Source organism: Schistocerca serialis, chromosome 11 (assembly GCF_023864345.2).
Source record: "Schistocerca serialis cubense isolate TAMUIC-IGC-003099 chromosome 11, iqSchSeri2.2, whole genome shotgun sequence".
In the NCBI taxonomy this organism is placed as follows: domain Eukaryota; kingdom Metazoa; phylum Arthropoda; class Insecta; order Orthoptera; family Acrididae; genus Schistocerca; species Schistocerca serialis.
This window is the reverse complement of record NC_064648.1, coordinates 97,353,508-97,425,596: the sequence shown is the minus strand read 5'-3', so window position 1 is coordinate 97,425,596 and position 72,089 is coordinate 97,353,508.

The window sequence follows — 72,089 nt, the reverse complement described above, 5'->3', positions numbered from 1 at the left end:
AAGACATCGGACAGCTAACACAATTTATAAGAAATGAAATATCAGACAAAAAACGAAAAAGGTTAGGTAAAATCTCACAACAAGAGGCGATAGAGCAATTAGATGAAAAGAAGCAGAAATTACAAGCATTGGCCAAACGACTTACAAGATACAAAAAAAGTGAAAATAGAAGGAAACAAAACCAAACATTCAACGCAAACCAAAAGAAATTTTACCAGACAATAAATAACACACACATTAAAATAGACAATCCACCAAACATAACAAACATGGAACACTTCTGGAGCAACATGTGGTCAAACCCGGTGCAGCATAACAGGCATGCATGGTGGATACAAGCAGAAGCAGACACATACAAGATGATACCACAAATGCCTGAAGCGATAATTTTGCAACATGAAGTCACCCAAGCAATTAATTCTACTCACAATTGGAAACCCCCTGGAAAAGACAAAATAGCAAATTTCTGGCTAAAGAAGTTCACCTCAACACATTCACATCTAACTAAATTATTTAACAGTTACATTGCAGACCCATACACTTTCCCTGATACACTTACACATGGAATAACTTATCTGAAACCTAAAGATCAAGCAGACACAGCAAACCCAGCTAAATATCGCCCCATAACATGCCTACCAACAATATACAAAATATTAACTTCAGTCATTACACAGAAGTTAATGACACATACAACACAGAACAAAATTATAAATGAAGAACAAAAAGGCTGTTGCAAAGGAGCACGAGGATGTAAAGAGCAACTGATAATAGATGCAGAGGTGACATATTAAGCTAAAACTAAACAAAGGCCGCTACACTACGCATACATTGATTACCGAAAAGCTTTTGATAGTGTACCCCACTCATGGTTACTACAAGTATTGGAAATATACAAAGTAGATCCTAAATTGATACAGTTCCTAAACATAGTAATGAAAAATTGGAAAACCACACTTAATATCCAAACAAATTCAAATAATATCACATGACTGCCAATACAGATTAAGCATGGAATATACCAAGGAGACTCATTAAGTCCTTTTTGGTTCTGCCTTGCTCTGAACCCACTATCCAACATGCTAAATAATACAAATTATGGATACAATATTACTGGAACATACCAACACAAAATCACACATTTGCTATACATGGATGATCTAAAACTACTGGCACCAACAACTCAACCAATTACTAAAGATAACAGAAGTATTCAGCAATGATATAAGTATGGCTTTTGGAACAGACAAATGTAAGAAAAATAGCATAGTCAAGGGAAAACACACTAAACAAGAAGATTACATATTGGATAACCACAGCGACTGCATAGAAGCGATGGAGAAAACAGATGCCTATAAATATCTACGATACAGACAAAAATAGGAATAGATAATACAAATATTAAAGAAGAACTAAAAGAAAAATACAAAGACTAACAAAAATACTGAAAACAGAATTGACAGCAAGAAACAACACAAAAGCTATAAATACTTATACTATACCAATATTGACCTACTCATTTGGAGTAGTGAAATAAAGTAACACAGACCTAGAAGCACTCAATACACTTACATGATCACAATGCCACAAATATAGAATACATCACATACATTCAGCAACAGAAAGATTCACATTGAGCAGAAAGGAAGGAGGAAGGGGATTTATCGACATAAAAAACCTACATTATGGACAGATAGACAATTTAAGAAAATTCTTTATACAACGAGCAGAAACTAGCAAAATACACAAAGCAATCACTCATATAAATACATTGGCTACACCACTACAATTTTATAACAACCTCGACAACCCTTTAGATCACATAACATCAATAGATACGAAGAAAGTAAATTGGAAAAAGAAAACACTACATGGCAAGCACCCGTATCATCTAACACAGCCACACATAGATCAAGACACATCCAACACATGGCTAAGAAAAGGCAATATATACAGTGAGACGGAAGGATTCATGATTGCAATACAGGATCAAACAATAAACACCAGATATTACAGCAGGAATATTATTAAAGATCCCAATACCACAACAGATAAATGCAGTATTTGTAAACAACAAATAGAAACAGTAGGTCACATCACAAGCGGATGTACAATACTAGCAAATACAGAATACCCCAGAAGATATGACAATGTAGCAAAAATAATACATCAACAACTTGCCATACAACATAAACTAATAAAACAACACGTTCCCACATGCAAGTATGCACCACAAAATGTACTGGAGAATGATGAATACAAATTATACTGGAACACTCGAACAGAACCATTATAACAGATAAAACAACACCACATAACAAACCTCACATCATACTCACAAACAAAAAGAAGAAATTAACACAACTAATCAAAATATCCATACCCAATACAACAAATATACAGAAGAAAACAGGAGAAAAAATTGAAAACTACATCCAACTGGCTGAGGAAGTCAAGGACATTTGGAATCAGGATAAAGTTGACATTATACCAATTATACTATCAACTACAGGAGTCATACCACACAAGATCCACCAGTACATCAACGCAATACAGCTACATCCAAACTTGTATATACAACTACAGAAATCTGTAATTATTGATACCTGTTCAATTACCCGGAAGTTCCTAAATGCAATGTAACATATACCGTACAGTTAAAAGGAAGTCATGCTTGATCAAGAGCCGTGTCACTTTCCATTTTTAACTAGACATAACGTCTGAGAAAGAAAAGAAATAATAATAATAATAATAATAATAATAATAATAGTAATTATAATGACAAGAACTTTATTCATCATCTTATGATACAAGGATAATTTTGCTTAATTCGTGAGTTCATAACATATGGACATTTTTTACAACAAGCTTTGATACAATAAGGCACAGGTCTAAAAGTAATTTACTTGTAGGTGAGCCTTCATTTGAAGGAAGAGAGCCTTTCACCTTAACAGCTAAGATGTGTATCAACAATATAAGGAAAATACAGATTACTAGTCACTAAAAATTCAACACATTGAGTTACAGACAGGACAGGCATAATAAAAAGACACTTTAAACCAAAGCCTTCTTTGTTTTAAAAAAGGAAGACAAAAACACCCCCCCCCCCCACACACACACACACAGTGAATGAATGACTGTGTATGTGTGTTTAATTTTCTGAATAAGGCTTTGGCAGAAAGGTAATGCTTCACGTCATTTTGTTGTGCCTGTTGACAACTCAACATGTCTTCTTTATGGTGAGCAGCGATCTGCCTTTTCCTCATATTGTTGTTATTCCAGCCTGAAGTTTTCACTGTTTGATTTCAACTGAGATCTAATTTATTACATTAGTTATTTAAGAAATAACTTAAAACTAATACTGGATAATAAAGCATTTTTATTAAATGATGCTAAAAGTACATAATGAGGCCTATACGAAAATGCCTTTATTCAGTGCAAAACCGAGATACTCATCCAGTGGCTAATGTGGGTTGGCAATAAGTATTCTTTCTAGTTTGGCTTTAAATTTTGCAGTGGAGAGTGATCTGACCGAATTGACAAGCATCAATCCTGCATATAGTAGGTTTCTCTGATAAAGTGCAGTTTGGTGGCTTATAAGATGAAACTGATGTATGTTTCTGGTATTATGCTTGTTCAGGTCAGTGTTTACATTTAGACTAAGGGCCTGGGGTAACATAATCGGTTTAAAAGTATACACTGACCAGCAAGAATATTATGATCATGAACCTACTATCAGTATAAACCCATCCTCAGTAGAGATGTCGGACAGTGTAGGCTGGGCAGACTGTGGCGGAATGAACGCGCGCGCGCGCGCGCGCGCGCGTGTGCGTGTGCGTGTGTGTGTGTGTGTGTGTGTGTGTGTGTGTGTGTGTGTGTCCTCCAGGGGAACAGCTCCTCGATACCTGCACCGCAGGATCCAACAAGTTGGCTGCACCTCCATTATGCTATGGGCATCCACAGGTCCAGTGGAGCTCGTGCGAGGCACTACGATGGCCGAGGAGTGTCGTACACTGGTTGCACATGTGCACTCCTTCAGGACAATCGTGCAGAGTGTAATGGTACTTGAATTATGTAACCATTACGGCAGCTCTCCTGAACCTCTCGATACCAGCATTAATCTGGGGAGGACATAGAAGCAATTCAGAGGCGGGCTGCTACATTTGTTACTGGTAGGTTTGATCATCACGCGAGTGTTGCGGAAATGCTTCTGGAACTCGGGTGGGAGTCTCTGGAGGAAAGGAGGCGTTCTTTTCGTGAATCGCTACTGAGGAAATTTAGAGAACAAGCATTTGAGGCTGACTGCAGTAAAATTTTACTGCCACCAACTTATATATCACGGAAAGACCACAAAGATAAGATAAGAGAGATTAGGGCTCGTACAGAGGCATATAGGCAGTCATTTTTACCTCGTTCTGTTTGGGAGTGGAACAGGGAGAGAAGATGCTAGTTGTGGTACGAGGTACCCTCCGCCACGCACCGTATGGTGGATTGCGGAGTATGTATGTAGATGTAGATTCTACTGTGTTTCTGTAAAGTAGTTAACATATTTCTGAGACAACATTCAAATTCGATTTCGTTAATGTAGAGGTACTTTGATACATTGATATGTTCATGTTGCAATGATATTATTCTTATGTGTATTCTTTCTTTTGTCACTATGATCTTTGACGTACTTGTAACTCTTGATTTTTGGGCGCCTAAGCGATTATCAGTTAGAGAGTCGGACCATGAGAAAGTCGAATCTTGGACGTCATGTTGAAAAGACATATATTGTAGTCAGCTTATAAAATGTGAAAAGTGAGGAAGATGTTTTCAAGTATGTTTTGTATTGTGAAGTGATGTTATGTGTGTTAGAGATATTGCAACAAAAGCAATAAAAAGGAAGTGTAACTTAAATTCAGAGTGCTGATTATTTTTTACATCATCATTGTGCTAACTTTCAAAGGTTTAATCTTCAAAGAATGATTTGTGAAACACATCTATAAAACTTTTGAATATAGCAGAATAAAACCTAGGCCTCTTTGCATCCGAGCTTGGAATCACCACCATCTAGATTTTCGACAATTGAGCCACGATTTTACAATGAGACCAGCGTGGGAAATACGAAAAGATAAGTGCCTAGTTTATTCATTATTACACGAAATGACTTTATTAACTGTGCTCTAATGACACCTGCCACATAATAACTTTGTTGTTGCCCGAAAATGCAGTATTTAGCAGCGTGAGCAACACCACAATCATTATTAAATTTTGACCTTTGTTGTGGTAGGGTTGTTAGAAGAGCCATATTTCAACAAGATAATGTGCCATGTTACAACACCAGGAGTGTGATGGTGTGGTTCAAGGAACACAGTGGCGAGTTCCAATTGGTATGCTGGCTCCCTAAATAGCCAAACCTGAACTCGATTGAACACATCTGGGAAGTGATTGGAAGTGGCATCAGAGCTCATTGCACTTCTCCCCAGAATTTACAGGAATTAGGTGACCTGTGTGTCCATATGGGTTGTCAGCTCCCTTCATAGACCTACCAATGCCGCACTGCTTCCGTGCCATGATGCGTCACTGCTGTTATCCGTGCCCCAGCTGATCGTACAGGGTATTAGGTAGGTGGCTATAAAGTTCTGGCTGATCAGTGTACAAATTTATAACAGTTAATATCCCAGCTTTAGGGAATTGAACACAGCACGAGTCTCTTAGTTCTGCACCACAAATTATTCTTACAGCCTTCTACTCCAACTTTAAAAGCTTATGAAGATTTGCTCGTGTTTGGCATCCCATACTTCTAATCGATACATTGACATATGATAAGCAGACAATACGTGGGTATTGTTTCGGTATTTGTTCTTCATATTTATCGCAAATACATTTTAAGCCAGTTTACTTCCCAGTGAGTGAACATATGTATCCCAGTGTTGTTACTCCCATGATTTTGATATATTTTGCTTTGATGGCAATATCAGTTCCACAGCACAGCTGAATTTCAAAATATGTCTTGTGGGATTAAAATCCATTACTGCTGTCATCTTGTGTTGACAATGAGAGTACTTTCATTTAAATACTGAACTATATAATTTGTAATACAGTTTCATAGTGACCTTTATGCCTGCACACAATGGATGTAGCATCAGTATCCAGAACTAGTTTTGAATTTGGGGAGCAGTGTTTTGTCATTTACATTTAAAAAAAAATTCAACAAACGAAGGCAGCAAAGTACAAAGCCGAGGGTACCCTGTATTACATATCAGTGCACACAGATCTGTGTGTGCCACTCATCATTCTTAAGAGTGAAAACTGATTTTTGTGAGATCAGATTTTCTAAGACTAAAAAGAGGATATAAGATGTAGACTGGCAATGGCAAGGAAAGCGTTTCTGAAGAAGAGAAATTTGTTAACATCCAGTATAGATTTAAATGTCAGGAAGTCGTTTCTGAAAGTATTTGTATGGAATGTAGCCATGTATGGAAGTGAAACGTGGACAGTAAATAGTTTGGACAAGAAGAGATAGAAACTTTCGAAATGTGGTGCTACAGAATAATGCTGAAGATTAGATGGGTAGATCACATAACTAATGAGGAGGTATCGAATAGAATTGGAGAGAAGAGAAATTTGTGGCACAACTTGACTAGGAGAAGGGATCAGTTGGTGTGGCATATTCTGAGGCATCAAGGGATCATCAGTTTAGTATTGGAGGGCAGCATGGAGGGTAAAAATCGTAGAGGGAGACCAAGTTTCAGAAAGATGTAGGTTGCAGTAGGTACTGGGAGGTGATGAAGCTAGCACAGGATAGAGTAGCATGGAGAGCTGCATCAAACCAGTCTCAGGACTGAAGACCACAACAACAACAACAACAAGACTGAACAATTATCAGCATAATTACCCAGGAATTTTCCCTGAGTGTTTACTATCTCTCTCTATAAGCAACTGATGGAGATTAGCTAAAACAATATCTGTACTTGCAGATGGAGGTCTCTCTATATCCAAAATTGTGTGTCCTTCCACAACTACAGTTAATTGCAGAAAGTTCAGTGTCACCCCTTCAACACTTAAAGAACTTACATCTTTGGGGCCCTTATTTTTGCCACTTTTGCAACATCACCTTAAAGCTTGATCTCCCTGTTAAATGATGAGCAGAAATGCTTTGTTAATGGGTGCATCATAAGGTTCTTTTTTGGTATACCTGTGCTCTGAAACATCTGGTTTATTTACACATGCTATGATGTCCAAATCTTTGTGCTTACTTCCTCAGCTTGTAAAGTTTTGGAGGATAATCTTGAAACTGTATTGGGATTGGTGGATCATATCTGCAGATTTAATTCCAACTTGTGTGTTATCTAAATTTGCATAGTCACCACATTTTTTAATTTTTTATTTTTTGTTTGTAGCCATAAATATCCTCATTAAGCTTATCAGATGTACATGTCAAACTGGGAAGAGGACACAAAACGGCCACACACAATAATAATAAAAAGAAAGATTCCAAAGGAGTTCCTGACAGCTAAATGTAAAAGTCGTTTGTTTTTGGATATATTACATCCAAAAGCTTAAGAAGGCTGTTAGTTTAGTATCTTCAAGGCATAATGCTGCTCCACTGAGCATCACAATAAACAGCCTGAGATAGTAGAGTACTGTGATACTACCTAAGAAGAAATTGATGCACCACTGGATGTGAAGTACACAATTTACTCCACACAGCAGGTGCTCCATAAGATGGACTCTCATTGTGCTGTGCCATCATGAATATTTCTCTGGTAAATACATTAGTGGTATATTCTACACTGACAGAAAATTGAATAATCACATTTTTGCTTAAAGTTCCTTAAATGGCAATTGATGAGACCATATCTGAAAAGACAGCTATCAACCCCACTTTCCACAGGAGGTAGGACTACAAATTACCAAAATTCTGAAATGTGAAACTTGTAAACCTGGAGTTGATGTAGCAAAACAAGTAAGGTCTGACATGTGTCCCAGATCAGAAGAGAAAACAAAAGGTTACTGTCTTAGCTATAGCACATAAATATGCAGTGACTAAGAAGTGGGTGTGATGACTATGTACATTTGTTTAACTCCAGGTTTAAGTAATTTACATCATTTCATTGCTGTGGTTCTTACTGTTATCCATTAATATCAGAATGTCAACAACTACTTTGTTACTTTAAAATCTTCAATATGTTAGCTGTGGCCGACACTTATAAATGTCAACATAAGCCACTAACCCTGTGCTTGTAAGTGTCAGCTGCACTTAATGTGCAAAACAAGAAAATTTTTGCAATTTAATTGAAAGTCCTAATTAAGCTTCCATTTTCATGCATGTTTATTTTTAAATATTAAAACTGATGAGAGTTTCATTACTAGGCCCCTAATTTTCATATCTGGATGGCATCATCCTTGCACTGCAACTAAAAGTGCACCATGCACGACAGGTTCAATGTAATCTCTCCTGTCCACAAATTTGCACCTCACACATGTTGCTATCACAGGAAACTGCACCAAATATGTCAATATAATACTACAGTTAATTTTCCATATATCTAAGCAAAACCAATTCATGCCCATCCAAGTGTATCTCATCGGTGCACTGCATCTTTCCCTTAACTTTAGTGTGCTTTACAATAAAATTCATACAGCAAGTTTTCTGAGTAAATTACCCATTCCATACCTACAGCTAATGCTTGTGTAACCCAGTGTGCCTTTCAGATGTATTTACTTGTGTGTCAATACAAATGTCAGGTTTGGTTCTCAAGTGTGTCTTGAAATACATAGCCCACATCAATTTTTAAGTACTTAGTCTCAGTTGCAAAATATGTTATGCACTATCAGTGCCATTTCACTGCAAAAATTTTAAATCATGCTGGGGATATACCGATAACAAAGTTTCCGCATTTCTCAGAAATTTAATTTTAGTTGCTTCAGCCAATGAGAACCAGGGAACAAAGTCTTACACTGCCCTGTTTTGTGTGCAGTGGTCTCATGGTAATAACCAGATAGCAGAATTTTTACACTTTATTCTTAATGAGCAAAAATACTTACTTGTATCTGATATTCCTTACTATTTCCAGGCGATTTTTGGGTCTGCAGTATTTTTATTTCAATTTCTACAAAGCCAAACGATTAAATGATTAGAAAGTTGTTTACGAATTCAGTTTTAGATACATATTTAGCATAAGATATTAACTGTCTAAAGGATAATAGCTCAAACAGTAATTAGCATTCTAGCTGTATCTTTTTAGCCAAGACTATTATAGATGCATATACTTTACGCTCAAGGTTCCTAAGTGCCCCCTTAACACATTGACTACCATGCTGCTGCCACCAGCGACAACAGCACAGCACGCTTAATGCTGTATACCTTACTTGGTGGTGAAACATCTGTCATTAACCATATCAGTAAACTTGTTAAATATAGAAAAACCACGCCCAAGAAAGGCAGCAAGATAAACTCTCAGAGAATACTATAATCTAAAAATGTAAAATTACAACTAAATAAGCAATTTCCAATTATGTGTACCAAGCAAAGCTTTGAGTTAGTGATTTCTTTTGCCACAATTGATTAAGAAACATGCAAACTGAAGGACTAGTGAATAATCATACTTTACCTGTGAAAAGCAGCAAAGCCATTAGAGACAGCTATGTGCATTGTCCAATTTATGTTGAAATTATCAACTCGGTATTTCAATTAAATTTTGTGAACTATAGGCAACACAATAAAGGAATCAAACGAAAAAAAACACAAAATTAATTTCTTTATTAACAATGCTCGGATTTCCACATCACCATAGAGGTACCAAGCTTGATGTGTTCCTCATTTTTTTTACATGGCAAGTTTCCCCAGTAGGCCTATAAACCATGAAAAACACAAATAGCTACTTCTTGCTGTCTTCTCTTCTTTGAACTTTCACTTCAGAAACTCTGAAACATCCATTACAAAAATAGGTAACACCACTCACAAATCTGGATTCTGTCACTGCAATTCATAGCAATTTTGCTGTAAAAATACTGACTACGGTCACTGATGTCATTTTGAACATTCAGAAATTTTCAAGTGTGAAGGATCATGTGACTGAAACAAAATATTAGAGTGATACTGAAATTAGAATACAGTTACTACACAAATTCTCACCAACAAAAGTTACAAAGATTGCAACTTAAATACCGAAGCCATTTCTTATGATAATATGCTGTTACCACAAATAATCCTCATAGTTGTACTGAAAGAAACTTTACAGGGCAACACAGTGCATCAGAATACTATAGGCACAAAGAAGGAAATTCTGTAGATTTACCAGACACTTTACTTTTCTTGCACATCATAAAATTATTATACGAAGTTACTTACCATCCATTGTCTGGAATATAAACTTTCCTTTCTCCTCTGCAAGCATGTGCTTTTGCAGCATGTGTTCTCAAATTTGCCAAGACGTTGAAAAAAAATTGCAGTCATCCTGCAGGCACTTCACAGTAACTTCCATATTTGGCTCTATATGCACACACAAGGAAAATGAAGGATACAAAGTTTTCCATAATTGAAATGCTTTATCGCACATGCAACACAAAATCTGGCATTGTACATACACCCACACGGCATCACAAAGAATGGCTTGGCTCAAAGAATATCTGGGGTTCAAAAACTACCAGCGATACTCGCTAGCATAAGAGATGACCTCATGTCATGATATAACGTCATGATTCCTGAGGGCCTGCGAGCTGCTTCTGCAAAGGATGGCTAGGTTCAAAGAAATCCGTGGTTTGAAAACTGCCAGCGATAATGACTAGCGGGAGAGATGACGTCATGATCCCGGGATTACAGAAGTGTCAGATTCCAGCCGTCTGCTTTGACCCATGACAACATCAATATGGCAGAAATGGCTATTCTAAGAATCTCCAATATGGCACCTGTGATGTTGCTACATACACATGGCAACAGACATGAAAATATGTATAAATAAGACAATAACATCTCCATCCAAAACTTCCATCAAATTAACGAGAAAATTGTGGGTTTTAGGGAGAGGTCAAGCTAAATATAAGAGGTTTTTTTAAAAAAACCAACCAAACAAACAAACACAGTCGGGGGGGGGGGGGGGGGCACCATGAAACACAACAAGACAACATCTACAAACACAACCAACTCATAAACACCGTGGCGTAATGACATCACCCATGACAGCACCCTTACGTCAATGCAGACAGGTGGGATCTGACACTTCTGTGTGTGTGTGTGTGTGTGTGTGTGTGTGTGTGTGTGACGTATGGGGGTGAAGCATCGTAAGAATATACAAGTAGAGCCTAGGAAAGAAATATTACATATTTATGATAAGCTGGTGACAGACGTAAACAAACACATGAAGAGACACAGTTCTGCTTCTGGAAAGGTAGGAGAAATGTTGGTTACCTCTCAGTCACCATTTAAATGCTGCGTGAACCTTAATGTAATAATGTAACACAACTGCCGTAACCAGATGGCTGGTTTATAGTCAAGTGTGCTATATTAGCAAAAATGTTATGGAGATATCACCATTGTGAACGTCTGCAGTAGCCTCTCTGCATTGCAGACTGAGCAGAAACGTTCACATATCACAAAAAGCCCACAAATGGGTCCAAGCTAAGGCTATAAAAGAAAGGGTTGAGAGGGTTAATTACAGGCAAGTCATGGGAGGCGAATGCCAGAACTGCTGTAGAACTCTTTGACAATTAACAGGTAACTAGTACACTTAAGCAAAGTAAAGTGTCACTTTTGATGTATGCCCTCTGGATAGATCATTTACGAAGAGTTGGAGGTGCGGCCTTTCCCCTGAATTTTTAAAGTAGTTTCATGAAGCACAAATAACTTATTTTAGATATTTAAGTAATGCAGGCCCTAGTTTCTCGCTGCAACTTCACTGTGTTGTTCCACATCGCTGAAGATTCTGCTTCATAATTGGCAATATTAAACATGATGGATGAATAAATGCATTAATTCTGTTTACACGTTCCTTTTCCAACACGGTATGATATTAAGATATTAAGCAAAAACTCGTTTTCTTTGTTATTTAGATGACATGTACTGAGTGCAATACGTTTTGATGCTCTCAGAGGCAAGAACTGATATACCACTTGGAGAGTGTTCACAACAAAAAATGGAGTTCAAAGAAATGACATTTAATTCTGTGGAAGGTGACGAAGCTAAAGTGTACTGTATTGTATGTACGTATTTGCCAGATAACTAATGTTTTACATTGTTTGTATGTGTAGGTCTTTCCAATGAGTTAATGATATGGTGTAGTAATCGTTATCAGGAGAAAGAACACAAGGTGGCGTGTTTATAGCAATAGTATCAAAGGAAATTGATGGAGATCCGAAATGTGAAATAATTTGGGTGAAGGTCACAGTTAAAGCAGGCTCAGACATGGTAATTGGATGTCTCTATAGGCCCCCTGGCTCAGCAGCTGTTGTGGCTGAGCACCTCAAGGATAATTTGGAAAATATTTCGAGTAGATTTCCCCACCATGTTATAGTCCTGGATGGAGATTTTAATTTGCCAGATATAGACTGGGAGACTCAAACGTTCATAACGTGTGGCAGGGACAAAGAATCCAGTGAAATTCTTCTAAATGCTTTATCTGAAAACAACCTTGAGCAGTTAAACAGAGAACCGACTCGTGGCGATAACATATTAGACCATCTGGTAACAAACAGACTCGTACTATTTGAAACAGTTAATGCAGAACAGGGAATCAGTGATCATAAAGCGGTTACTGCGTCGATGATTTCAGCCATAAATAGAAATATTAAAAAAGGCAGGAAGATTTTTCTGTTTAGCAAAAGTGACAAAAAGCAGATTTCAGAGTACCTGACGACTCAACACAAAAGTTTTGTCTCAAGTACAGATAGTGTTGAGGATCAGTGGACAAAGTTCAAAACCATCGTATAATATGCGTCAGATGATTATGTGCCAAGCAAGATCGTAAGAGATGGAAAAAAGCCACCGTGGTACAACAACCAAGTTAGAAAACTGCTGCTGAAGCAAAGGGAACTTCAAAGCAAACAAACACAGCCAAAGCCTTGCAGACAAAAATTACGCGAAGTGAAATGTAGTGCGAGGAGGGCTATGCGAGAGGAGTTCAATGAATTCGAAAGTAAAGTTCTATGTGCCGACTTGGCAGAAAATCCTAAGAAATTCTGGTCTTATGTCAAAGTGGTAGGTGGATCAAAACAAAATGTCCAGACATTCTGTGACCAAAATGGTACTGAAACAGAGAATGACAAACTAAAGGCCGAAATACTAAATGTCATTTTCCAAAGCTGTTTCCCTAGATTGTCGCACAGATGACAAAATGGTAGATATCGAAATAGACGACAGAGGGATATAGAAACAATTAAAATCGCTCAAAAGAGGAAAGGCCGCTGGACCTGATGTGATACCAGTTCGATTTTACACAGAGTACGCGAAGGAACTTGCCCCCCTTGTTGCAGCAGTGTACTGTAGGTCTCTAGAAGAGCGTAGCGTTCCAAAGGATTGGAAAAGGGCACAGGTCATCCCCGTTTTCAAGAAGGGACGTCGAACAGATGTGCGGAACTATAGTCCTATATCTCCAACGTCGATCAGTTGTAGAATTTTGGAACACGTATTATGTTCGAGTATAATGACTTTTCTGGAGACTAGAAATCTACTCTGTAGAACTCAGCATGGGTTTCGAAAAAGACGCACGTGTGAAACTCAGCTCGCACTATTCGTCCACGAGACTCAGAGGGCCATAGACACGGGTTCCCAGGTAGATGCCGTGTTTCTTGACTTCCGCAAGGCGTTCCATACAGTTCCCGACAGTCGTTTAATGAACAAAGTAAGAGCATATGGACTATCAGACCAATTGTGTGATTGGATTGAAGAGTTCCTAGATAACAGAACGCAGCATGTCATTCTCAATGGAGAGAAGTCTTCAGAAGTAAGAGTGATTTCAGGAGTGCCGCAGGGGAGTGTCGTATGACCGTTGCTATTCGCAATATACGTAAATGACCTTTTGGATATCATCGGAAGTTCACTGAGGCTTTTTGCGGATGATGCTGTGGTATATCAAGAGGTTGCAATAATGGAAAATTGTACTCAAATGCAGGACGATCTGCAACGAACTGATGCATGGTGCAGCGAATGGCAATTGAATATCAATGTACACAAGTGTAATGTGGTGCGAATACATAGAAAGAAAGATCCCTTATCATTTAGCTACAATATAGCAGGTCAGCAGCTGGAAGCAGTTAATTCCATAAATTATCTGGGAGTACGCATTAGGAGTGATTTAAAATGGAATGATCATATAAAGTTGATTGACGGTAAAGCATATGCCAGACAGATTCATTGGAAGAAAAGGAAATGCAATCCCAAAACAAAGGAAGTAGGTTACGGTACACTTGTTCGCCCACTGCTTGAATACTGCTCAGCAGGGTGCGATCCGTACCAGATAGGGTTGATAAGAGAGATAGAGAAGATCCAACGGAGAGCAGCGTGCTTCATTACAGGATCATTTAGTAATCGCAAAAGCGTTACGGAGACGATAGATAAACTCCAGTGAAAGACTCTGCAGGAGAGACGCTCAGTAGCTCGATACGGACTTTTGTTGAAGTTTTGAGAACATACCTTCACCGAAGAGTCAAGCAGTATATTGCTCCCTCCTGCGTATATCTCACGAAGAGACCATGGGGATAAGATCAGAGAGATTAGAGCCCACACAGAAGCATACAGACAATCCTTCTTTCCATGAACAATACGAGACTGGAATAGAAGGGAGAACTGATAGGGGTACTCAAGGTAACCTCCGCCACACACCGTCAGGTGGCTTGCGGAGTATGGAAGTAGATATAATTGCAGAGATTTTCGCCATACTTAGTTGTGTACGTTCTGAATTAGTTTCAAAGTGTTGTTACTTTGTCTGATCTGGATCTTCTTTACTGATCTAATTGTATGTAACACATTGTAATATGTGAACGGAATGTTAAACTAAAAACGTGTTGGGTGTCATAACAAAAGAGTTTGTAAACAATTGACAGTTGAGAAAGGGAAGCAAAGAATGGCGTGGCCCATCTGTTAATTGAATTTTTGCCAGTAACAACAGAGACTAATTAGTGAAGCAACAAGATCTGACTCACAAAAAAAAAAACATTGGAACTTTTGTTTTTTATACAACAGGTATTTGTCACCTATCTTCTAACCTGCTGAGTGTGTCGAAAATGTAGACAAATCTTATGCAGTGTACTAGGATGGGGTAGCACAAGACAATGTGTGCTCCTTATGTACTGCTAAGTGTGTGGTGATATTGAAAATAAAATACAACAAAACGTAATACAATGTGGCGAGTATCTGTAATCTTTCTTTTGGACACCCATTAAATTCACTTGCTTACATGAAACATCAATGTTCCTAATTTCAGTTTTACTATGCGTGGCTCATTATCATAATTTCCCCTGCAACGAGGCACACAACACTTCTACACCATTTCGAACGATTACACTTCACTGCCACATATATCAGCTGTGTAAATAAAACAAAGTAAGTAATGGATGCTACTGTGAGAACTTCAGTTTGTTAAGACATGTTCCTGCAAAACGTAAGAAAACGAAATGAAATCAGCAACGGCTTGTCCAGCCATCGAACGTTGCGCCACGCAACTACCCCCAGTTGCAGGCCGGCGCCACAAGATGGCAGCAAGGTAGGTAGCCTCACGCTTGTCGTGAGCGATCGTTACTCGCAGTTTGTATCGCATAGCACGCCGTGGTCAGGCAACGCCACCTGGAAACAAAGCCTCACAGCGGGCGTCGCGACGCCACAGCAGGGGTCAAGCAACATCGGCACTTTGGCACGCCATGCAAAACGGACTAGATTAGATTAGATTAATACTAGTTCCATGGATCATGAATACGATATTTCGTAATGATGTGGAACGAGTCGAATTTTCCAATACATGACATAATTAGGTTAATTTAACAACATACTTAATATAACAACTTTATTTTTTTGTTTTTTTGTTTTTCTTTATTTTTTATTTTTTTTTAATTTATTTTTTTTTATTTTTTTTCTTAATTTATAGCTAAAAATTCCTCTATGGAGTAGAAGGTTTTGTCATTCAGAAATTCTTTTAATTTCTTCTTAAATACTTGTTGGTTATCTGTCAGACTTTTGATACTATTTGGTAAGTGACCAAAGACTTTAGTGCCAGTATAATTCACCCCTTTCTGTGCCAAAGTTAGATTTAATCTTGAATAGTGAAGATAGTCCTTTCTCCTAGTATTGTAGTTATGCACACTGCTATTACTTTTGAATTGGGTTTGGTTGTTAACAACAAATTTCATAAGAGAGTATGTATACTGAGAAGCTACTGTGAATATCCCTAGATCCTTAAATGTCTGCAGGATGATCTTGGGTGGACTCCAGCTATTATTCTGGTTACACGCTTTTGTGCAATAAATACTTTATTCCTCAGTGATGAATTACCCCAATCCAATTAAGTGAATGTATCATTACTTAATGCGTCTTGCATAAATAGAAATTGTCGTTTCAGATAATGTAAAGTAAACATGTTCATAATTTCCTTCACTGATGCCTATTATGACTGCAAATCTCACATTCGCAATATTTCGACGTTTTTTCAGGTGCATCTTTGTAATTTTAACATGGCCCTATAGAGTGACGATACGTAAATCGTAATTTGCACCGAAACAAACATTAAGGAGGGTAGGACGTCAAACAGGCCGACTTGGAGCTGGAGAGGCACCACAGGACATTTTAATTTCGACTGTCTATACTTTTACAACTAAATTCATAAAAATTTACCAGCATGGCCAGGAAGGATTCAGGATTCATACTCATAGCAGTGGGAGCTCAAAAATGCAACAAAACACTTTTTTTTACATGTGAAATTTCATCATTTTTTTCCACTTACTACTGGCTGCATTTGTTGCTGTAGGTACACTTTTCTTCCTAAGTAAGAGAGATTCTTCGATGACTTTTGCACAGCATACAAACCATAGTTACAGGTGTATGAAACTCCAGAAGTTATTTAATTTACGAAAAAATGAATGAACTGCTACACTTTAAACTTCATATTTAGAAAAAATTTAAGTTTTATAGTTAATTATCGCAATTTTTTCCACAGTTTAATAGACTTGGAAAATTCTATAGTTTCACACACCTGTAACTATGGTTTGTATGCTGTGCAAAAGTCATTCTCATTTACTACTACATTAAATAAATCTTGTAACTCCTGGATTTCAAAAGTTGTTTCCCAAATATCTGACACCTTAACAAGCTCATCTCAAACTACTCATCTGAAACTGCTCCCAGCCCTAAGTTTTGCTCAGTTTTAAAAACCTGTCTAAGAGAAATGTGGTAATTTCCTCTATTTTAATTGGCGGTATTTACTGAACCTATCTTCCAAACTGTCAGTCTGTACTCTTCCAAGGAGAAAATAGGTCCTGTTTCTGTCAGACAGCCAATAGCTACTGAAATCAGTCAAAGCAGCTGTTGTAAGTTGACACACGCAGTGGTTACGGTTACTACAAGCCACACCACAAGGTGGGAAACAGGGTCAAATTTCTAGTAGTTTACTGTCGAGTTGAGATTTTCACACACAAATGTTTTATTCATACCTTACATAAACTAGCAGTACGGCCATAAACAGCCTTTTAAACACGCCGCTAACGGCAATCAAATCATTTACAGCAATACAACAATTTAAAAAAATTCTTTTTAAAAATACGACAATCAAGTCATTTATAGCAATACAACAGTTTAAATTAACAAAAAAAACAACAACACAGAAGCTAACAGTACGGCAATAACAGCCTTTCAAAACACGCCGATAACGGCAATCAAGTAATTTATAGCAATACAACAGCTTAAAAAATTTAAAGAACATTGGTAAACAGGCTACTAAACTAAATACAGAACTTTGTTAATAAAGTACGGTGAGTTGATGAAGCTACCAACACCGCCATTAAAAAAAAAAATCAAAGGTCTCAGCAAACACACTATTACTGGCAATAAAGGAATGGAGGAATTTGAAAAAGGTTTTTAAACAAAAGTGTCCTGGAATATCATTAGAACAACAGATATGACGGACCTGTCTGTGTAAGGCGGCCACAAATCACCGACGCAGTTTAAATACGCTCGTAAACACAATTGCCACTCTCAGGCTGGTCACTGCACCGACTTTTAGCCAGCGAAAACTTGTAATAGGATGGCTTAACTTGCTGACAGAATTAGAGCTAACCTCGTGCAAGGAAACATTACACCACTCAGTCCTGAATGAGCGACCACATGACCAACCAACAAGAAGCGTGAATTTACTCCTAACACACGACAGAATAGCGAAACAATTAAACTGCCGAAACTACACCTCCCATCGGACAGTAACGAGAGGAGGAGGAAAGATCACTGTCTTCAATTACACTGGTGCCAGGGACAGGAAACCCGGTCGCCGGAGGCCACAAGGCCGATGAGACGCTGGTTACGCAGACTTATTACTTCATGATTAAACCTTCCGCGAACTTAACTTGCAATTATGCTCGAACAGGCCATACACGACCTCAGATGGCAAGGATCCACACATCCGACCGCGCACGCGTCGCCAGCGTACCCAACACGCCACGGTCACGCGACGACACGCTCTGTCACCGGAGTTCACGTCTTCTCTGCAACATTGACGGGTAGTGACCGCTCCTTCAAGGTAGGTGTCTCCTTTTAAACTCCAGTGTTGAAACGGAGGATTTAAAGAAGCTTGTTAACGTCCCACCAAGGCGAAATGAACAGCAACTACTCGTGGGGCGATTCTGTATACAACCAACACGCGGGGAGCTCTTCCGTCAACTCGACCCGCTCGTTACACACTACCGACGTACATCACGTGGCGATTCGGTTCAACCGACCACGCCTGCTTCGCGCTGGAGAGCCACACTGCCCTCCCGTGTCCACCAGACTCTCTGAGCGCACGCCCCTACTTCCGCGCTACCACACGAGGTTACAACTGGTCAACGACCTTTCTTCCTCCGTAGCAGTTTCCCGGAAGCAAACGCAAATATCGATAGCAGAGGGAAAAGACAAACAAGCAGTCAGTTAATGATAGACAACATACCAAACAAACATGTCAGGGGAAAAAAAGGAAAACCAATGCAATCTAAACACAAGGTGTAGCACGGCTCACATGTTTTAGAGCAAAGTGTGTTTCTTTAGAAAGTATCCTGCATCATTCAATTCATGCCATAAACCTAACCAAGACACAAAGCTCTTCAGGAAATCAAATATGTCATGGGAATTAGAAGTTACAGGTTCCTGCAAAACATTTATTAACTTCTGGCCCTTAAGTAATGTTTTCACATACACAGTTCACCACCGAAAATTTATTATTTTCATAAATGTCTCAGTCCTTTCCCAATTTTCAACTCCTTTCTTCGAGCCTAGTTCCTGCAAAGCAACAACTGTCATATCATTATAGCAAAGGAGCACCACTTTATCATCTTGCCTTTCAATTGAATTTGGAAACTGAGTTTTTAAAGCTAGAGAGTTACCATATTGCAATAGATCATCTTTTTCAATCATGTGTAGCTCTTTTAGCGCTTATGCAAAACCTCCCTCCATGCTTTCACTGAAATCGGGAAAACACAGAATCTGCTCTTTTTCATTGAACCTGTTGTTACAGATACACTTCAAAAGATGAACTGTACCCGCAAAATAGTACAGTGGGCTATGTGTAGAAGTTTGTGCAGTGTGACAGTACTTTACCTATACTTCTAGCGGAGTACTGAAGTTAGATATTGCTTTTCTATAAATTGAATTATTGTCTACCACTAACCTAACCACCTCAAATCAAGCTGGTTCTGATTTGAGAATTACTTCTTTTATGTATCAGGAAAGTTCACCTTCGTAATTAAGATGGGATTTCAAATCTATTTCATCAATTAAAGGAAGAACTGTTTTACCCTGTGAGGCTAAAGTTCCAGCTTTCTGTGAGATATGACTACTAACTGATCACTATGTTTTCCAATGACTGGACTAGTTAAAAGCTCACTACAAACCCTGGACAGTGTATTTGGATTTGGTATAAAAATAATGCCAGTGCTTCTGAGAAACTTATATCCAGGTGGGCTAATAACATTTACTAATGACCACAGAACCACAGAGTCAGTGAAATATCTAAACTGGGATGAACTTCTACATTTCAGGAATGAAACCTGTCCCTTTAAAAAATACATTTCAGTTTCCCTTTCTGGCAACTTCTATACTAAATTCTGCAAATTATCTTCACTGAACGACAGAAGACTGTGAACAGGATTCTCATCTTTACTACCCACCAAATAAATTTCCTTAAGAGCATGACTGACCTCTTGTGTGCTGCAGATATTTTTTGGGAAGTTTCATCTTTCCAACACATTTCAATTTTACACCACCAATAAAAACTCTGAGAAATAAATCACTGTTTATAACAGAGTAGCCAACAACTGTTGGGTAAGTGTTGTGATTATTTGATAATAAGCACAGATTGCCTAATTTGTGATCTACGATCCAGTCACTATGCTTACCACAGTCACTTATTTTACTTTTTAGTTGCTCTAAATACTAGAAAGAAGTCGCCTCTATCAACGTCCCCTGCGTTTCTACACCTCCTCGAGTGACAAGAGCACTGTTTTCTAGTAATTTTGAAGGTATAGCATCTGAAAAAGAAAAGCTGAACATCAAACTACATGCAAATATGCAACCAGCTTCCTCCTTAAGACATTGTAATTTACAAATGTAGGCCTCTGCCTATCATTTGGTTCTTTAACCTACATTTTCTTAAGCATCAACGATCTAATGGTGCTGTTAATAGTTTGCCAGTTCTTGGGTCGTACATACTTGTACTGCTTAATATACCTTCTTCGTTGAAGTGAAGGTCACAGACCTTAAATGAAGCGTACAGTTGATTGTTAACGATGTTATGAAAACGTCCATTGAGATGGGTGGGACTGTGGATTGCTTTCATTCGTAATACATGTCGGAGTAAAAGTTATTATACGTTACGATTTATGTAATGGTGTCATAGTAGTTAAGGAAAACAACGATACTTACAACTGAATGTTTACTGGGCATCCAATCTTGTCTGTGAACAGCCAAGAACCATTTCAGTCTTAGATATTCATAGATGGAAAATAAAATACAGAAAATTTAGGCCCATTGTCGTAACTGCCTCTGCAGTTTGGCAAGCAACTTATTTAGCACAATCTAAAATGTAAACAGTCACTCGACCCGAAGCACAACACACCATGTGGTACTTGCCAAAGTCTCAAAGACCTCGGTTTGTTATGACCCCTGCCTGTGACGTCACATCTGCCTGAGGCGTACGCTGTGAGGCTTCGTTTGGAGGCGGCGCTGCGTCAGGTCCCAGACTCTCAGAGCTCTGACGGCGCCGTAATTCGCACAGCGCGGAACCGCGGCGCACCCTGAACACTGCCGGCACTCCACGCAGCACCGCGACTGGCGACACAGCTCTGCAGGCTGCGTGGCTGAGCGGGTTTCCGACTCTCCATCTGCAACCGCCAGTGTTGCACTGTTTCTGACGGTGAAATGCTTAGGACAAACTCTCGACACATTACTAACGTGGAACGCACACCTCGTCGCCATCCAACAGCACCCACTGCCCTCGCCTCCAATTCCCTCCTCACCCGTCCCACACAGCGGTGCGGGGCTGATCCTTGTGGCCCTTGCAGAGGCGCCACAGCTGCGCCGCCCTCACCCTCTCCCACTGGAAACTCCTTTTTTGCAAATGGATTAATTATCGATCTTTGTAAATTGTAAGGTGAATAAAAAAAGGAGCGTTTCTGAAAAATATTATTTAAACGAGCTATAGAAGTGAAAAATTACGTATCATTCGTCAACATAAAAAACAAAATATATAATAAACTTCCTAATACAATTGAAAGTTAACCAAAAACTAAGTATAGTCTAGTCGATTTTTTAGTGCTATTGCAAACATAAATGCCATTAAGTTTATGATGAAAGAAATAAATACTGCTTGCAAAATTGAACAATAATTAAAATACACTCTCTTGGTGAGATACGAATCCGCTTTTTCACTTTCTGTTACAATATTTGATTATACAGTAGATAATCGACGGTCGAAATTTTCACACGGTATCTACAATGTATTTACCATAAATGAGGTCCTCTGATCTTAGTTAAATTAATATTTTTTGTTTATTATATCGATATGTACTGTCTAACATTTTTCTATAAGGTTATTTTTTTGTTTCATCACGATTTTTATTTATATCGCTATGCTACATTAAGCCTAGACATTTACTGAACGATACAGCAATTATAGCCTCGCAGACGTGTTTAACGTCATCATATGCCTTTCAGATGGCGATGAGTTTTCGTCGCTGCCTATCGTGCAATTGCTCACCGACACTCATAAGCACGTGTGAAAGTAGTGGAAATATTGCGATGCGTCGATATGTGTAGCTCAAGTTATGCGAAAGAATAGTTAGCAATGATCGTAAACATCCACTGTTAAGTTGTAGACACATTTCTTCACATGACCTCAAATCCAAGTGTCGGCGCTCCTATTTTACATTTCCGTCAACGGAGGCCGTCAGGGTATGAAACTGAACAATAACTTCAACTGTCAGGGCGGGTACTGTCTTAGGGCTAAGAAAATAGACAGGAATTTTGCAGAATTATTTACGTCTCGTTGTGCAGAAACAGAGTTCTAGCAGGATTCCAGTCAGCTGTTGTGGCGAAAGCCGATGGAGGTTATCATCCTAAACTTGCATTTTTATTCAAAATGGATGCAGCAAAAATAAGGTCAACGTACAAAATTCCGTTTACGATTGTAACAAAATTTTCGACCTAGACCTGTTTTGGGGGGCACTTTTTTTTGTTACATGTCATCTTAGTTGTTCCTTTATCTAATCCTTACGAACTGAAAACTAGTGAGTTGGGGTGAAATATAGTGACGATCACTTCGGATCTCCGATATCGGTTACGAAACATCTGTGGGTCCCGTCATAGCACGATACTCAACTGTGTGGGACCCACACCACACAGAACTGACAGCGGCTAATGAACGCCTACAGAGAATGGCAGCAGAAATCGTCAAAAGTTTGTTTAACCCACAGGAGAGTGTCACACATTTATTGAAACAACTCAATCGGTAGACGCTTGATGAGAGAGGAGTCGAGCGGCGCTCTCCAGCCACTACTCGTCGCTCCCGTAAGGAGGCTGAAGGCAGAGTCAGGCCGGCTACAGCGCGGAGACGTCTCAGCATCCGCCTTTAACGCACTCCGTTCGCAAACAGAATGGTAAAAGATTCAAGATTTGTTACCGTGCCAAGTACCCTCTGCCATGCACTTCACTGTGGATTGCAGTGTATGTACAGGGACGTAGATGTAGACGTGACAGTGAATATTCGGTGCTTGTGAATAAGTCAAATTAATTGTTACATTTTTGTGTGCATTCTCATGTTGGTTGTTGGATCATTGAGCATGACTGAGGCATTAGCAGTGCTTGGGAACTAACGATTTATGACCGGGAATCTTGTTATAGATACTAACGATAGACTACCGTTAGAAATCGTCAGTATTGGCGCTAGGTGGGCCTCAGTCCAAAGTACCGTTATCCAAGATGGCGGCGATGACGTAAGCCAAGGTGGTTGTGATGACATCATCCATGATGGTGGATGAGACGTCATGCCAAGATGGCGGTCGTGTCGTCAGTCAAGATGGCGGATTTTGGCGGGAACCAGGTCAATCAGGCTGCCTCCACTAACATAACCCTCCAGAAAAATGGCACAAAGTTCAAATTCCAACATGATAATACACCACACCTCAGTTATCTCTACTAAGCAAGGGGCTTGTCTTTATTATTTAAACAATTTCAAGCGGATGTGTTCGCGTCTGGAGTTCAACTGGCTTATTTCATATCGCCACCACCAGAGGATGCCACCGTGACATCAGGTGATGATGCAAGTACCGTTATTCAAGATGGCTGCACCCAGTGTATCCACCATGTGGTGTAGGTCTAGTTCCTATCGCCACCACCAGAGGGCTCTGTCGTGATATCAGCTGATAACGTTCTGGGGTGGGGAAATGGCGGGAGCCAATAGGAACCTGTAATTGAGTCACGTGTTTGACTCTGGCCTTTAGTATTGAAGTATCTGATTATATCATTGTAGGAAAAATACGTTAAGCTCAGCAGCTCTGGGTCCTCAGTCTTGGTCAATCAGTCAGCAGGAGAAGAAGAAGAAGGACAACCATGAAGCGCCACAGCAGCAGCAGTCAAACTCCAGCACAGTCATACGAGTAATATTAAACGGAAAAGTAAGTTATGTACATCACATTATTCTATCTCGCCAGTTAGCCTTATTATTTTTCAAAGTTGTCACGTATTGGCTCATATTAAATGCTTCCTCATCTTTGTTCAACAGAGTCGAGCACCAACATGCCTGGCTCTTCAGACGCATCCAGACCTGCATAGCCTCGCCAGCCATCTCGTCGAGACCTACAGCAACGGCACCTGCCTCATCTGACCCAGTGGCGGCTATGTGGGATCCTGTAGCCCACATAGCTCCCTTCTTGGAGCAGTATAAGGTGTTGCTGCTCGCCATGCCACTCAGCAACTTGTTTGATGAGGACACACGACCTGCACACGACACACCGAATGCTACCACTGGCTGTGTTAAACAACAGCAAGATGGAGGTCAGTACTGGATGCCAACATATGACTCATCCCTGTCGAACAATCCTGTCATAGTGCACCTACAGAGTTCAGATACTGTAGATAAAAAGAATACGACAAGTGCAGCCACGCTTTTCACCACCATATACAATTTAACCTCCAGTGGATCCAAACGTGTGAACATTGTTATAGAGGTGCATCATGTCTGGGGGATGTAAGCTAGAATTCAAAATGTTTCCAATTGTGTTAAAGTGCCAATTTCCGAGTTCAACTGAGGAGAGATGTGTGATGCAGAGCACTACATCATCCAGCAAATGACCACCGAATATTATCCAACTCATTCTCCCCCAGACATTCGTCTTACTGACTCAACACTTCCCGTTACTACAGTTTATGACGATGCGCCTTATGATTGAAATCAGGTGACAACTACATCTATCTAAGACATCCTTCTTTTTTTAGTTTTGTGATGTGGTACACAACAGCATCACCAGCCTTCCACAGTCTAACTGTGTTGGTGAGCCAGTAAATATAAATCATAGGGCAGTGACGTTGCGTCTTTGCAATATAGTTTGGAGGTATCATGGTGGGACTTTGAGTCCCATACCACCCTGCAACGGTGACAGTACTCTTCTGTCTGGCATAAAAACATAGTCTGACAGGGCAGGTAATATTGGAAAGTCGTGGATGTGGAATGGAGGGCAAGGCCTGGCAAAGGAGGCAGCTGTGGTGGGCGTGCCAGGCCCAACACTAGACCTGTTCAGTAGCCGATTCTTCGATAATGGTCAGCGGAATGGGATGGCGATGCTAGCGACGTGGATGTGTAGTCCTAACATGGTGTAGCCCATGGACAGTGTCCTGTAGGACAGCCACTTTCTCATAGACCCGCCGCACATTGTTGCATATGGTCTCCTTGAGGGGTACGATATCTACTTCCTTATGGAGAGTCACAATTCGCGTAAGAGGTAGGGCCTGCAGCCTCCACCTGAGAAAGTTGTTCTGCAGGCACTGCAACATCCGCATCCTGGTGATACTAATCGTGGCCCATGCAGTGGAGTCATACATGAGGTCAGGCAGGATAACAGCCAAGTAGATATAGAGTGTGGTAGGCAGGTTAAGTTCCCTACTGCGGCAGAGGGGGCAGAAGGCCCTGGTCATCTTTTGCCCCTTGTTGGCGACATACTCTGCATGACAGTGGAACAGCAACTTGTGGTCCATCCGGACCCAAAGATAGGTGGTCGTCGGGGAACAGGGCACCTGCACGCCTGATTTCTCAATATTGCGACGGAGCACTGGCGCCGTTTCGTGAAGTAGACCGCCATAGTTTTGGCGGCATTAAGAGCAATTTAGTTCCGGCACCAGGTGATGGTGGCGTCCACCTATCGTTGGAGGTGGGCGACAATGGCGTCAGTGATATGTTCAGTTGTATAGAGTGCTGTATCATCAGCATATTGTGCTGGGTGGCACCCGGTGATGACTGGCATATCATTCACGTAGATGTTAAAAAGAATGGGAGACAGCACGGGTCCCTGTGGAGTGCCAGCTGTCAATGGTCAAATGCCAGATCGCATTCCCTGGTGAGCCACGAGGAAAGTCCTACCACGGAGGAAGTCATCCACAATCTTCACATAGATGTCCGGTATTGGAGTCTGTGTCAGCACCTTGTGCACAGGGTTGTCGGTCCAGAGCGTATCGTAGCCGTTCTGCAAGCTGTCGACTTGGCGGCATTGAAGCCGTTGCTGACATGTACAGTGATTTGGAGGACCTGAAGTTCTGCAGAGAGATGTTAAGTAAAGCCGAACTGTTCAGTGTGGATCGTCCTACCCTCCGACAGAGGTTGGAAAAGTCGATGGAGGATCACCAATTCAAGGACTTTCGCCATGGTGTTTAAGAGGCTGATGGGCCTGTTGTTGGTGGGGACAGTAGGGTCCTTGAGCCACTTGGGGATCGAAATGAGCTTGGCTTGCTTCCACTGACAGGGGAAAAGGGCATACAGGAGACAAACATTTGTGATCTGGTTAACAAGAGTAGAGGTGTGCGCGGTAGGTGGCAAAGATGTTCATTTAAAATCCCATCCAATCCAGGGGCTGACCGACCACGTTTCCATTGTAGGAACTGCTGGACTTCTGCCATGGACGTTAAGTGAGGGACAGACTGAGGTGGACGAGTGCGAAAAGCGGAAACAGCTGTCGATAAATCGTGTTCATCCCATAGTTTGTCTGGCGAACAGTCCCGGACGAGAAGATGGTTTTGGGCCTCGAACGCATCTTCCCGCGTTTCCACAATTTGGAAGGTATCATATGACAAGCCCACGGCCGCGCGAAGAGGATGGGCAGTCGCTGGCATAGAACGTTGCAGGGCACGAATGACAGCCCAGTCGGACTTATGGTGTAGGAGGAAAGTGGACAAGTGGTCCCCCCATTGTACGGACCTCCAGTCGGCGAGCCAGGGACAGAACTCGTCCTGAAGGAGCCTCATTTGGCGTTTGTCCCGAGGATCGCAGAACTGCTTCCAACGCCGTCAGTAGCGGTTCTTTTGCACTTTCAGTTCCTGTAGCAATGGAGGCAAATCATCCAGGGGGGTTTAAGCCCGAGGGACAGTGGAGGTGGAGGTGGAGGCTTTATGGATTTTGGCAGTAAGGTAATCCACACCACAGACGATATTACACGGCGATCCGCCAAGAATGGTATTGGTTAGAGAGCCTATATTCTCTCCATATAGGCTCTGTAATATTGGTCTAGTGGCAGCACTGGTGGAACTAACAGCAAACTAGCAGTGAAGTAATGTCGCTGTATACGATTGTATCCTACTCTTTAGAAGTATGTCGTCTTCTCACATAAATAGTAGTGGCAGAAGCAAGTTCTCAGACAAATTAAAAGCAAAATACCTATGGTTTGTATTTCGACGAAACAAAAGTTAAGCTAAATTTGCAATGTGTGAGGACTGACAGCTGCTTTATTATGAAATATAATCCCAGATTTAAAAAGCAAGCGTTTCTGTCAACAAATTCGTACAACAAAGCAAAACAGTCTATTATAGAAAAAGCTGCAGTATTAAGAACATCCAGCGATGATGAGGCAAAACAGCCTGAAGAACAGGAACAAGCAGCAGACACGGAGGAAGATTTATTTTGGGGAGATTTTTGCTCTGGTGTTCAACGCTCTTCGAGTCAAACTATTACACCCAAGATGTCTACAATAATACAATTCCACAAGTATATCGAAATTTTGTCTTTAGGAAGAAAGGCAGACCCTTTTAGATGGTGGAGTGAACATAAGATATACTACCCGAGACTGTACCAGCTCATGTTACGCTTGTGTGTGGTGGGAAGCTCAGTTCCTTGTGAGCGTGTTTTTTCGAGGCCTGGAAATACTCTCACAGACTTACGACGACGTCTAACATCGAGGAAATTAAGAAAGATAATGTTTTTTTAACTATAATTTATAAACTGTGTGTGTGTGTGTGTGTGTGTGTGTGTGTGTGTGTGTGTGTGTAGAACAGTTTACAGTTTCAAGGTGCAATGAACGAATCCTAGAACTTATACACTACTGGCCATTAAAATTGCTACACCAAGAAGATATGCGGATGGTAAACGGGTATTCATTGGATAAATATGTTATACTAGAACTGACATTTGATTACATTTTCACAATCCTGAGAAATCAGTACCCAGAACAACCACCTCTGACCGTAATGACGGCCTTGATACACCTGGGCATTGACTCAAACAGAGCTTGGATGGCGTGTACTGGTACAGCTGCCCATGCAGCTTCAACACGATACCACAGTTCATCAAGAGTAGTGACCAGCGTATTGTGGCGAGCCAGTTGCTCGGCCACCATTCACCAGACGTTTTCAATTGGTGAGAGATCTGGAGAATGTGCTGGCCAGGGCAGCAGTCGAACATTTTCTGTATCCAGAAAGGCGCATACAGGACCTGCAACATGCGGTCGTGCATTATCCTGCTGAAATGTAGGGTTCCGCAGGGATCTGATGAAGGGTAGAGCCACGGGACATAATACGTCTGAAATGTAACGTCCACTGTTCAAAGTGGCGTCAATGCGAACAAGAGGTGACCGAGACGCGTAACCAATGGCACCCCATACCATCATGCTGGGTGATACATCAGTATGGCGATGACGAATGTACGCATCCAGTGTGCATTCACCATGATGTCGCCAAACACGGATGCGACCATCATGATGCTGTAAGCAGAACCTGGATTCATCGAAAAAATGACGTTTTGCCATTTATGCACCCACGTTCGTCGTTGAGTACACCATCGCAGGTGCTCCTGTCTGTGATGCAGGGTCAAGGGTAAGCGCAGCCATCGTCTCCCAACTGATAGTCCATGCTGCTGTAAACGTCGTCGAACTGTTCGTGCAGATGGCTGTCGTCTTGCAAACGTCCCCATCTGTTGACTCAGGGACCGAGACGTGGCTGCACGATCCGTTACAGCCATGCGGATAAGATGCCTGTGATCTCGACTGCTAGTGAGACGAGGCCGTTGGGATCCAGCACGGCGTTCCGTATTACCCTCATGAACTCACCGAGTCCATATTCTGCTAACAGTCATTGGATCTCGGCCAATGCGAGCAGCAATGTCGCGATACGATAAACTGCAATCGCGATAGGCTACAATCCGACCTTTATCAAAGTCGGAAACGTGATGGTACAAGGCATCACAACAACGTTTCACCAGGCAACGCCGGTCAACTGCTGTTTGTGTATGAGAAATCGGTTGGAAACTTTGCTGATGTCAGGACGTTGTAGGTGTCGCCACCGGCGCCAACCTTGTGTGAATACTCTGAAAAGCTAATCATTTGCATATCACAGCATCTTCTTCCTGTCGGTTAAATTTCGCGTCTGTAGCATGTCATCTTCATGGTGTAACAATTTTAATGCCCAGTAGTGTATATTGAAGGGTAGTAAAGGTGAAGAAATTGCAGGCTGGTTCTACACCGAGGAGTTGCTGAAAAGCTCAGAATCGTTTTTCTCGTGGAGAGAGTCATAAGACGTCGGGGAACTAAGCACTAGTCAAATTGCTTGGTTTTCGTGCTACAAATAACAGCTGGTTTGATGCTAACTATTTGCTATATAATGGGTGTGCATAGTCCACAACCACCGCAGTAGCATAACATGAGTGCTAGGAGATGCATTAGAGGAGGTGGTGGTATTCTAAACAAGCTGCCCATGGAATTACACATCCATGGGTATAACTACTGTGGAGCTGGGACAAAGTTTCAGAAACGCTTGGCGCGATGTGATAAGGGGGTTAATGTTCTCGACGAATCGTGTATGGAACACGACAATGCATACGCTTCAAATAAAGATCTATCAAGTTTTCACATTGCAGATAGGATTTTAGCTGATAAAGCTAAGGCGATATGGAGAAGAAAGGATATTGGTATAGGTCAACACATCGCAGCATTTGCAGTTGATAGAACAATGCTTGGAAAAATTAAGTTGGGTTCAGAAGTGATGAATGTCAAGCGAGTTATGAATACTGCTCGTTGTGCACTAAACAAGAAGAAGAAGGACAAGGGCGGGAAGCAGAGCTGTTTGATGAACTGTATCCTGACAGCGATGTGTGCAGCTAAGAATGTACTGAAGCAGAATGATGCGGGAAGAAGAAGCACCTCGAGTTCTACCAACACCCAAGACATCTTGCTGTTTTATTCCATTTCTCATCCCGACCCTCACCGCACTCTCGGTGGTAGGTTCCCTCGCTGGTGATGCTGCAGCCATTGCTCGCACGGTCAAGAACGCGCAGATCTCACAAGCAGTTAGGCGAGAAGACATAACCGCATGATGGAAGCCGCAGCCATCGGGAAAGGACTATACTTGAAACCATACAGGAAAGGGCTTGGTCTGTTCATAAATTAAAAAAGCACACTAGAGGTCCTACCAGATCGACCACTTACAAATACAGATCTTCTTAAGTTTGTCAGAGCCAAATCAAGATACCAAGATTCCGTGGTGTGTTTATGTGGGATACATTACCAAAGACTATGTGGAAAACTGGTGAATGCGGTCTTGTGAATTTAGATGATTCTGGAGGCCCCAGTATCCACTGAGTATCATGTGTTATGAACAATGCAGATGCTGTCTACTACACTCCTGGAAATGGAAAAAAGAACACATTGACACCTGTGTGTCAGACCCACCATACTTGCTCCGGACACTGCGAGAGGGCTGTACAAGCAATGATCACACGCACGGCACAGCGGACACACCAGGAACCGCGGTGTTGGCCGTCGAATGGCGCTAGGTGCGCAGCATTTGTGCACCGCCGCCGTCAGTGTCAGCCAGTTTGCCGTGGCGTACGGAGCTCCATCGCAGTCTTTAACACTGGTAGCATGCCACGACAGCGTGGACGTGAACCGTATGTGCAGTTGACGGACTTTGAGCGAGGGCGTATAGTGGGCATGCGGGAGGCCGGGTGGACGTACCGCCGAATTGCTCAACACGTGCGGCGTGAGGTCTCCACAGTACATCGATGTTGTCGCCAGTGGCCGGCGGAAAGTGCACGTGCCCGTCGACCTGGGACCAGACCGTAGCGACGCACGGATGCACGCCAACACCGTAGGATCCTACGCAGTGCCGTAGGGGACCGCACCGCCACTTCCCAGCAAATTAGGGACACTGTTGCTCCTGGGGTATCGGCGAGGACCATTCGCAACCGTCTCCATGAAGCTGGGCTACCGTCCCGCACACCGTTAGGCCGTCTTCCACTCACGCCCCAACATCGTGCAGCCCGCCTCCAGTGGTGTCGCGACAGGCGTGAATGGAGGGACGAATGGAGACGTGTCGTCTTCAGCGATGAGAGTCGCTTCTGCCTTGGTGCCAATGATGGTCGTATGCGTGTTTGGCGCCGTGGAGGTGAGCGCCACAATCAGGACTGCATACGACCGAGGCACACAGGGCCAACACCCGGCATCATAGCGTGGGGAGCGATCTCCTACACTGGCCGTACACCACTGGTGATCGTCGAGGGGACACTGAATAGTGCACGGTACATCCAAACCGTCATCGAATCCATCGTTCTACCATTCCTAGACCGGCAAGGGAACTTGCTGTTCCAACAGGACAATGCACGTCCGCATGTATCCCGTGCCACCCAACGTGCTCTAGAAGGTGTAAGTCAACTACCCTGGCCAGCAAGATCTCCGGATCTGTCCCCCATTGAGCATGTTTGGGACTTGATGAAGCGTCGTCTCACGCGGTCTGCACGTCCAGCACGAACGCTGGTCCAACTGAGGCGCCAGGTGGAAATGGCATGGCAAGCCGTTCCACAGGACTACATCCAGCATATCTACGATCGTCTCCATGGGAGAATAGCAGCCTGCATTGCTGCGAAAGGTGGATATACACTGTACTAGTGCCGACATTGTGCATGGCCTGTTGCCTGTGTCTATGTGCCTGTGGTTCTGTCAGTGTAATCATGTGATGTATCTGACCCCAGGAATGTGTCAATAAAGTTTCCCCTTCCTGGGACAATGAATTCACGGTGTTCTTATTTCAATTTCCAGGAGTGTATTTCGACTCATTTGGTGACCTGCAACCACTAGAAGAATTACAACGATACTTCACTCACAGAAGACATGTACTTTACAGTTATCGACGCTATCAGGACTTTAATACACACCTCTGTGGGCATCTATGCATCATGTTTCTCTTGAAGTTCACAAAGAAGAAGAAGAAGAAGAAGGAGGAGAAGCATGCTATTCAACTTGGGTTATAAAATAATAATATTCAACATTGATGATCACTTCCCTTGTAACGCGTAACTTAATAAAACGTGCTTCAACTTCTTCCTGTTAGAGCAGAGCGCGTTCGATATTGGAACGAAATTCGATGAATAGGGATAATCAGTCCATTTAAAAAATGTTCGATTGAGGGCGAGGCTGGAACGACATAACCAGGCAGTCCGACGACTCGACAGTTAGGCGTGCAGAAGACTGCAGGGGGTTGAGCCCACAGCTTCTGATACACAGGCCTCGCGGCCAACTGTGACGTCATCGCCGCTAACCAGTCGCTGCATTACCGCAAGAGCCTGCACTTCTTTCGTGAAAGCGTAACAAAGTCACCAGACTTGGTTCTCGAATATCAATCGGTGTGCCATACTTTGACAAAAATGTTACTCACTGATACATAAATGGCTCACCAAAGATCGTATCGATATTGTCACTGCGACAAGTTTAATAGTAAACCCTCATGTACCCAAGATGTAATTAACAAAGCCGAAAAGTGATTTAATAAATCTGGCACCTCCGTCTGTCTGTGACATCAGAACTGTCAACTATGAACCAGAATACTACTGTTAATAAACAGCCGAGTTCCGCAACCATGTATTAGAAGACGGACATACAGTGACTTGTTAGGACTAGAAAATCGATTAAGGTTCAACATGTGAACATAACTACAGAAAAACGGTTTCCGAAACTTTCATGATCTGAATGTTTTGCTGAATGGAAACGTCGTATCTGTCGTACTTTTGATGTTGTGTGGTCAGTAAGTACATGGAAACTCGCAGCAAGTATTAAATTCTAGTAGCCCACCTTGATGGGAACCTTGGGGCAAAATTTAACTCCTTTCAGTAGTCAGAACCGTTAACAAATGGAATAGTTTTTGCCTCTGGTCAGGTGAAAAAGCGAGGGTTACTTGATTCCATAAATTATTGTCCTTTTGTCGTAGATATATACAAGGAGAGTTAATATCATTGTATTTAAAAGTCACTGAGTCATCACTTCCAAATCACAGACCCTACAAAACTATTTCGTCTTTACTCACGATCAGAGGAGCAATGTGACTGACTAAGTTAAAAGCTTTGTTCCATTTTCTATTATTTAGCAATTGATGAACGGTACGTAGGCTCCCGTTTCATTAATAACGATTGTGTAGGGACATGTATGGTGCCCCATAATAGCGTGACACACATTCCTGTCTCCGTATTTTTACTTATACTGTTGCAGTAGAGTCATATTGCTATGAAGGAATATAAGTTATGTCTTACTTGTACATCTGTCACATTTACTACTGTCTCCTAAATTTTAAAGTTACAGTTCGCTACCATTGCATTCCATTATTATGATCTTTTTAGCAAATTTTACCAAAGAATAAGTATTGGACACCTGAGAATGCGATCACCACCCTCTCACGTCAGTCGTATACAACGCTGCTGAATGACAAAACCTCACTCAACGAGCCCTGCTGACGTTAAGCCTTTTCTCCCAGTCGGGCCGTCCGCCTGTTCCCCACATCACTGCAACGCCAGCACGCGCCACAAAAAGTCAAGAAACGAGCGTCAGATTCGGATGATTATACTGGTTTGAAGTGCATTCAGTCACAAATGCAGATCCCAGTAATGCAGAAGATGAATTTACTTTTCCGTCAGTTCCCCGCCACCCGCGGCCTATAAAGCTTTGTTGCTGCTGGCGCTCCGAAATGCTGGCAGTTTAACCCTCTCGCGAGTGAAGGCGGTCTTCTGAAGTAAATTAAAAACGAGAGAATTTATTTAAAATCTGCCCACAGCAGAACCTCGCGTATCCCGTCAGTTGAGAGATGCGTAACGATTCCTACATGTGAATCACAACTGCAAGTTGCTGGTTAACTACACCATTTTAATATTTGCAGAACGTGCTGTTCTCCACTCTGCACATTCATGGATGGCCTTCTGTCACAGATGCCTCCAGCTGATGTGAACCTAAACCCTTGAGCAGGAGGAGATTGGGTTAGAAAATTGTCCAGGAAAGACGGGCAGAAAGCGTCAATAAATACCTAATAAATACCGTCAAAACATTTTTTACCCGCGCCAATTAACGCATGTGGTACTGTTTTGTTATGCTCAGCTAGATCACACGCGTTGTGCGGTATGAGGTTTAACGTTTGTACACTCCAAGCTTATGAAGACTCATAAAGGCTAGAAATATTCATGTTGAGTCAAGACAATCGTGTATGTAAAATTAGCGTATATTTTATTGCCGCCCATCTATTGTGAAGATGTGATAAAAAATTTGACAGCATCATCTATTTTATATCGATGCGGAATTTAACCGCAATGTGAGAAAGCGTTTCCTGTCGTGGCAGTTTATCCAACTGTTGTCTCTCCATTTCGACGGGTTCCTATCGTAACCGGCAACACATAAAGGATCTATCCAGGTCCTTCACACAGACTGCACATGTGAGCAGTAAGATCACATCCAAGTCAATTATTAATCCACGGAAAATGTGGTAGAAAATTAAAACAAAAGACTTGTGCCATCCACATTCTTCTCTTCGCGACAGCGAAGGCCGCCAAAGCTTTAGTTTACGGTGCCTAACTGCGTTATACGCTGCTGTTTGGCCTATGAAAGGCTTTGGACACACACCGCGCTGCATGCCTTCGACCATACAAATACACATACAGACGGCGCAAGCCTGTATCCCTGCCTGTAGAGGTGAATTATACAGTTGTATCCCATCTACAGGTGGAATCATTCGCTGATGTCAACAACTGATCTCCTTGTTGTATTAACGATACACGCGAAGTAATCGAGTTAACCTAATTTCCCGACAACTCGCAGTGTTTATGCGATGGCTATCCTTCTCAATTCTGGCCATGTGGAACGACAACAAACGTTTCAAACACCGTACAAGTCTTTATTTTCACAAACCACCGAATTACAGTTATTCGATGATCTCCTTCTTTGACTGTTAACTGATTTAGTCGAACGCTTCCACAGGAGGAGAGGACCAGATATCGGCCTGGCAAGGAATCGTGTAGTTTTCTGGCAATTTGGTCAGCAATACCAGTACAATGTTTAATTGTCATGCATTACATCCGTAATGTACGATTTTCATAGAGCATAAGAGGCTATTAATCCTGCTTAATCCAGTACAGATACCGCCACATTATTGAGGTATGAAGCGTGATGTATCAGAAAACGTTACGAATGATTCACCAGCATGACATATACTCGAATGAACTTGGCCTTTTATTTATGTCACTACAATAAAACATGTTGTACTCTAAAAGATTTATCCTTTTACGGCGAAACCAGGTTGTTCTTCGATTTCAGTGTGTGTACCTTTTGTTATAACGCAGTTGTACTATTGCTTGAAAACGAATGACGGACATCTCTCCGACCGCTTCTTGCGCTCCGGGTCAGAAGCGCCAAACCTACACCTTTGTGCCGCTTTATTCTTGACTCGACAAACTGACCACGTGACCTGTGCTGGCTACATGTCGACACTGCTGTAGCATCTTCCGTCTCGAAATTCCGCTCTAGTCTGCTCCATATTCCGGTCGTATATTAAAAGAATCCAGTAGTTTTGTTGTTAACTATCTGAAACGAATAAATTATCGTCGTCTTTATCTCTTCTTATAAATTGCACTTTGCAACGTGTTTAAATACTAGACATCAAAAAGTTGTTCCAGAAAACGAGCAATTCGTATATTTACCTATTGTTTCGAATCGTTCCCCAGTGGGACAAAGACGTCTGCTCTTTACCCCATATTGCTCCTCTGACGCGAACATTTAGTGAGGTAGTGATGAAATGCTATTACGTTTGCTTTCCTAGTATCTGAACTGGCTACTGAGTGCAAGTATGATTACGAACTTCACCCACGGCAATTTTCGTCCGATAATATTCACCAGTTTTCCCGCGAATGCAGTTTGCCACTTTACCCATTCTACGCCTCTCGTATTGCGTTAATTCATGCATTTCCTTGGATTCACGATTGAAATGCAGTGGGCCTGTGCATATCTAATTTTTTCAGAAGAAGATCACACTGCAGTTACTGCCGTTAAACGAGGCATGAACGACAAAATGAAAGATATGGAAATAAGTGACCGAGGCACAGGAAATATACTGAAATTGATCTTACCAAGGGAATGCCACTAGACGTAACGAAATACTTGTTCGATTCTAAACAGGATTCATGAAAAAACCTTCCCCTATTCTAGCAGCAGTGCACCATAGGTCTCTCGAGGAGTGGCGAGTTCGTAATGATTGGACAGAAACAGTGGTCATACCATTTTCAAGAAGGGTCGAGGAAAGACGCAAAAAACTATAGGCCCGTACCTCTGATGCGAGTCTCTTGTGGAAGTTTGGAGCACGCGTCACGCTCTCGGACTGTGACGTTTCTGGGGACTGGAAGACTCCCGTGTAGCGACCGAGGTGGGCCCAGGAGGCGACGGCCGTGTGGAGCCCAGCTCGCTCCGTTCGTCCACGAGGCGCAGAGAGCAGCAGACGAGGTCGCCCAGGTAGGGGCAGCCACGTTCCTTCACTTGTCTACGGCATTCGACGCAGTTCCCCACGGCCGATTGAACTGTTTTCAGCAAACAGAATTCAGCGTTCCAGTCAGATATACGTGTAACTTCGTTTGTGCCCGTAGGGAGTGTCGAAGGACTGTTACTTTTCACGATAAATATGGAGAACCTAGTAGATATCGTCAGACGTTCCATGAGGTTTTATTCGTGTAATGCCGTTGCATGCAGAGAAGTCGCGACGGTAGAGGACTGTAGCGAAAGGCAGCGAGACCTGCATTGGGTCGACGCAGGAAGCAACAAAGGAGCCTCAGCACAAACAGATGTAGCGTATAGCGAATACACTGAAGCCCCAATGAACCTGGTATAGGCATGCGTATCCAATACAGAGATACCTAAACAAGCAGAATACGGCGCTGCGGTCGGCATCGCCTATATAAGACAACGAGTGCCTGGCGCGTTGTTATGATGTTACAGTCGGCACACGAGCGATGGGACGCAGCATCTCCGAGGTAGCGACGCAGTGGGCATTTACCCCAGCGACCATTTTACGAGTGTATCGTGATTATCAGGAATCCGGTGAAAAATCAAATCTTCGACATCGCTGCGGCTGGAAAATAATTGTACAAGAACGGGACCAACGATGAGTGAAGAGAACCGTTCAACCCGACAGAAGTGCAACTTTACAAATTGCTGCAGATACCAATGCTGGGGCACCAACAAGTTTCAGCATGGGAACCACTCAACCAGACACATCGGTATTGTTTTTCTGATGGCCCAATCGTGCAGCTTTGATGACCACAGAACAAAAAGCCTTACACATCGCCATATGCCTGTCAACACTGACATTGGACTTTTGATGGCAGGATACACATTGTTTGGTCGGACGAGTCTCATTTCACATTGCAGTTCAGCTCATACACGTACAGGTATGGAAACGACCTCATGAATCCATGTGTAGAAGGGTAACATTGTAAGACGTATGCTTTGCCGGCGATGGGCGAGGCATGACAGAATCTTTGACCAGAGAGTAGTTTATTGTTAGTTGTTGCTTGTCGCTAGTCTGCGCTTGTCTGCGTGAGTCGACAGTAGTAGTCTGGTGGAGTCGGTATGTGTCGGCTGTGTGCTCTGCTCGCGACTATGGTCAGGATTCTGGAGGATGAGTATTGTTGTAGAAGGTAAAGAAGCAGCCTTGCGCATATTTAATAATGTATGTTAATTGTAATTTAATTTGTTCCAAAAAAATGCCCCAATAATAATTTTTATAATATAAAGTAACTCTTTTAAAGAAAAGCATTCATTTCAATTTAAAGAATATTTCCAATGCATGATCATTCCTTCCAAGAATCAAAAAAATATACGCCAGCATTGCACGAAGCTGTGTCGAAAAATATCTAATTAAGAGCGGATATAATTGCAGTTTTTATTGAGGTAAGAATTTTTGCTTTTTTTAATTCAGAATACAGGGCCGAAGGGCAGCGCTGCTGTCCTCATAAAATTTATCAGGTTACTAAACTTTTTTTTATTATTTTGGTGTTTAGGAATTTTTCTTTTTCGAACTGGACATTGAATGAGAAAAGAATTTTGTGGTAACATTAAATGTGAATGTATTTTTTGCACACAGACAATAAATGGGAGCCAATTTTGTTCAGAAATATTACACAAATTCATTTAATTATTATTCTTTGGGGAGGTTACATTGGGTTCATTTTCATTTACATTTTTCTGTGGGGAGGTTAGTCTTGGCTTCATTTTCATTAATAATTTTTTTTAATATTTTGTGGGGAGGTTACACTTGGCGACATCCGGCCTGGATCGTATTTCTTTGTGAATCTTCTGATAAGTAGTCATATATCTGCTCTTATTTACTTAAATGTAGTTTGCATCTGGCGCAACGCATTTACTAATTTGTCACTCTTTCTTTCACAGATCATCGGCAATTTGTTGCTCTTTGTTGTATTTGTGTTTGTTGCTTTTTGCATTGTCCTTGTTTCATTTGTGAATAATTTTGATTTGTGAAAAATGCCGCGAAAAACTGTTAACAGTACATCGCGATGTGTAATGAGTGAAATAGCCGACTCTAATAATTTGACCGATAGTACTTGCGACACGCAGTGTAATGATGACAATCCTCCATTTACAGACAATCAGTGCGTACCGACCACTTGTAATGATTTTTATCCTAATGATGAACAAACGAATTCAATTGTGTCGTCTGTTAATTTAACGACAATTGATGACGCGGCACGTTCTGTTACAATGAACGCTGCGCAGCTTGACATACCCGGTTTGCAAAATTTACGTAATGAACAGATAAACGTTTCTAACGAAAATGAACAGTGTAATCAGAGTACGACAGATTTATTCAATTCCAGTGTAGTGACTAACAGTGCACATCCGATTGGTAAACATTTTCAAGAATCAAAGAATAACCAAATGGTTACACAAAACGTGACAATTGCAGGTACGCCATCAAATAGCACAGAGAATAGAGCCGATAATTTTGGCTGGGATCAAGTTATGGCATTTTTGCGACAAATGGATGAAAAACATGACAACAATTCCAAACAGTCGAAGAAAGAACAAGAGAACAATCTCAAACAACTTAGAGAAAATCTCAAAGAACTTAATGAAAATAATGAAAATCTCAAACAACAACTTAATGAAAAACTAGACAACAACTACAAACAGTTGAGTGAAAAACAAGACAACCTTAAAGAAAAATTAGACAACAATTCCAGACAGCTTAGCGAACAGATTACAGCCGTTGCCGCGCAGTGTCATGATACTAAAGAACAGTTACGTGAGGAAATTGAGGCTTGTGCTAGGAAAAGTAGTGAAGAAATTAGATCTGTTGCTCAAGAATTAAGGGATATGCAAACAGCTACAACAGAATCACTTAGAGACGAAATTAGTGCAGTCGCTAAACAATGTTCTGAAAACACAACACAGTTATGCGACGAGTTTAAATTAATGTCAGCAGAACTTTCGCGCACACTTGATGCAAAAGTAGACGCGAAATTCGACCAATAAAACAGTCAAATTGACGAATGTTTTAATCATCACCTACAAAACAGTGAAACGCGTTTCCGTAAATTTATACAGGAACAGAACAAAGTAAAGGGACAAGTCATGGAAACAATTACCGCACAGAGACAGGAAGATGATCGTAAATTGTTTACGAAAGCAAAAACGTACGTAGACAACAATATTGCTATTGTATCAGACGAAATTAATACAATCAAACAGTTGAGCACCGAATTGCGTGATGAAATTTCCGATCTTAAAACAAAAACACACACACACACAGTAGACTTTCAGACAGTGACCGACAGACTTGAACAATTAGAACTAATTCAGGATCCCGATGTCATCAAAGCTGACGTTAAAAAATTGAACGAAACCACACGTAAAATACAAACACAAATTAATGCTTGTGACACTAAAAACGATGATCAGGTAAAAATACTGAATGAAAAATATGATGAATTGACCAGTCGTATTGACGTTATTGAAAGTAATAATGACAGCAAATCAGATGATACTTCACCGATTTCGTTTAATCAAACACCTCAATTCCAAAATCTACAGCAGACAATCAGTGAGATAGATTCGTCTAATAATACATTATATAGAAAATTGTCAACTTTACAGCAAGAGGTAACAGAGACAAAAAATATTTCAGTTAATAACATGTCACAGCATACGGAACATTCCGAACATTTCTCACACTCACACATCCAGTATAATTTAGGTAATTTACAGAGAGTACGTGACTTAGATTCCGAACAGTCACAGACAAATAGAATCTCATACATTCGTGAACCTGTTCACACATTCAGTGACGATAACGTTGATTATAAGCAATTTGTATCTGTAAAAAAATCTAAGGTATTTGAATACGACAGAGCACAGGTACACGCTTTGAACTGGATACGGCAATTTGCTCTTGAATTTTTACCGGCATTTCGTGTAATGCAGAAATTAGAATTAGCATGGATACAGCAATTTGCTTTTGAACTTTCACCGGCATTGCCTGTAACGCAATTGATTGCAGTGCGTAATCAACCTCAGGGGATTCATTACACTTTAATGAATATGTGCCGTAGCGTGCACAGGGCCCCGAGCCGTAGTAGTGCTATTTCATCTTTAGTTTTCTGCACTGCTGCCTTCTCTTCTACTATCCTTTATATCTATCAAAACAGCTCTTTAACTATTGCTCTATCTAGAATTAAGAAAGAGTAAAGAAAACCCGGTAAGACAAGTTTTACCGAAAGTGACAATTTTTCATTAGACGCTCCAGAAATGACAAACATGTGAACTTTAATAACAGATAAAATGTAATCATCAGTATGTGTAAAATTATCAGAAATTGCGAACGCATTTTGGCAACAGTAGAGGTTTTTCACCGCAATAGCATCAAAGCTAGCCGGTTAGCATACCTAACCAACAATGTAATGTACAAGGTCAACCGAGCTTTAATGTTTCGCCGCATGCACGTATAGCATCAGCTCCAACAAATAGTAATGCACAGCAACAAGGGAATCAGTACATACAAAAAACACACCATTTCAATTCCTATCGCAATGCACCGTATAGAAATGACTATCATGACAGACGTAAAAATAATGAGTACAATTTTCAGCGTACATTTAATAACAGTCGATCTTATGAGCAGCAAGAGGATCAGCAACAACATATTATTATGAATGAACCAGACAGTAGATATCATCCAGAGAGTAATACGTCAGGAAGAAATAATAGAACAGTACAAGTAGTTGAAATGCTACAGCATCCTCCCAAAAATAATAGCACGTCAAATAGAATTTGACTAGATACAGTACAGGTTTCATATTCCAGTAACGCAAGCAATAATTTTGACACGCAGAATCTTGATCACGAGAATGTTATTTGAAACATACTTTGTTGAATGCACCACTTTTATCGCACCCAGATCTTACCAGAAATTTTTCCATTGCCACCGACAGTTCTAACACCGCTTTAGGCGTACATATTTTTCAGGAAATTGAAGAAGATGGTTGTACAGTAATTAAAAACATCGCTTTTGCAAGTCGCATTCTGTCATCTGCTGAACAAAATTATTCTGTTACAGAACTTGAAACATTATGTGTTGTATGGACTTTTACCAGATTTAGGCATTTTCTTTAGGGAAGACACACTACCGTTTACACAGATCATAGAGCGGTACAATTTTTATTTTCGGCTAAATTTACACACGACAGATTAAGTAGATGGAAACTTTATTTGCAGGAATTTAACTTTACAATTGTTCACATTCCCGGTACACAAAATATTGTAGCAGACGCACTATCCCGTTCTTTTAACAACAATCAGCAAGACATCGCAACCAAGTTCTGCAAAGCTAATTTCAACCAGTTGCATTTGAAAATTTCATTTCGTCGTCATTACAAGACATAGCACAAGAGCAGAGTAAAGACAACGTGTGGAAAGAAATTAAACACCTTTGGCAAGATAGGAATAATGTTACCATTAGAAACCATTACACTGTACACAATGACATTCTGTTTCACCGCTCTCATCCTGACAGCAACAATTGGTTATTATGCATTCCTGACGAACTTGTTAACAAATTAATCTGGTATACTCATTTAAGTTACGCACATTACGGAGCGAGAAAATGTTTTTTATACTGAGACAGAACTGTTATTTTACCAACATGGAGAAACGTATACGACGAGTTTTAGCGTCATGTAAAATCTGCCAGAAAGCTAAATCAGACACGACTTCACATATTCCTCCATTACATACCATTGTACCTGTTAAATTGAGACATATGGCCGCTGTAGACATTTTTGGTCCGATTCCCAGAACTAATAGAGGTTTTTGCTACATCTTTGTCGCTGTTGAACTCACTTCAAAATATGTTACCTTCACTCCGTTACGCAAAGCTACTGCTAAAACTGTTTCGAAAGCATTTATAAAACATTTTTTATTTCATGTAGGACATTTGTTGAAAGTAATTTCCGACAATGGATCACAGTTTCGATCTGCTATATGGACACGTATGTTACGAGCTAGAAACATTTCTCTGATCTATATATCCAGGTACCATGCTTCTTCGAACCCTTGTGAACGATTAATGAAAGAAATTGGTAAACTGTGTAGAATATACCACCATAAAAAACATATTGATTGTGACACATACATACTCTCATTCCAGGATGTAATTAATTCCATACCAAATGAATCTACTATGTTATCTCCGTCTGTTATATTGAAAAATGTTGAACTACCTAACAAAATTATAGAATTAGTAACCTTTCCTAAATCTGGTCGACCAGGACACCATGAAATAATTGACATTGCGCTGAACAACATCAAACGTGCCGCAGAGCACCGGAGAAGACAGCAAAAACAGGTTTGTACACGCCGTGACTTTCACATTGGACAGAAGATATTAGTACGTACACACTATTTATCCAACAAAGGAAAGAGTAGATGCAGTAAATTTGAGCTTCTATACGCAGGTCCATATCGGATTCGCAGCATTCCTCACCCCAATGTAATACACGTCGAAACTTTGAGAACCAGAAAAAGCCCGCATCTCGTGGCCGTGCGGTAGCGTTCTCGCTTCCCACGCCCGGGTTCCCGGGTTCGATTCCCGGCGGGGTCAGGGATTTTCTCTGCCTCGTGATGGCTGGGTGTTGTGTGCTGTCCTTAGGTTAGTTAGGTTTAAGTAGTTCTAAGTTCTAGGGGACTTATGACCACAGCAGTTGAGTCCCATAGTGCTCAGAGCCATTTGAACCATTTTAGGACCAGAAAAACCAATGGGAACCACCGCATCTCGAACATCAAACCTTTTATTGAATGAACATACTTTATGATTTATTACAGTGTTATGCCATTTCGTAATTTTTACGACCACTTATGCAATTATATTCACATGAACACTTACTGATGATTATCGTATTTTTTCTTGGCAAGTGCCTGGAAAGGTAAGTTTAGCAGGTCGCTCTTCTTGTCGTTACACATCAGACAGTGCATATTTTCCATTTTTCATGTATGTATGATTGTTTTCCTGTTTTGTTTGTATGTACTATGAAATATTTAAGATATAACAAACACCAGTTGACTTTAAATTTTTTGCCTTATGCTATCTCAACATCGTGACTACTTTATTTATTTATTTATTTTTTGCTGCTACATTGTGATACACTGTGTACATTTTTGCCTCTGAACACTGTCTATGTTTTTGACATATCACGTTTTCTGTCATGTTATGCTGCATGCTCAATTATATCACTAGAAACCAGTTTTTATTTAATGGGTATATGAATTAAATGCAAGACTAATCTTTGTTAATCATTTTCAGAAAGAAAGAACGTGTAAAAGAAATAAATTAAACAGAAATGGGAATTTCACTTTCGGAATGAACGAAAGAAGATGCAATACCTCGTGACGAAGAGTAAATGGATCAGAATTAACAAGCATTAACAAGAATATACTATACACATCGTAGAATAGCAGTCTTAACTATTTTTTTTCTTTCAGAATACGAGGCGATTGATGCAGGCTGTCAGACAGAACTACACATCTTAGTTTTAGTGATGAAATATGCTAGAAATAAGGAATAGTTGTATAATGAATAATGAAGTGACTTTTTTGCAGATGATAATGAATGGTGATGAATAATGATGAATATGCTACTATGGTTAATGAAGTTTTTCTTTACAGGAGATGATAATAATGGAGTTATGATAATATGGATAATGATGAAGTTCATATATTTACTGTTAGTTAAGAGATGCTATGTAGTTATATGAGTATTTGTTGCAGTTTTGACAGTATGTCTTATATCGCATGGTTTGATGACTGAAGGTTTTGGAAAGGACAGCTAGAGAACATACATATATTTTTATATACAGTTCACTACCTCTTAATTCGAAGTTCACTACTTTTCAGCATAATATGCATTTCTTCTTTCAGTTTAATAATCCATTTTGTATATTTTGCTGGAGAAATTATTCATGAAATTAATGTGCTATAAGCAGTTGTTCATTAAACCTATGTCGTTTATGAACGTGATCACATATACTAATAACTCAAAAACAAATATTTTCATTCCCCAGTAATTAATTATCGATCCCAACGCAATGCATTGCTAGCACAAAAAGAAATGTATTACCAGTCCCATAATGCTACCAGTTTAAAAGAGTTCTGAGTAATACTGATCAGCTCTGAATAGTATGTCACTTAAATAATGAATTCTGAGTAATACTGAATGATGCTTTGTAATAATGCAGAAATACTATGCGCATAATTTCTGTAAATAATATTTTTGTTATACTCTATAAATGCTATGCCAATAATTAACTCATTTTGAATGATCACTTCTGAGTAATGCATAAAAAAAATGTTTTGTAACTGGCCAATGAATGCCACTGGTTACTGTAATGAGATGACCTGTGATGCCAATGATTACTATAATTTGATGAATTATGTATAAATGCAATACCAATAATTAACTCATGTTTTGATTGATCACTTCTGAATAATGCATAAAAAATGCTTTGTAACTGGCCAATGAATGCCACTGATTACTGTAATGAGATGACCTATGATGCTAATGATTACTATAATTAGATGAATTATGTATAAATGCTATGCCAATAATTAACTCGTTTTGAATGATGACTTCTGAATAATTCATAAAATAATGCTTTGTATCTGGCCAATGAGTGCCAATGATTACTATATTCAGATGATTTATGAACATTATTCTGTAATACTACATACATGGTACAGAAATGTTCAGTAACTGGGCGATGAGTGCCACCAATTACTCAAATCAGTTGTTAGACTAGTGTAATTCTCAATGAAGACTAGTATGTGACTTAATGTGCTTCACCTTCTGACCTAATTACCAGAAATTACTGCAATATCCGTTTGTCCTGTCTATCCTCATGATCATGGAGCACTATATTTGGTTTTTGCACTAATTTTACGTTGGTGTACTTTACAAGAACGTGGTGTTGACACGACATGCTGTCCACCACCTTGAGCGATTGAGATGTTATTATGGTCCCACTGTTTGGTGTACCTAGTGTACTACCAAAATGATAGCATGGAATATTATTACGACATTTCAGTGTCTTGGCTACACTGATTAATACTTCAAGCAAAAGAACTTCAGATTGTCTCACTTGGTGTTGTGCTTCTATAGAAAGATATGGACTTTCAGTGCAGCTGCGTGCAACCTAAGGTGCTACAACCATGACGCAATCCTTCCCATTCCTTTCCTATTTCTTGTAAAATGGTAAACATTTATACAATGCATTGAAATTCTTGTAAAATGCTAAAGACTTATACAGTGCATGTGCACTTTATTTCACTCCATGATATGTTATGTAAAAATGCTATGTTATGTAAATATGCTAAAGACTTATACAGTGCGTGTGCACTTTATTTCACTCCATGATATGTTATGTAAAAATGCTAAAGACTTATACAGTGCATGTGCACTTTATTTCACTTGATGATATGTTTTGTAAATATGCTAAAGACTTATAAGTACGTGTGCACTTTATTTCACTCCTTGATATGTTTATTTGTTGTAAAAATGCTAAAGAGTTTTACAGTGAGTGTGCACTTTCTGCCATTTATACTCATTACGTATACATTTTGTGATTCCCAGATATGTTCTGTACTACAGTGCGTGTGCACTTTCGTCATTTTGTTAACAAGATTTATATTCATTGTATATACATTTTTGTGATTTGCTGATATGTTCTGAACTACAGTGCGTGTGCACTTTTGTCATTTGTTAATATGATTTGTACTCATTATGTATACTTTTTGTGATTTCCCGATATTCTGCACTACAGTGCGTGTGCACTTTATGTCATTTGTTAATATGATTTGTACTCATTGCCTACACATTTTGTGATTGCCTGATATGTTCTGTACTCAGTGCATGTGCACTATATTTTATTTCATACTCTGCACCTATATATATGTATATATTCAGTGATTGTAAAGTTAATTAATTAAGAAAGATTTGTTGCTCATGGCAAGTCCAATTGACTCACCATCGCTGCCAAATTTTTGCCCCCCCAGTGGAGGGTTATGTAAGATGTATGCTTTGCCGGTGATGGGCGACGCATGACAGAATCTCTGACCAGAGAGTAGTTTGTCATTAGTTGTTGCTTGTCGCTAGTCTGCGCTTGTCTGCGCGAGTCGACAGTAGTAGTCGGTTGGAGTCAGCATGCGTCAGCTGTGTGCTCTGCTCGTGACTCTGGTCAGGATTCTGGAGGATAAGTATTGTTGTAGAAGGTAAAGAAGCAGCCTGGCGCATATTTAGTAATGAATGTTAATTGTAATTTAATTTGTTCCAAAAAAATGCCCCAATAATAATTTTATAATATAAAGTAACTATTTTAAAGAAAAGCATTCATTTCAATTTAAAGAATATTTCCAATGCATGATCATTCCTTCCAAGAATAAAAAAAATATACACCAGCATTGCACGAAGCTGCGTCGAAAAATATCTAATTAAGAGCAGATATAATTGCAATTTTTATTGAGGTAAGAATTTTTGCTTTTTTTTATTCAGAATACAGGGCCGAAGGGCAGCGCTGCTGTCCTCATAAAATTTATCAGGTTACTAAACTTTTTTTGTTATTTTGGTGTTTAGGAATTTTTTTGTTTCGAACTGGACATTGAATGAGAAAAGAACTTTGTGGTAACATTAAATGTGAATGTGTTTTTTGCACACAGACAATAAATGGGAGCCAATTTTGTTCAGAGATATTACACAAATTCATTTAATTATTATTCTTTGGGGAGGTTACATTGGGTTCATTTTCTTTTACATTTTTCTGTGGGGAGGTTAGTCTTGGCTTCATTTTCATTAATAATTTTTTTAAATATTTTGTGGGGAGGTTAAACTTGGCGACATCCGGCCTGGATCGTATTTCTTTGTGAATCTTCTGATAAGTAGTCATATATCTGCTCTTATTTACTTAAATGTAGTTTGCATCTGGCGCAACGCATTTACTAATTTGTCACTCTTTCTTTCACAGATCATCGGCAATTTGTTGCTCTTTGTTGTATTTGTGTTTGTTGCTTTTTGCATTGTCCTTGTTTCATTTGTGAATAATTTTGATTTGTGAAAAATGCCGCGAAAAACTGTTAACAGTACATCGCGATGTGTAATGAGTGAAATAGCCGACTCTAATAATTTGACCGATAGTACTTGCGACACGCAGTGTAATGATGACAATCCTCCATTTACAGACAATCAGTGCGTACCGACCACTTGTAATGATTTTTATCCTAATGATGAACAAACGAATTCAATTGTGTCGTCTGTTAATTTAACGACAATTGATGACGCGGCACGTTCTGTTACAATGAACGCTGCGCAGCTTGACATACCCGGTTTGCAAAATTTACGTAATGAACAGATAAACGTTTCTAACGAAAATGAACAGTGTAATCAGAGTACGACAGATTTATTCAATTCCGGTGTAGTGACTAACAGTGCACATCCGATTGGTAAACATTTTCAAGAATCAAAGAATAACCAAATGGTTACACAAAACGTGACAATTGCAGGTACGCCATCAAATAGCACAGAGAATAGAGCCGATAATTTTGGCTGGGATCAAGTTATGGCATTTTTGCGACAAATGGATGAAAAACATGACAACAATTCCAAACAGTCGAAGAAAGAACAAGAGAACAATCTCAAACAACTTAGTGAAAATCTCAAAGAACTTATTGAAAATAATGAAAATCTCAAACAACAACTTAATGAAAAACTAGACAACAACTACAAACAGTTGAGTGAAAAACAAGACAACCTTAAAGAAAAATTAGACAACAATTCCAGACAGCTTAGCGAACAGATTACAGCCGTTGCCGCGCAGTGTCATGATACTAAAGAACAGTTACGTGAGGAAATTGAGGCTTGTGCTAGGAAAAGTAGTGAAGAAATTAGATCTGTTGCTCAAGAATTAAGGGATATGCAAACAGCTACAACAGAATCACTTAGAGACGAAATTAGTGCAGTCGCTAAACAATGTTCTGAAAACACAACACAGTTACGCGACGAGTTTAAATTAATGTCAGCAGAACTTTCGCGCACACTTGATGCAAAAGTAGACGCGAAATTCGACCAATAAAACAGTCAAATTGACGAATGTTTTAATCATCACCTACAAAACAGTGAAACGCGTTTCCGTAAATTTATACAGGAACAGAACAAAGTAAAGGGACAAGTCATGGAAACAATTACCGCACAGAGACAGGAAGATGATCGTAAATTGTTTACGAAAGCAAAAACGTACGTAGACAACAATATTGCTATTGTATCAGACGAAATTAATACAATCAAACAGTTGAGCACCGAATTGCGTGATGAAATTTCCGATCTTAAAACAAAACCACACACACACACAGTAGACTTTCAGACAGCGACCGACAGACTTGAACAATTAGAACTAATTCAGGACCCCGATGTCATCAAAGCTGACGTTAAAAAATTGAACGAAACCACACGTAAAATACAAACACAAATTAATGCTTGTGACACTAAAAACGATGATCAGGTAAAAATACTGAATGAAAAATATGATGAATTGACCAGTCGTATTGACGTTATTGAAAGTAATAATGACAGCAAATCAGATGATACTTCACCGATTTCGTTTAATCAAACACCTCAATTCCAAAATCTACAGCAGACAATCAGTGAGATAGATTTGTCTAATAATACATTACATAGAAAATTGTCAACTTTACAGCAAGAGGTAACAGAGACAAAAAATATTTCAGTTAATAACATGTCACAGCATACGGAACATTCCGAACATTTCTCACACTCACACAGCCAGTATAATTTGGGTAATTTACAGAGAGTACGTGTCTTAGATTCCGAACAGTCACAGACAAATAGAATCTCATACATTCGTGAACCTGTTCACACATTCAGTAACGATAATGTTGATTATAAGCAATTTGTATCTGTAAAAAAATCTAAGGTATTTGAATACGACAGAGCACAGGTACACGCTTTGAACTGGATACGGCAATTTGCTCTTGAATTTTTACCGGCATTTCGTGTAATGCAGAAATTAGAATTAGCATGGATACAGCAATTTGCTTTTGAACTTTCACCGGCATTGCCTGTAACGCAATTGATTGCAGTGCGTAATCAACCTCAGGGGATTCATTACACTTTAATGAATATGTGCCGTAGCGTGCACAGGGCCCCGAGCCGTAGTAGTGCTATTTCATCTTTAGTTTTCTGCACTGCTGCCTTCTCTTCTACTATCCTTTATATCTATCAAAACAGCTCTTTAACTATTGCTCTATCTAGAATTAAGAAAGAGTAAAGAAAACCCGGTAAGACAAGTTTTACCGAAAGTGACAATTTTTCATTAGACGCTCCAGAAATGACAAACATGTGAACTTTAACAACAGATAAAATTGTAATCATCAGTATGTGTAAAATTATCAGAAATTGCGAACGCATTTTGGCAACAGTAGAGGTTTTTCACCGCAATAGCATCAAAGCCAGCCGGTTAGCATACCTAACCAACAATGTAATGTACAAGGTCAACCGAGCTTTAATGTTTCGCCGCATGCACGTATAGCATCAGCTCCAACAAATAGTAATGCACAGCAACAAGGGAATCAGTACATACAAAAAACACACCATTTCAATTCCTATCGCAATGCACCGTATAGAAATGACTATCATGACAGACGTAAAAATAATGAGTACAATTTTCAGCGTACATTTAATAACAGTCGATCTTATGAGCAGCAAGAGGATCAGCAACAACATATTATTATGAATGAACCAGACAGTAGATATCATCCAGAGAGTAATACGTCAGGAAGAAATAATAGAACAGTACAAGTAGTTGAAATGCTACAGCATCCTCCCAAAAATAATAGCACGTCAAATAGAATTTGACTAGATACAGTACAGGTTTCATATTCCAGTAACGCAAGCAATAATTTTGACACGCAGAATCTTGATCACGAGAATGTTATTTGAAACATACTTTGTTGAATGCACCACTTTTATTGCACCCAGATCTTACCAGAAATTTTTCCATTGCCACCGACAGTTCTAACACCGCTTTAGGCGTACATATTTTTCAGGAAATTGAAGAAGATGGTTGTACAGTAATTAAAAACATCGCTTTTGCAAGTCGCATTCTGTCATCTGCTGAACAAAATTATTCTGTTACAGAACTTGAAACATTATGTGTTGTATGGACTTTTACCAGATTTAGGCATTTTCTTTAGGGAAGACACACTACCGTTTACACAGATCATAGAGCGGTACAATTTTTATTTTCGGCTAAATTTACACACGACAGATTAAGTAGATGGAAACTTTATTTGCAGGAATTTAACTTTACAATTGTTCACATTCCCGGTACACAAAATATTGTAGCAGACGCACTATCCCGTTCTTTTAACAACAATCAGCAAGACATCGCAACCAAGTTCTGCAAAGCTAATTTCAACCAGTTGCATTTGAAAATTTCATTTCGTCGTCATTACAAGACATAGCACAAGAGCAGAGTAAAGACAACGTGTGGAAAGAAATTAAACACCTTTGGCAAGATAGGAATAATGTTACCATTAGAAACCATTACACTGTACACAATGACATTCTGTTTCACCGCTCTCATCCTGACAGCAACAATTGGTTATTATGCATTCCTGACGAACTTGTTAACAAATTAATCTGGTATACTCATTTAAGTTACGCACATTACGGAGCGAGAAAATGTTTTTTATACTGAGACAGAACTGTTATTTTACCAACATGGAGAAACGTATACGACGAGTTTTAGCGTCATGTAAAATCTGCCAGAAAGCTAAATCAGACACGACTTCACATATTCCTCCATTACATACCATTGTACCTGTTAAATTGAGACATATGGCCGCTGTAGACATTTTTGGTCCGATTCCCAGAACTAATAGAGGTTTTTGCTACATCTTTGTCGCTGTTGAACTCACTTCAAAATATGTTACCTTCACTCCGTTACGCAAAGCTACTGCTAAAACTGTTTCGAAAGCATTTATAAAACATTTTTTATTTCATGTAGGACATTTGTTGAAAGTAATTTCCGACAATGGATCACAGTTTCGATCTGCTATATGGACACGTATGTTACGAGCTAGAAACATTTCTCTGATCTATATATCCAGGTACCATGCTTCTTCGAACCCTTGTGAACGATTAATGAAAGAAATTGGTAAACTGTGTAGAATATACCACCATAAAAAACATATTGATTGTGACACATACATACTCTCATTCCAGGATGTAATTAATTCCATACCAAATGAATCTACTATGTTATCTCCGTCTGTTATATTGAAAAATGTTGAACTACCTAACAAAATTATAGAATTAGTAACCTTTCCTAAATCTGGTCGACCAGGACACCATGAAATAATTGACATTGCGCTGAACAACATCAAACGTGCCGCAGAGCACCGGAGAAGACAGCAAAAACAGGTTTGTACACGCCGTGACTTTCACATTGGACAGAAGATATTAGTACGTACACACTATTTATCCAACAAAGGAAAGAGTAGATGCAGTAAATTTGAGCTTCTATACGCAGGTCCATATCGGATTCGCAGCATTCCTCACCCCAATGTAGTACACGTCGAAACTTTGAGAACCAGAAAAACCAATGGGAACCACCGCATCTCGAACATCAAACCTTTTATTGAATGAACATACTTTATGATTTATTACAGTGTTATGCCATTTCGTAATTTTTACGACCACTTATGCAATTATATTCACATGAACACTTACTGATGATTATCGTATTTTTTCTTGGCAAGTGCCTGGAAAGGTAAGTTTAGCAGGTCGCTCTTCTTGTCGTTACACATCAGACAGTGCATATTTTCCATTTTTCATGTATGTATGATTGTTTTCCTGTTTTGTTTGTATGTACTATGAAATATTTAAGATATAACAAACACCAGTTGACTTTAAATTTTTTGCCTTATGCTGTCTCAACATCGTGACTACTTTATTTATTTATTTATTTTTTGCTGCTACATTGTGTTACACTGTGTACATTTTTGCCTCTGAACACTGTCTATGTTTTTGACATATCACGTTTTCTGTCATGTTATGCTGCATGCTCAATTATATCACTAGAAACCAGTTTTTATTTAATGGGTATATGAATTAAATGCAAGACTAATCTTTGTTAATCATTTTCAGAAAGAAAGAACGTGTAAAAGAAATAAATTAAACAGAAATGGGAATTTCACTTTCGGAATGAACGAAAGAAGATGTAATACCTCGTGACGAAGAGTAAATGGATCAGAATTAACAAGCATTAACAAGAATATACTATACACATCGTAGAATAGCAGTCTTAACTATTTTTTTTTCTTTCAGAATACGAGGCGATTGATGCAGGCTGTCAGACAGAACTACACATCTTAGTTTTAGTGATGAAATATGCTAGAAATAAGGAATAGTTGTATAATGAATAATGAAGTGACTTTTTTGCAGATGATAATGAATGGTGATGAATAATGATGAATATGCTACTATGGTTAATGAAGTTTTTCTTTACAGGAGATGATAATAATGGAGTTATGATAATATGGATAATGATGAAGTTCATATATTTACTGTTAGTTAAGAGATGCTATGTAGTTATATGAGTATTTGTTGCAGTTTTGACAGTATGTCTTATATCGCATGGTATGATGACTGAAGGTTTTGGAAAGGACAGCTAGAGAACATACATATATTTTTATATACATTTCACTACCTCTTAATTCGAAGTTCACTACTTTTCAGCATAATATGCGTTTCTTCTTTCAGTTTAATAATCCATTTTGTATATTTTGCTGGAGAAATTATTCATGAAATTAATGTGCTATAAGCAGTTGTTCATTAAACCTATGTCGTTTATGAACGTGATCACATATACTAATAACTCAAAAACAAATATTTTCATTCCCCAGTAATTAATTATCGATCCCAACGCAATGCATTGCTAGCACAAAAAGAAATGTATTACCAGTCCCATAATGCTACCAGTTTAAAAGAGTTCTGAGTAATACTGATCAGCTCTGAATAGTATGTCACTTAAATAATGAATTCTGAGTAATACTGAATGATGCTTTGTAATAATGCATAAATACTATGCGCATAATTTCTGTAAATAATATTTTTGTTATACTCTATAAATGCTATGCCAATAATTAACTCATTTTGAATGATCACTTCTGAGTAATGCATAAAAAAAATGTTTTGTAACTGGCCAATGAATGCCACTGGTTACTGTAATGAGATGACCTGTGATGCCAATGATTACTATAATTTGATGAATTATGTATAAATGCTATGCCAATAATTAACTCGTTTTGAATGATGACTTCTGAATAATTCATAAAATAATGCTTTGTATCTGGCCAATGAGTGCCAATGATTACTATATTCAGATGATTTATGAACATTATTCTGTAATACTACATACATGGTACAGAAATGTTCAGTAACTGGGCGATGAGTGCCACCAATTACTCAAATCAGTTGTTAGACTAGTGTAATTCTCAATGAAGACTAGTATGTGACTTAATGTGCTTCACCTTCTGACCTAATTACCAGAAATTACTGCAATATCCGTTTGTCCTGTCTATCCTCATGATCATGGAGCACTATATTTGGTTTTTGCACTAATTTTACGTTGGTGTACTTTACAAGAACGTGGTGTTGACACGACATGCTGTCCACCACCTTGAGCGATTGAGATGTTATTATGGTCCCACTGTTTGGTGTACCTAGTGTACTACCAAAATGATAGCATGGAATATTATTACGACATTTCAGTGTCTTGGCTACACTGATTAATACTTCAAGCAAAAGAACTTCAGATTGTCTCACTTGGTGTTGTGCTTCTATAGAAAGATATGGACTTTCAGTGCAGCTGCGTGCAACCTAAGGTGCTACAACCATGACGCAATCCTTCCCATTCCTTTCCTATTTCTTGTAAAATGGTAAACATTTATACAATGCATTGAAATTCTTGTAAAATGCTAAAGACTTATACAGTGCATGTGCACTTTATTTCACTCCATGATATGTTATGTAAAAATGCTATGTTATGTAAATATGCTAAAGACTTATACAGTGCGTGTGCACTTTATTTCACTCCATGATATGTTATGTAAAAATGCTAAAGACTTATACAGTGCATGTGCACTTTATTTCACTTGATGATATGTTTTGTAAATATGCTAAAGACTTATAAGTGCGTGTGCACTTTATTTCACTCCTTGATATGTTTATTTGTTGTAAAAATGCTAAAGAGTTTTACAGTGAGTGTGCACTTTCTGCCATTTATACTCATTACGTATACATTTTGTGATTCCCAGATATGTTCTGTACTACAGTGCGTGTGCACTTTCGTCATTTTGTTAACAAGATTTATATTCATTGTATATACATTTTTGTGATTTGCTGATATGTTCTGAACTACAGTGCGTGTGCACTTTTGTCATTTGTTAATATGATTTGTACTCATTATGTATACTTTTTGTGATTTCCCGATATTCTGCACTACAGTGCGTGTGCACTTTATGTCATTTGTTAATATGATTTGTACTCATTGCCTACACATTTTGTGATTGCCTGATATGTTCTGTACTCAGTGCATGTGCACTATATTTTATTTCATACTCTGCACCTATATATATGTATATATTCAGTGATTGTAAAGTTAATTAATTAAGAAAGATTTGTTGCTCATGGCAAGTCCAATTGACTCACCATCGCTGCCAAATTTTTGCCCCCCCAGTGGAGGGTTATGTAAGATGTATGCTTTGCCGGTGATGGGCGACGCATGACAGAATCTCTGACCAGAGAGTAGTTTGTCATTAGTTGTTGCTTGTCGCTAGTCTGCGCTTGTCTGCGCGAGTCGACAGTAGTAGTCGGTTGGAGTCAGCATGCGTCAGCTGTGTGCTCTGCTCGTGACTCTGGTCAGGATTCTGGAGGATGAGTATTGTTGTAGAAGGTAAAGAAGCAGCCTGGCGCATATTTAGTAATGAATGTTAATTGTAATTCAATTTGTTCCAAAAAAATGCCCCAATAATAATTTTATAATATAAAGTAACTATTTTAAAGAAAAGCATTCATTTCAATTTAAAGAATATTTCCAATGCATGATCATTCCTTCCAAGAATAAAAAAAATATACACCAGCATTGCACGAAGCTGCGTCGAAAAACATCTAATTAAGAGCAGATATAATTGCAATTTTTATTGAGGTAAGAATTTTTGCTTTTTTTTATTCAGAATACAGGGCCGAAGGGCAGCGCTGCTGTCCTCATAAAATTTATCAGGTTACTAAACTTTTTTTGTTATTTTGGTGTTTAGGAACTTTTTTGTTTCGAACTGGACATTGAATGAGAAAAGAACTTTGTGGTAACATTAAATGTGAATGTGTTTTTTGCACACAGACAATAAAGGGGAGCCAATTTTGTTCAGAGATATTACACAAATTCATTTAATTATTATTCTTTGGGGAGGTTACATTGGGTTCATTTTCATTTACATTTTTCTGTGGGGAGGTTAGTCTTGGCTTCATTTTCATTAATAATTTTTTTAAATATTTTGTGGGGAGGTTACACTTGGCGACATCCGGCCTGGATCGTATTTCTTTGTGAATCTTCTGATAAGTAGTCATATATCTGCTCTTATTTACTTAAATGTAGTTTGCATCTGGCGCAACGCATTTACTAATTTGTCACTCTTTCTTTCACAGATCATCGGCAATTTGTTGCTCTTTGTTGTATTTGTGTTTGTTGCTTTTTGCATTGTCCTTGTTTCATTTGTGAATAATTTTGATTTGTGAAAAATGCCGCGAAAAACTGTTAACAGTACATTGCGATGTGTAATGAGTGAAATAGCCGACTCTAATAATTTGACCGATAGTACTTGCGACACGCAGTGTAATGATGACAATCTTCCATTTACAGACAATCAGTGCGTACCGACCACTTGTAATGATTTTTATCCTAATGATGAACAAACGAATTCAATTGTGTCGTCTGTTAATTTAACGACAATTGATGACGCGGCACGTTCTGTTACAATGAACGCTGCGCAGCTTGTAACCTCCCCACCGTAATTTTATAAGAAATAAAGGACAATACTTAATACAAATGGGAGCCAAGTGTAACCTCCCCACAAAAATTTGAAAGAAAGAAACACGACAATATTTAATCATGAATGCTAATGGACATTGCGCTAAGCGTAACCTGCCCACAATGAAATGTACTGACAATGGGAACAAAAATGTGAAATTCGCAATCTGACTCAAATATAAATTCCTCATGAAAAATTAAAGTACATTCAGTGATAAGAAAATTTAATTAAACCGAAATATCGGTCTTTGGCCCTGTGTAAAACAATCAGAATTAAAGTCTTACCTCAGAATAAATGGATGTCACATTTCTGCTCTTGTTGTTGCGCACCGCTTGGAGGAACTGCATTGCAAATAATAATATTCTCCTTTTTTTGTGATTTTAGTGAAATTTTTCTTCAAAAGAAGTGGAATGAAATGGGAAGTGCAACGAAATCTTTAGTTCAATAAAAAATTAAATTTTTGAAAAAATGCTTTTGAAATAAAAATTATTATTGGGGGACTTGTTGGAGAATAATTACAATAAATAAATTTTTACATTATCTAATGATTATATTAATTAATGGTATACCTTATTCACCATCTTGACCAGTGTTGCCGACCGCCTACATCACACAACCGCACTGGGCTGCTACTACTGACCGACCGCTCTGCATGACGACTATTAGCGTACCGCACGCGACGACTACTAACAGAGTACTGCTCTCAACTAGACAGAGCTACAGACTCGCAACGACTACTAACAGACTGAGAACCGCTCGCAACACTCGCGCGGTCAAGCGCATACTCTCTGGTCACAGATGCTACAATGCCTCGCCATCGCTGCTATGTTACATACGTGTTTCATAACCCTCCACTGGGGGGGCAAAAATTTGGCAGCGATGGTGAGTCATTTGGACTTGCCAAGCGCGGCAAAATTTTTCTTTAATTAACAAAATTCTACAACTTACAGAATATTTAAATGTTGTGCACACGCACTAAGTACAAAATATATCAGACAAAGACAAAATGTGAATACAAAACATAGTAGCAAATCAGAAAAATGTATATACAAATTTTTTGACAGATAACAAAGTGCACAGGCACTGAAAAAATTCTTTAGCATATTCAGAACAAATAAACAGACTGGCAAAAAATATTATGTTGACAAGTGACATGAGTGCACATGCACTGTAGTTCAGAAAAAAAAATAATGTATATACAATATAAAAGACAACAGTGTACATATACTGTACTTCAGAACAAATCGAAAAATGTCTTTAGCATTTTCACAACAAATAAACATAATGGCAAACATCATGTCGACCAGTGACATAAGTGTATTCGCACTGGAGTTCAGCGAATCGAAAAAAAAAAAAAAATGTATAACCTACGAACAGAAATGATGTTACCAAAAAAATGATTTTCATTATGTGACAAGAATTAGGATAGGAAAGGGAAGGATTGCATCATGGTTGTAGCACTTTAGATTGCACACAGCTGTTCTGAAAGTCCATATCTTTCCACAGTAGTACAACACCAAGTGACACAACTTGAAGTTCTTTTCCCATCAGAATTTATCAGTGTAGCCAAGACACTGAACTGTCGTAGTAATGTTCCATGTTTTCATTTTGGCAGTACATTAGGTACACCAAACAGTGGGACCATAATAACGTCTTCATTGCTCACGGTGGTGGACAGCATGTCGTGTCAACACCACGCTCTTACAAGGCACACCAACGTAGAATTAGTGCAAAAACCAAATATAGTGCTCCATGATCAGTGGGATAAACAGGACAAATGGACATTGCAGTAATTCAAGGTAGTTAACTCATGAGGTGAAGGACATTATGTCACATAATATTGACAATTACAGTCTTCATTGATAGTTTGTGGCATTCATAGCCCAGTTATTGAACATTTCTGTACCAAGTATGTAGTATTACAGAAAAATGTTCATTAGTTGTTTTACATAGAATCAGTAGCCTTCTTTTCCTGGTTACAAAGTATTATGAAATAATCGCATTCTTTTCAGTTACAGAGTATAATTAAGAATCATTAACCTTCTCCTAATTACAGTTAATTAATCATTTGTCTTTCCAATAATAATCATTAGCCTTTTCCTAATTACAGTTAATTAATCATTTGTCGTTAATTAATCATTTGTCTAATTACAGTTAATTAATCATTTGTCTAATTACAGTTAATTAATCATTTGTCATTAATTAATCATTTGTCTAATTACAGTTAATTAATTATTTGTCGTTAATTAATCATTTGTCATTCTAATATAGTAAGAATCATTAGTCTTCTCCTAATTACAAAGCATTATTAAACAGTACCATAGTTAATTAATTATGTGTCATTCCAATCTATTAAGAATCACTAGCTGGCATCATGGGTAATCGTATTACAATAAACAGTGGCGGTCCTTGGCCAGTTACAAAGTGTATTTAGTATGACAGAATAGTCTTAGTTGAAAAGGAGAGTCAATTATTGGCCTAGCATTAACATAATACATTGAGTGATACAAATTATTGGCACTCATTGGCCATTAACCAAAACATGAAAACTCAACATGGGAAAAAAAGGGCTAATTAATGGCATAATTAATAACAATTCTTCAAGTGACATTAATTATTGGCACTCAGTGGCCAGCAAGTATTGAATAGAATCATCATTCAGTATTATTCAGATTATTACGAAGTCATTATTAAAAATCAGTTAATTACAGTCAAATCATTAATAATCATGGGCATTTTAAGTAGTCTCATTACAAAAAACAGTGGCAGTTATTAGCTAGTGACAAAGCATTATCTTAAATATATACTTTTTTTTTTGTCTCATTAAGAAGTCACTACTGAAGCGACATACTATTCAGAGCTAATCAGTATTATTCAGAATTATCATAAACTTGTGACATTATGTGGGTCTAGTAATACCTCTTTTAGCAATGCATTGCGTTGGGATCGACAATTAATTGGTGAGGCATAACACTATTTGTTTTTGACCTATTGCTGCAAATGAGGATAGGTAACGTCATTCGTCATGAGTCAGCTGTAGCAAGGTTATGTAACAAGGCAGTATATGTGATCACATTTATAAATGATAGACACAAATGGGTAAAAATATAAAAATGCAAGTACTAGAACAGGTATAATAAGTAACAGGTTTAGTCAGTATCATGAAAAACTTCTCCTGGAAAAAATACAAAAACGGATTATTGACCTGAAAGAAGAAACGCACACTATGCTGAAAAGTAGTGAACTTCGAATTAACAGGTAGTGAAGTGTGTATAAAAATGTGTTCCATAGCTGTCCTTTCCAAAACTTTCAGTCATCCTACTATGCAATGTAACACCTGCTGTCAAAGCAAACTGCAACAAATACTTAAATAACTACGTAGCATAAATACATAACTTCAACATTATCCTCATCTGTAAAGAAAAAAACTTCATTATCCATATCATCATAACTTCACTATTATCATCATCTGTAAAGAAAAACTTCATTATTCATAACATCATATCCTTCATCATTATTCATCAGTATTCATTATCATCTGCAAAAAATCACTTCATTACTCATTACATAACTATTCCTTATCTCTAGCATATTTCATCACTAAAACTAAGATGTGTAGTTCTCTCTGACAGCCTGCATCAATCACCTTGTATTCTGAAAGAAAAAATTAGTTAAGACTGCTATTCTGTGATGAGTATAGTATATTCTTGTTAATGTTTGTTAATCCTGATCCATTTACTCTTCCTCATAAAGTTATTGCATCTCCTTTCGTTTATTCCGTAGGTGAAATTCCCATTTCTGTTGAATTTATTTCTTACACGCACCATTTCTTACTGAAATTGATGAACAAAGATTAATGTCCTGCATTTAAATCATATACCCATTAAATAATGACTGGTTTATGGTAACATACTTAAGCATACAGCATAACATGACAGAAAACGTAATATGTCAAAAACATTGACAGTGTTCAAATGCAAAGATATACATAGAATAATACAATGCAGCAAGCAAAAAAAAAAAAAAAAATGTGAAACAGTCACGATGTTGAGATGTCCTAAGGCAAAAAATGTCAAAGTCGACTGGTGTGTGTTATATCTTAACTATTTCACAGTGCATATAAACAAAACTGGAGTACAATCATATACACAAAAAAGTGGAAAATGTGCACGGTCTGATGTGTAACGACAAGAAAAGCGACCTGCTAACCTTACCTTGCCGGGCACTTGCCAAGAGAAAATACGATAATCATCAGTAATTAGTCACGTGAAATAATTGCATTAGTAAATGGCATCATAGTGTGTTGAATCATACAGTGGTTTCACTCAATAAACGGTTTAATGTTTGAGATATGGTGATTGCCTTTCGATTTTCTAGTTCTCAAAGTTTCGACGTGTACAACATTGGGGTGAGGGATGCTGCGAATCCGATACGGACCTGCGTATAGAAGTTCAAATTTACTGCACTTACCTTTTAATTTGCTGGATAAATAGTGTGTACGTACTAGTATCTTCTGTCCAACGTGAAAGACGCGGCGTGTACAAACCTGTTTTTGCTGTCTTCTCCGGCGCTCTGCGGCACGTTTGATGTTGTTCAGCGCAATGTCAATTATTTCGTGGTGTCGTAATCGACGAGATGTAGGAAATGTTATTAATTCTTTAATTTTGTTAGGTGGTTCAGCATTTTTCAGTATAACAGACGGAGATAGCATAGTGGATTCATTTGGAATGGAATTAATTACATCTTGGAATGAGAATATGTGTGTGTCCCAATCAATATGTCTTTTGTGGCAGTATATTCGGCACAGTTTACCAATTTCTTTCATTAATCTTTCACAAGGGTTCGAAGAAGCGTGGTACTTGGATATATAGATCGGAGAAATGTTTCTGGCTCGTAACATGCGTGTCCATACGCTACTACGAAATGGAGATCCATTGTCAGAAATTACTTTCATTACATGCCCTACATGAAATAGAAAATGTTTTACAAATGCTTTCGAAACAGTTTTAGCAGTAGCTTTGCGTAATGGAGTGAAAGTAACAAATTTTGAAGTGAGCTCAACAGCGACAAAGATGTAGCAAAAACCTCTGTTAGTTCTGGGAATCGGACCAAAAATATCTACTGCAGCCATATGTCTTAATTTAACAGGTATAATGGGATATAATGGAGGAATATGTGAAGTGGTATCTGATTTAGCTTTCTGGCAGATTTTACAAGACGCTAAAACTCGTCGTATACGTTTCTCCATGTTGGCAAAATAACAGTTCTGTCTCAGTATAAGAAAACATTTTCGTGCTCCGTAATGTGCGTAGCTTAAATGAGTGTACCAAATTAATTTGTTAACCAGTTCGTCAGGAATGCATAATAACCAATTGTTGCTGTCAGGATGAGAGCGGCGAAACAGAATGTCATTGCGCACAGTGTAATGGTTCCTAATCGTAACATTTTTCCTATCTTGCTAAAGGTGTTTAATTTCTTTCCACACATTGTCTTTATTTTGTTCTCATGCTATGTCCTGTAATGACGATGAAATAAAGTTTTCAAATGCAACTTGCTGAATGTACATGACACTGAAATTTGTTTTGCAGAAGTTGGTTGCTACGTCTTGCTGATTGTTGCCGAGAGAACGCGATAGTGCGTCTGCTATAACATTTTGCGTACCGGGAATGTGAACTATTGTAAAATTAAATTCCTGTAAATATAGTTTCCATCTACTTAACCTGTCGTGCGTGAATTTGGCTGAAAGCAAAAATTGTATCGCTCTGTGGTCTGTGTAAACAGTGGTATGTCTGCAATAAAGAAAGTGCCGAAATCTCGTAAAAGCCCATACAACACATAATGTTTCAAGTTCTGTAACGGAGTAATTTCGTTCAGCAGGTGACAAAATGCGACTTGCAAATGCGATGTTTTTAATTACTGTTGAGCCTTCTTCTTCAATTTCCTGGAAAATATGTACGCCTAAGGCGGTGTTGGAACTGTCGGTGGCAATGGAAAAATTTCTAGTAAGATCTGGGTGCGATAATAGTGGTGCATTCAACAAAGCATGTTTCAGGTTCATGAATTCAGAGTGTGCTTGCTTATCCCAAGACCAAATACTGTTTTTACCTGTTAATTGGCATAGTCTAGGCGTGTCTAAAGCAGAATGGTGAATAAATTTACGAAAAAAGTTAATTAAGCCCAAAAAACTGCGTAATTGCTTCTTCGTCGTAGGAACGGTAATGTCACGTAGAGCTTGAAGTTTTTCCGGATCAGGTGCAATCCCTTCTGCTGAAATTACGTGTCCAAGAAATTTTATGGAAGTTTTGCCAAAGTGCGATTTACTAAGATTAACTGTAAGTCCTTGTGCATGAAAAGTTTGTAACAGTTGTTCAAGAATCAGATTGTGTTCGGACCAGTTAGCTTCTGCGATAAGAATGTCGTCTACATACGTCGTAATTCTGTCTTTAAGTTCTGTCGGAAGTATAGTGTTCAAACCGCGAATAAAAGCTGCAGAAGAAATAGTTAACCCGAATGGTAATTTGCAAAATTGATAACAGTCGCCAAAACAGAGAAAAGCTGTATATTTTCTACAATTCGGATGAAGTTGAATTTGCCAAAATCCCGATTTCAAATCTAATGTGGAATAAATAGCAGTGCCGTGAAATTTCTGTAAAAGTTCCTCTAATGTCTGTGGTCGGTCTGTTTCATTAATAATAATGTCATTAATGTGACGTGAATCAAGTACAAGGCGAAGTGAGCCATCTTTTTTCTTAACAATATTGAGTGGGTTTATGTACGGACTAACTGCTGGTTCTATAATTCCTTGGTCGAGCATATCCTGCAATTCTTTTTTAACTTGTTCTCTATGAATATACGGAATAGGATAATGCTTAGCTTTAAATGTATCGTGCTGCTTGACTTGAAATTCATACATAAATCCGGACATAGTACCAGGAATGTTGTCGAAAACTGGAGCTTGCTGTAAAAGAATTTTGTGTAATTGCGTTCGCTCGTCGTCTGTAGTTGCACTGCTCTCTTTAACCTTATCAGAAATCAATTGCATTACGTCGAAGTCAGCTTCGTCTGGAGTATTATAGTTGTGTACGTACGTATCCGTGAACAATGAGGGATTACAGTCTATGTTACGTGTTGCGGAAATGACCTCTGTGCGGTTAATTGTTTGTTCTTCCGCAGATAAAGAGTGCTGAAATTCTAAAGCCAATTGTACATTTTCATCCTTTAACATTAAATAAGAATTCTGAAAATCGATAACTGCGTCGTGTTGTACCAGAAAATTCGTGCCTAAAATAATGTCTGTTGTCAATAAAGGAACAATCCAAAAATTTGAGTGGAAAGTATGACCTCCAATACAAAATGATAAATGCGTCTGTAATTTAACGTCTACACCTTTACTCGACACTGCTCCTTTCACTTTTGTTTTGCCTAAAGGTAATGTCGGATAGGTATTCTCTTTGTTGCACTCATTAAAAGTCTCCTCATTTATTACTGATATAGGTGATTCGGAATCAATTACTGCTGAGAATTTCGATGAACCAATTTTAATTTCGATAACAGGATGTGAAATGGTTTTCTGAATAACTGGTCTTTCCTGCAAGAGAGTGTCTCTCATATCGTCAAAAGTAATTACATTTTCGTGAACAACATTTTGCGTGTCTAAGGTAGTGCTTGTATTATTGGAAGATGCGTCCTGTACATTATCTAGTCAGATTCTATCTGACGTGTTATTATTATTAGGAGGGTTCTGTGGCATTTCTACTATTTGAACTGTCCTATTACTTCTTCCAGACGTGTTACGCTCTGGATGGTACCTACTGTCGGGTTCATTCATGAGAATATGTTCTTGCGTATGATTTTGCTGTTGGTGAGACCGACTGTTATTATATGTACGCTGGTAATTGTGCTCATCGTTTTTACGTCTGTCGTAATAGTCATTCCTATACGGTGTATTGCGATGGGAATTGAAATACTGTCTTCTTTGTACATAGTTGTTTCTCTGCTCCCGTGCGTTACTATTTGTTGGACCAGGGGCTATACGTCCACGCGGCGAAACATTAAAGCCTGGTTGACCTTGTGTATTCCATTGTTGGTTAGGTATGCTAACCGGCTGGCTTTGATGTTGTTGTTGTGAAACACCTCTATTGTTACTAAAGTGTTGTTCCTGTTGCTGAAAATTTTGACGGTATTGATAATTAGAATTTTGCCTGTTATTAAAGTTTTGGTAGTTGTCGTTCCTAAAGCGTCTGTTATCTTTCCGATTGAAATTACGTCCCTGATCATAATTGTAGTACTGTTGTTGACCTTGGTTGTTACACGAAAAGTTTTTGTTTACAAAAGAATAATCAGATTGCTGTACTTCCAAGAGCTGTAAAAGATCTCTAAACGCTGAAATATTTTCTTTTTGCTGACCTGTTAGAAGTGACACTCGTAATGACCGTGGTAATTTGGAAATGCATAATTGTACAAGTGCGGATTCACTGTACGGCTCACTTAGGTACTGGTTTTGTTGGACCATATGCTCAAAAAATTGCGTGACACTGGGAAAATTTGAGTTCTCGTAATTCGGCAAACTAATTAACTGATCTTTAATTCCGCGCTGTGTCGTCTTCGACCAATACGCAGACAGAAAAGCATTCTGAAACTCTTCTACTGAATAGCATTGCCTCGCGATCGGTCTCATACGAGTTGCCGGTTCGCCTTCCAAAAAACTGCAAATAAATTCAAGTTTATGCGTTACAGGCCAAGTCGGTGGAAGAGCAAAGCTAAATTGTTGAATCCAATCCAGTGGGTGAATCTGCGTTCTATCGTTTTTGAAAACCTTAAACTTTCTCACTGACAGAAAATGTTTGTAGTCGAAATTATCATCTCTGTGTGATAGGACAGGTTCAGGATCGTAAGAGAATCTATTGAACTGTGGTTGATCGGAATCTAAGTCCCGTACTCTCTGTAGATTACCCAAATTATACGCACTGCGTGAGTCTGATTCATGTTCATAAAGTGGCGTCTGTTGTGGCATGTTATTAACTGAAATGTTTTTCATCTCTGTTACTTCTTGTTGTAAATTTGATAACTTCCTACGTAACGTGTTGTTAGATGAATCGATCTCATTAATTGCCTGCTGTAAATTTTGAAATTCAGGTGTTTGGTTAAATGAAACCGGTGCAGTATCATCTGATTTATTGTCATTAGTATTTTCGATAACACCAATACGACTGGCCAATTCATCATATTTTCCAGTCAGTATTTTAACCTGATCATCGGTTTTAGAATCAGACGCTTTAATCTGTTTTTGCAACTTGCGCGTAGTTTCGCTCAGTTTTTTAACATCACCTTTGATAACATCACAATCCTGTGTTAGATCTAATTGTTCGAATCTATCTGTCACTGTTTGAATATTTACTGTGTGTGTATCTGTTTTTGATTTAAGGTCAGAAATTTCATCCCGTAATTCCGCGTTCAATTGTTCTATGGTATTAATTTTGTCAGACACTGTAGTAATATTATTGTCTACATACGTCTTCGCTTTCGCGAATATTTTACGTTTGTCCTCTTGTCTTTGTGCAGTGATTGTTTCCATAACCTGACGTTTGACTTTATTTTGATCTTGAATAAATTTGCGGAAACGCGTATCACTGTTCTGTATGTGCTGATTAAAGCGCACGTTAATCTGAGTGTTCTGCTGTTCGAATTTCGCGTCTATCTTTGCGTCCATTGTGCGCGAAAGTTCTACCGTCATTGCTTTAAACTCGTTCCGTAATTGTGTAGCTTTTTCAGAGCATTGTTTAGCGACTTCGCTAATTTCGTCTCTGAGTGTTTCTGTTGCGGCTGTCTGCATTTCCCTTAATTCTTGCGCAACAGACTTAATTTCTTCGCTATTTTTTTGTGAACAAGCCTCAATTTCCACGCGCAACTGTTCCTTAGTGTCATGGCACTGCGCGGCAACAGCTCTAATTTGTTCACTAAGCTGTCTGGAATTGTCGTCTAATTTTTCATTCTGTTGTCTGACCTGTTCACTAAGTTGTTTGATATCTGCACTAAGTTGTTGTTTGAGATCTTTACTACTGTTGTCTATTTTCTCACTTTGCTGTTGTAGCAAACTTCTCATAATTCGTACCAAGTCAAAACTAGCGTTTATATTCTCTGTGCTGTTTAGTGGTGGATCTGGAATTTTCTCGTTTTGCGTGACCATTTGGTCATTCTGTAATTTACAGAAAGGTTTATCAGTCGGACCTACACTGTCACTCACTATTTCGGAATTAAATAAATCCGTCGTACTTTGTGTATCCTGTTCATTTTCATTACACAAATTCGTCTGTACGTCACTTGAGTTTTCCAAACCGGGTGTGTTAAGCTGGGCAGCGCTCATTATAATAGGGCGTCCCGCGTCATCAATTGTCGTCAAATTAACAGACGAGACAATTGGGTTCGTTTGTTCATCATCAGGGTAAAAGTCATCACTAGTGGTTGGAATGCACTGATTGTTAGTGAACGCAGGATTGTCATCATTACTCTGCGTGTCACAATTATTATCAGTCACGTTGTTTGAGTCGGTAAATTCATTCACAATACCTCGCGATACACTATTCATAGTCTTTCGCGGCATTTTTACAACAGTCACAAATATTCACAAAACAATAAGCACAAATGCAAAAACAACACACAAATACAACAGAGCAACGAATTGCCGTTGACCTGTAGAAAGAAAGTCACAAGATTAATAAAAGCGTTGCGCCAAATTCTAATTATACTTAAGCAAATAAGAGCAGATATCTGACTGTTGTTCAAAAGACTCTCAACGAAATACGATCCTGGACTGGGTGTCGCCAAGTGTAACCTCCCCACCGTAATTTTATGAGAAATAAAGGACAATACTTAATACAAATGGGAGCCAAGTGTAACCTCCCCACAAAAATTTGAAAGAAAGAAACACGACAATATTTAATTATGAATGCTAATGGACATTGCGCTAAGCGTAACCTGCCCACAATGAAATGTACTGACAATGGGAACAAAAATGTGAAATTCGCAATCTGACTCAAATATAAATTCCTCATGAAAAATTAAAGTACATTCAGTGATAAGAAAATTTAATTAAACCGAAATATCGGTCTTTGGCCCTGTGTAAAACAATCAGAATTAAAGTCTTACCTCAGAATAAATGGATGTCACATTTCTGCTCTTGTTGTTGCGCACCGCTTGGAGGAACTGCATTGCAAATAATAATATTCTCCTTTTTTTGTGATTTTAGTGAAATTTTTCTTCAAAAGAAGTGGAATGAAATGGGAAGTGCAACGAAATCTTTAGTTCAATAAAAAATTAAATTTTTGAAAAAATGCTTTTGAAATAAAAATTATTATTGGGGGACTTGTTGGAGAATAATTACAATAAATAAATTTTTACATTATCTAATGATTATATTAATTAATGGTATACCTTATTCACCATCTTGACCAGTGTTGCCGACCGCCTACATCACACAACCGCACTGGGCTGCTACTACTGACCGACCGCTCTGCATGACGACTATTAGCATACCGCACGCGACGACTACTAACAGAGTACTGCTCTCAACTAGACAGAGCTACAGACTCGCAACGACTACTAACAGACTGAGAACCGCTCGCAACACTCGCGCGGTCAAGCGCATACTCTCTGGTCACAGATGCTACAATGCCTCGCCATCGCTGCTATGTTACATACGTGTTTCAAGCTTGACATACCCGGTTTGCAAAATTTACGTAATGAACAGATAAACGTTTCTAACGAAAATGAACAGTGTAATCAGAGTACGACAGATTTATTCAATTCCGGTGTAGTGACTAACAGTGCACATCCGATTGGTAAACATTTTCAAGAATCAAAGAATAACCAAATGGTTACACAAAACGTGACAATTGCAGGTACGCCATCAAATAGCACAGAGAATAGAGCCGATAATTTTGGCTGGGATCAAGTTATGGCATTTTTGCGACAAATGGGTGAAAAACATGACAACAATTCCAAACAGTCAAAGAAAGAACAAGAGAACAATCTCAAACAACTTAGTGAAAATCTCAAAGAACTTAATGAAAATAATGAAAATCTCAAACAACAACTTAATGAAAAACTAGACAACAACTACAAACAGTTGAGTGAAAAACAAGACAACCTTAAAGAAAAATTAGACAACAATTCCAGACAGCTTAGCGAACAGATTACAGCCGTTGCCGCGCAGTGTCATGATACTAAAGAACAGTTACGTGAGGAAATTGAGGCTTGTGCTAGGAAAAGTAGTGAAGAAATTAGATCTGTTGCTCAAGAATTAAGGGATATGCAAACAGCTACAACAGAATCACTTAGAGACGAAATTAGTGCAGTCGCTAAACAATGTTCTGAAAACACAACACAGTTATGCGACGAGTTTAAATTAATGTCAGCAGAACTTTCGCGCACACTTGATGCAAAAGTAGACGCGAAATTCGACCAATAAAACAGTCAAATTGACGAATGTTTTAATCATCACCTACAAAACAGTGAAACGCGTTTCCGTAAATTTATACAGGAACAGAACAAAGTAAAGGGACAAGTCATGGAAACAATTACCGCACAGAGACAGGAAGATGATCGTAAATTGTTTACGAAAGCAAAAACGTACGTAGACAACAATATTGCTATTGTATCAGACGAAATTAATACAATCAAACAGTTGAGCACCGAATTGCGTGATGAAATTTCCGATCTTAAAACAAAAACACACACACACACAGTAGACTTTCAGACAGTGACCGACAGACTTGAACAATTAGAACTAATTCAGAATCCCGATGTCATCAAAGCTGACGTTAAAAAATTGAACGAAACCACACGTAAAATACAAACACAAATTAATGCTTGTGACACTAAAAACGATGATCAGGTAAAAATACTGAATGAAAAATATGATGAATTGACCAGTCGTATTGACGTTATTGAAAGTAATAATGACAGCAAATCAGATGATACTTCACCGATTTCGTTTAATCAAACACCTCAATTCCAAAATCTACAGCAGACAATCAGTGAGATAGATTCGTCTAATAATACATTACATAGAAAATTGTCAACTTTACAGCAAGAGGTAACAGAGACAAAAAATATTTCAGTTAATAACATGTCACAGCATACGGAACATTCCGAACATTTCTCACACTCACACAGCCAGTATAATTTGGGTAATTTACAGAGAGTACGTGACTTAGATTCCGAACAGTCACAGACAAATAGAATCTCATACATTCGTGAACCTGTTCACACATTCAGTGACGATAACGTTGATTATAAGCAATTTGTATCTGTAAAAAAATCTAAGGTATTTGAATACGACAGAGCACAGGTACACGCTTTGAACTGGATACGGCAATTTGCTCTTGAATTTTTACCGGCATTTCGTGTAATGCAGAAATTAGAATTAGCATGGATACAGCAATTTGCTTTTGAACTTTCACCGGCATTGCCTGTAACGCAATTGATTGCAGTGCGTAATCAACCTCAGGGGATTCATTACACATTAATGAATATGTGCCATAGCGTGCACAGGGCCCCGAGCCGTAGTAGTGCTATTTCATCTTTAGTTTTCTGCACTGCTGCCTTCTCTTCTACTATCCTTTATATCTATCAAAACAGCTCTTTAACTATTGCTCTATCTAGAATTAAGAAAGAGTAAAGAAAACCCGGTAAGACAAGTTTTACCGAAAGTGACAATTTTTCATTAGACGCTCCAGAAATGACAAACATGTGAACTTTAATAACTGATAAAATTGTAATCATCAGTATGTGTAAAATTATCAGAAATTGCGAACGCATTTTGGCAACAGTAGAGGTTTTTCACCGCAATAGCATCAAAGCCAGCCGGTTAGCATACCTAACCAACAATGTAATGTACAAGGTCAACCGAGCTTTAATGTTTCGCCGCATGCACGTATAGCATCAGCTCCAACAAATAGTAATGCACAGCAACAAGGGAATCAGTACATACAAAAAACACACCATTTCAATTCCTATCGCAATGCACCGTATAGAAATGACTATCATGACAGACGTAAAAATAATGAGTACAATTTTCAGCGTACATTTAATAACAGTCGATCTTATGAGCAGCAAGAGGATCAGCAACAACATATTATTATGAATGAACCAGACAGTAGATATCATCCAGAGAGTAATACGTCAGGAAGAAATAATAGAACAGTACAAGTAGTTGAAATGCTACAGCATCCTCCCAAAAATAATAGCACGTCAAATAGAATTTGACTAGATACAGTACAGGTTTCATATTCCAGTAACGCAAGCAATAATTTTGACACGCAGAATCTTGTTCACGAGAATGTTATTTGAAACATACTTTGTTGAATGCACCACTTTTATCGCACCCAGATCTTACCAGAAATTTTTCCATTGCCACCGACAGTTCTAACACCGCTTTAGGCGTACATATTTTTCAGGAAATTGAAGAAGATGGTTGTACAGTAATTAAAAACATCGCTTTTGCAAGTCGCATTCTGTCATCTGCTGAACAAAATTATTCTGTTACAGAACTTGAAACATTATGTGTTGTATGGACTTTTACCAGATTTAGGCATTTTCTTTAGGGAAGACACACTACCGTTTACACAGATCATAGAGCGGTACAATTTTTATTTTCGGCTAAATTTACACACGACAGATTAAGTAGATGGAAACTTTATTTGCAGGAATTTAACTTTACAATTGTTCACATTCCCGGTACACAAAATATTGTAGCAGATGCACTATCCCGTTCTTTTAACAACAATCAGCAAGACATCGCAACCAAGTTCTGCAAAGCTAATTTCAACCAGTTGCATTTGAAAATTTCATTTCGTCGTCATTACAAGACATAGCACAAGAGCAGAGTAAAGACAACGTGTGGAAAGAAATTAAACACCTTTGGCAAGATAGGAATAATGTTACCATTAGAAACCATT